The sequence below is a fragment of the Miniopterus natalensis genome, chromosome 1 (genome assembly GCF_054644295.1).
Source record: "Miniopterus natalensis isolate mMinNat1 chromosome 1, mMinNat1.hap1, whole genome shotgun sequence".
NCBI classification, from domain to species: Eukaryota; Metazoa; Chordata; class Mammalia; order Chiroptera; family Miniopteridae; genus Miniopterus; species Miniopterus natalensis.
The window spans coordinates 51884306-51956394 of NC_142081.1; the positions used below are offsets into that span (position 1 = coordinate 51884306).

The 72089-nt window shown below is 42.9% G+C and overlaps 1 protein-coding gene across 1 annotated transcript; it reads left to right on the forward strand.

The window, feature by feature from the left end:
• Nucleotides 1-3330: 3330 nt before the first annotated feature.
• CYP19A1 (cytochrome P450 family 19 subfamily A member 1) lies at nucleotides 3331-33708 on the forward strand. Its single transcript, XM_016224971.2, has 9 exons — nucleotides 3331-3475; nucleotides 8595-8745; nucleotides 17460-17614; nucleotides 22629-22805; nucleotides 25434-25548; nucleotides 28563-28677; nucleotides 29112-29274; nucleotides 31702-31943; nucleotides 33457-33708. The coding sequence occupies exons 1-9, from the start codon at nucleotides 3331-3333 to the stop codon at nucleotides 33706-33708; spliced, it is 1515 nt and encodes a 504-aa protein (XP_016080457.1).
• The last annotated feature ends 38381 nt before the right edge of the window (nucleotides 33709-72089 follow it).

Consider the following 72089-nt stretch of genomic DNA (forward strand, 5'->3'; position numbering starts at 1 on the left):
CTAGAAATGAATATAAATGATTGAAAAGTTCCTGAATATAGGGACCGAATGAATCCCATAATCGCCAACAAGATGGCATGATGAAGAGCATGGGCTCTGGAGACAGACTATATGAACTCCAATCCCAGCTCTGCAACAAACAAGCTGGGTGCCCTAGGGCAAGCTACTTCCCTACACCTCAGTCTCATCATCTATAAAATGGGGATCCTCATACTTAGCTCTTACAACTGTTGTGAGGATGAATGGCTTAATATTTGTAAAGTGCCTGACATATAGCAAAATGCTTTGTTAGCATTAAAAAAAATTCTTATCCTGCCCTGGGCAGGTAGTTTAGTTGGTTAGAGCATCGTCCTGATAATGCCAAGGTTGTGGGTTCAATCTCCAGTCAGGGCACATACATGAATCAACCAATGAATGCAGAAGTAAGTGGAACAACAAACTGATGTTTCTACTTCTCTCTCTCCTACCTCTTCCCCCAACCTCCTCTCTAAAAAATCAATTAAAAAAGATCTTATCCTGTTGGGTCTTTAAATGGTACTTTTGGGGGCATCATGATGACATACTTTTTTTTTAATCCTCACCAAGGATATTTTTCCATTGCTTTTCTGAGAGAGTGGAAGGGACAGAGACAGAGAGAGAGAAACATCGATGTGAGAGAGACATATCGATTGGTTGCCTCCTACGAGCACCCCAACTGGGGCCAGGGATCGAGCCTGCAACCAAGGTACGTGTCCTTGGCCAGACCTTCGGCTGACACACCAACCACTGAGCCAAACTGGCCAGGGCTTGATGACATAGTTTTAAGGAAGATGAGGAACCAAGCTCCTTAGCCCCACTAAAGATTTAGACATGAAGGCAGTCCTCACTTCACATGACAGTGCAGGATTGTAAAAATGACCACGCAAGCTGAAACTGCCAGAGCAATCTTCAAAATCAAGAGAAAAAATAGGACTGTCCGGTGACCTTTCACATTTGTTGAAACATTAAAAACTCTCACTGTAGGTTTTAAGTGTATAGGAAAATGGAAAAATAGTAAAACTAATATTTAATATACTGTAATTTAAAACATTAGAGACATTGCAATTCTTAGAGCATTTTCTTTTCTTTTTTTAAATATATCTTTATTGATTTCAGAGAGAGGAAAGGAGAGGGAGAGAGAGAGATAGAAACATCAATGATGAGAGAGTCATTGATCAAGCCCACAACCAGGGCATGTGCCCTGACCGGGAATCGAACCCTGATCGCCTGGATCCTAGGTCGACGCTCAACTGCTGAGCCATGCCCGGCTGGGCTCTTAGAGCATTTTATTTGTTAAAAAAAAAGTTTTCTGCCAGCATCACTTCCTGTGTGACGTCTTCCTCCTTTTTGTCACAATCACTTCCTCCACTGACGCTTTTAACATTGGTTTCGGGTTTCATCAATATGAATAGAGCCCGGCCGGGCGTGGCCAGACGTTGAGCATTGACCTAAGATCCAGGAGATCGGGGTTCGATTCCCAGTCAGGGCACATGCCCGGGTTGCAGGCTGGATCCCCAGTTGGGGGCCTGCAGGGGGCAGCCGATCAGTGACTCTCTCATCGTTGATGTTTCTATCTCTCCCTCCCTCTCCCTTCCTCTCTCTGAAATCAATAAAGATATATTTAAAAAATATATATGAATAGAAACCTCGAGGGTCCTGGTTGTTAGAAATTCTCAAGAGCTTACTCAGAATGATATAAAATTCCACTCTGGAAATTAAAGACCAAAAAACTCAACTTGTCCAAAGCAGCACCTACTCATTAACAAAGGAACCAGATAATAACAGAAACATTGCTAAATTTCAGACTCAACTTTATATACATATACATCAAATACATATACTTTTTTTTTTAACTGCCCAATACATGTGCAGGCGTTTTTAGTGCCTTGCACTTAACTGTTAATGATTATTTAAAAGGTGGGAAAATAGAATGAATCAAGCAATTGACTGTAGTTGCCAGAAATGGGCCTCTGGTTGGATGATTAAGATCTCTCATGGGCCTTGGGAGAATTATAAGAACACAGTCTTTAAGAATGCGATGGGAGTTCTGGCTTCTTTCCCCTGAAAAGGGCAGATGAGCAGATAAAACATTTTATGCAGCATTTCAGGGAGTTCACAGAGCCCTTGAAATCCAATTAGAAGCCCTGGCTAAGAATCTAGCACTTTATTACTAGATAAAACCCAGCCAAAATCTGTTTCAGAGGCATTACAAGTCCTGGAAACTTCAGGCACTTTCTAAGGGAAGGTAAATCTTGAAGGAGTCGTCTGACACCGGGAACTGCATTGAATGGTCGCTCTTTCCTCACCATACAAATCTATTCGGTCTAGGTTACCTTCAGCAAACCAGCATCTCTGAAACTCTCTCTTGACAGTGCAGGTATTAGGAAACCTTACGAACCTTCCAGACAGACTCAACATCATGTTGTTGAAGAACAGAGCCAGCAAATCAAACTGAAAAAGCATCTTGCCCAGGAGGCTAGCTGCTGTGAGCAGCGAGGTTGCTGAGTGGCACCTGAGCCCACTGCTGGTGGCACTCTGCTTGGTCTGTCCTTTCTTTTCTTCCCCTTCCCATACTGCTCTTCCTCCTCTCCTTAGTTCCTCCTCTCCCATTTTCTCCCACTACCTCTGACATTGCCCACCATGGGCACTGCTTAATCCAGCCTGTGATACAAGAGATTTGAAGCCTCACTTGTCCTAAGTGAGTCACATTGAATTCAACAGACAATCTAATGGGGGGCTCTGAGAATGCCTCCCTGATGACCAAGAAACACGTTCTTGCTGAAGAAGCTTATTCTTTGGGGAAAGCAATTTTGAACAAGGAAGGGTGTTGAGGGCTGCTTTAAAAAAACACACATTGATTTGGCTGCGAGGGAAAAAGATTGCCTACACAAAATCTGCTGATGAAGTCACAGAATGACTCCACCTCTGGAAGAAGCTACATTTTCTTGTATTTTGGTAAGAAATTTGGCTCTCAATTGGGAATTCAGTCACTCTACCCACTCAAGGGCAAGATGATAAGGTTCTATCAGACCAAGCGTCTAAATGAACCTGAGACTCTATCAAGGTCAGAAATGCTGCAGGTCAAGCCAAAAGATCCGTCTTGGGCTTGCTTGTTTTGACTTGTACCCACAAGTCGAATTTGTCTTGTCTAAGCGTCCAATCACATTATAAAACAGTGCAGCTCTCCACAGTACAGCATCTTCTAAAGGGACAGGAGTCCTAGATATACCTCTTGGGGGACTCTCTAATTTTTCGGCCCCTTTGATTCCCACAGGACTTTAACTTGCTTCCCTTGGGAAAGAGGAACACAATATGATTTTGGAAATGCTGAACCCAACGCATTATAACATCACCAGCGTGGTGCCAGAAGCTATGCCTATTGCCACCATGCCAATCCTGCTGCTCACTGGCTTTCTCTTTCTGGTTTGGAATTATGAGGACACATCTTCAATCCCAGGTAAGTCATCATTTAGTTTTGTATCTTAAGAGATTATTTACGTGGGCTTTTGGTCCGTGAGGGTAAGGAAAAGTTGTCAAAGACACAGAGCAAACCTGGGGTGATGGCTGAAACCCACAGCAACATCAGCAAATGAAGACTCAGGTGAAATTTTTTATACCAATCATCTGCACATTTTAAATGAAAGTATTTTTAAAATATCTTAGGTAATCCCTTCTACTCTGTACTTAGCTCTGGTAAGGGAGACTTGGCACAAAGCCTTTAAGGTAAGTTTGAGACTGGGAGGAGTGAGATAAAATTCCAGGTGTTTTTTGTTTATTTGTTGGATTCAAATTCATTCTGCTTTTGCTCTCAAGGTGAAAAAATCTCTAGAATGCCTTCTGGACTCCTTCCCTTCTCCTTCCCACTTTGCCTCTTTCATGCCTTCTCCCTGCCTTCTCTTCATCTCATTCTTCATTTTCTTTTATTCTTGGGAGGGGGAGGGGTGAGATGGTGCCCACATAAGGGCTGGATGAGACCTGAGCAGTCGAAGAATGGGGACCACTACAATTCCCTTTGAACATCACACCCTGATAGAATCTTCAACACAATCTGTGAGTCGATCAAAAGTAGAGTATAACATAATTATCCAGATAAATCCAATAGAAACCCCCACCACTCACCCACTATCATATTAATTCAGAATTAACCAGAAATATCAGACTAGCTCTTTAGTTTTCAGTGAACATTCCTCATGGCAGGCATCTGTCCCCAACCCCATATGCTACATGGTAGGTAAGGCTATATTTCAGGAGCATAGTCATTACACACTTCCAAGCATGGGGGGGCCTCATCACAGAGTATGGGGCCGGTGCACAGTGCCCTGTGTCTGGATTCTTTAAGAATTTCCAGAGAACTGCCTGTCTATCTAATTCAGCCTGGTAGTTTAGGTTACTTTTGATGCCCAATTTAACAGAACATTTAATTAATTTTGTTCTCTACTCCCTAATGGGGTCTGAGAGAAGATTCTCCATGGTCTTTAACTTGAAATCCTTTCTCACTGAATTTCTTCTTCCCCAGTGGGCTCCCAGGTCAGGCTCTATCAATAGTGGAGTTGAGGTGGGTGCATTTTAAACAAGACTCCCTCCCCCTGAGATGTTCAGGCTGCATGTGGTGGTAGAACTCCCTTGGGCCCTTGAGGAGGTCAGTCTAGGGGCAAGCATGAGAACTGGCACCCCTGAAGCTCTGGACCAGGAGCCTAGGTGGCAGCTCATTCTGTCCCCCACCATGAGCCGGGGACACCATGCTATCACACACTGATAGGTCATATAGTACTGTGGTTCTCAGCCACATCTGAGGTGGGGCTCCCATGCTGATATTTTAAAAAATTTCCCTAAGTGATTTTTCATGAACAGCCAAGGTTGAGAGCCACAGATATGAGCCCAACACCTTCATTTGACAGAAGGGGAAACTGAGCCCCAGAGAGGCGATTTGCCTTGCCCAGCAAATTGTTTTGACAAGTAGGAGAAACCATGAAGCTCAAACTCCCCATTTTCCCGGTGAGAGGTTACAGTACAGAGAAGGGAAATGGCCTGTCAGGTCTCCAGCTGGAGGAAAAATGAAAGCACTTGTGTGTAGGGCAACCAGAAGTCCTACATTCCATGTGGATGATCATGTTGCTGGTCAGGGAGCTTCTAGTTCTGGGCTTTCCCTTTGAACACATGAGGTCCGATCAGAATCCTCTAGTGGCACAGACTCCGAGATCCCATGTTCCTGGGTAGGGAAGGAAAAGTGAGGAAATTGGCCTTGTTGGGGTAATTCTTGCTGACCAATACTTCTCAACTCCTTGGGCCAGTTCCTTCAAATCACTGGCTCTCTGGGTTCTCGATTTTACAGGTTAGGGGAAGTTCAGGGGCAGGGAAAGCCAAAGGGGCTTAAGAAGATATAATGATTCGAAGCCCTTACGTTTAAGTTACAGTTTACAACAAAGCAACTTCACACTTATTTTCTCTTGTGATCCTCATGGCACTCTGATGGAGTGGGTGTGTTTCTGCCTATTTTGCAGGTAAAGAAACTGAAACTGAAAGAGAGTAGATATTGCATGGCTAGTAAGTAATTAAACTTGGACTCAAATATAAATTTCTTTGACCCACGTGTACTGAGAGGCTCTGCTTTATCAGGCTCTGGGAAGTGAGGGAGACAGGCGGGCAGAGATGACACACACAGGCAGGTGAGCTATGAGAGTCTGGGTGCGGAAAGGGCCCTTCCTACTTAGAGGATTTAGAAGCTTCAGTTCTGGGAAAATGCCCCAAGTTCACCAATCTCTGTGCAGGATTCAGTTACCTGGCACCTGGCAGCTCTCCCTTCCCCCCAAACTCACAGCATCCCCAAACTTGCACATGGGTCTCCTCCTCCAGAGCCTCTCTCTGCTCTGGGCGCCACATCTCCATGGGGGGACAGGGGAAAGTGCATAGCAACACATTCTCTTTTTTCCCCTTATGAAAATATTTTACAGAATAGTTCACAAATAAATATGTCATCACAGCCCAGGACAAAAAAATAGGATAGGATGTTAGCAGAGTCCCAAAAATGTCCCTTGTGCCTTTTCAATCACACCCTCTCCCTCGCCCCGAGGTAAACATAATTCTGTTAGGTGACAATCACTCCCTGCTTTTTTACAGTTTTACCACCTAATTTCACATCCCCAAACAATGTAGTTTAATACTGCCTAGCTTTAAAGGTTTCAGCAATCGAATCCTACATTATTTGCTCTTCTCTCTTGCTACTTTTGCTCAATTTTATCCTTGTAAGATTCATCCCCGTGGTGGCCTGCAGCTGTACTTCACACGATATGCAGTTACACGAACATCTCATGGTTCAATTACTGTTTCTTCTGTTGAAAGGTGTTTGGGGCTATTGTGAATAGTGCTGCTATGAACATTCATGTGTGCGGGTTTCTCTAGGGTGTATACTTAGTGTGAAATGCATTTCACACAACAGCTTCATGATTAGATAGCAGGCAAGAGGTCCCAGTTGTTGTCTTCACAAAGGCTGTCTCTCTACAAAATTGCAGTCAAGCATTTACTGCTCCTGCAATTGCTGCATGCCTAGAGAGGCATCCCCAAACCCGGGAAGCAGAGGGCAGCTAATATGTGGCTGCAACCAAAAATATTTCCCTAATATTCTACTGAAGTTTCTCCCCTCCTGGAGCTTTCTTCTCTCCAGCTGGAAGGGGTAAAATATGAGTGTAAATGAAAGGATCATATTGTGTTATAACTGTTTGATTTTGCAATTTTTTGTTGTCTTTGTTTCCCATGAGCCTGGGGTATTAAATAAGCAAATGTTGAATAAATCTACTCTCAAATAGCCAGCTGTTTGACCTCATTTGGAATAAATGTAACAGATACAATGATACCTTTTCATTTTTATCGAAATGTAAATACAATCTAAAATACTCTAAAAAAGAATGACATGTAAAAGTTTATTCTTTATATTATACACACATCTAATTAATTTTTAAAATTCACTCAGAACACATTTATTGATCATCTACAATGTTTCAGCTGTGACCACCCAGTATTTTGTTATTATACATATTTCAACTGATAGCACGTTAGCATGTCTCATATTTTAAGGAAACACATATTCAATCAAACCTGCTTATTTAAATTTTTTAAAGAACTTAATGAAATTATTTTATATAAAGTCAGTCATCTACTTATAATAATAGTGTTATTAGGACAAAGGATTAAGAACCTTTTGAAAATATTTTCCTCCCATAGATAGGAACAAAGTCCTTCGCATTAAAGGAAAAAAGTGAATAGTCTTGTCCACATTATGCAATTATTGCATAGTTTAGGACTAAACCTTGTTTGCCAAATTTGGAACTAAACATCTAACTTAGATGATTCAAGAAAAAGCTTAGATTATCTAGATTATTATTACACAACCATTGCCCGTAAAGTGAGAGTTCTACCTCACACAGTTGTGCATGTTTTGGCTTTTTAACTAGTTCACCAACAGAATGGATTTAAAGGAGAAAGATTTAGAAAAGCTACTACTTTATAAATAAGTTCCTAACATCATTCCAAAATGCCTTTGTCTAACTTTTTACCACCACTGATAAAATCAAGCTACCAAGTTTGGTCTCTGATATAAGCAACAGAAAATTCCATAGCTGTTCACGGAATTCCTGTCTTCAAAATTCTGCTTTTGTCAGTCCTGGCCGGGTAGCTCTGTTGGCTGGAGCATGGTTCTGACACACCAAGGTTGCGGGTTTGATCCCTGGTCAGGGCACATACAGGAACCAGCCAATGGATGCATAAATACATGGAACAACACATCAATCTCTGTCTCTTTCTCCTTTCCTCTCTCTCTAAAAATCAATCAATTAATTAAAAAACATTCTGCCTTAGTCTACATAAGCCAGGATGAAAGTGGCTGAGTGAAACCACATCGCAGCACTGAAACTCTGCTCTAAAAACTGATCAGACTCACTGCCTAATTCAAGTCTTAGCTTTATTTTGCCTAATGAGATTTAGCTTAAGATTCTTTTCTTAAACTCAGTCCTTTTTGAAGAAGAGGGGAAAATAGAAAAGAAAAGCATATTCTCTGTTTGAAAATTCTCTTTGCAGACCATGTTTTTCTTACTTTAACAGGTTACATCAAAACTACAACCTAATTCCAACCCACCCATTAGGTCAACTGGGGGATTTAAACCAAAAATTTTCAGACAAAGCTAGGCAGCCAGACAGATCTGTCAGCTTTTCACCTTTCCTTTCCTGGTTTCTGTGCTTGTAACTAGATGGACTGATGAACTTGTATGTGATCTCATTAACACCATTTAACAGGGCAGGAAGATAGACACATACCCTGGCTCGTTCTGAATGAAATGATTGAGGCCAAATGGAGTTGGTAAGGTGTGGACAGTGAATTACTTTTTATTCCTGGAGGGGGAAAGAGCTTCTAGCTAAGCTTATTGGTTTATTTTTAAATTTGTTTTTGTTTAGTGCTTCACAGGTATACATCAGAAGATGTGAAAAAACACTTAGGTATAAAAGAATTAAGAACATCCGTACCATAAAGCAGCTGCTCTTTCTGGTGTTGCTGGAATGCTGACTGTCCTTGCTGGTGTTCCTAGGTCCCGGCTATTGCATGGGAATTGGGCCCCTCATCTCACACTTCAGGTTCCTGTGGATGGGGATTGGCAGTGCCTGCAACTACTACAACAAGATGTACGGGGAGTTCATGAGAGTCTGGGTGTGTGGAGAGGAAACACTCATCATCAGCAAGTAAGTCTCTTAATAATCAGAGACCTGTATGTTTTAAATTTATCTTTATTGTTGAAAGTATTACAGCTATCCCCCTCCCCCCCAGCTGATCCCCTGCACCCCACATCTGAGCCCCCACCGCCCCCAGGCCCTCCCCACATTATTGCCTGTGCCCGTGGGTTATATCATATATGCCCAGTTTAAAAGTCAAAGCTGGGGGTTTTCCTACTCAAAAACAAACTTATTTTGATATCTTACCATCTTTGTTCCTAAGGCTATTTTTTACTACTTCAGTGAAAGTGAGATATTCCTAGGTAACACCCCAACCCCATAAACGAGTGGGACAAGGGCTTTGCCTGAGGCAGAGGTGCACAGATAAAGAACTCTGGAAAGCCTGGAAAGCTTCCAACCCCTCTAATCAGCGAATGCGGACAATCTAGAAGGTTTGGTTTCGACAAAACATACTTCAGAGCAGGCATTATCCTTCCTGCTTTCCTAGGTGTGCCTGAGACAAAAATCTGACTGTACCAGCCTGCTAATGTGCCGCTAATGCCAGGCTACTGGGCACCTCTAGAAGGGTAGCCAACAGAGAAAGACGCCATCCACATGACATTGTCTTAGCTATGACTGCATGCCAGTGTCCTTGCTGCGTGATCTTAAACAAAGCAGGGGCACAACCGTCTATTAGAAGAAACGATGCCCCTCACTGTCGCATTTTCCAGATAACTTAAGCAGATTGAATTCACTCCAGAGTTAATCAAATATGCACTGATGGTATAGTAGTAGCCTTGTGAAATACTAGTTTTCTTATTTAGTAATCATAGAAAATGCAGAATTTCAGAGAGAGCATATTTGACTAGACTTTCAGCTATCTTTACTAGATTTTTGGCAACTTTGCCAACACTGTCTCATTAATGAATTTTTATATTTATAATTTCTAATGGGGCTTTACCCACAAACTAAGGTGACCAGGGTGGCTTACTGATTTATTAGCATTATTTGTTTAGATATGTAGACTATTGCCCAGAGTAAAGTGAAGCACTTCTGGAAACTATGTTGATTTTTTTCAGGCCAAGATTACAGACATCATTTTCATAAAATAGCATGGTATCCTCAAAGCCCAATTCCCTGAACTATCCCGTAGTTATATTTGAACAATCTAACACCTCACTTTTTGCCTGGGTTTTTTCTGTTCCTTCATTTTGGTGGTGTTGCGCTTTTAAGGCAGACCAACCTTATACAGCTAAGTGTAAAGAGCTTCAGATGGAAATGTCGTTTCATTAGGTTCACTGTGAAAGGACTCTAAAGCAGTGGTTTTCAAAGTGTGGTCCCTCGACCAGTAGCACCAACATACCTGGGACTTATTAGAAATGCAATTCTTGGGCCCCACCCTGACCCACTAAATAAGAACATCTCCGTGTTTTCACAAGCCCTCCAGGTGATTTTGAGGCACACTCAAGTTTGAGAACCGCACTCTCATGGCTGGACATAATTACTCTAGGATTTCACTTCTCTTGGGCTATGGAACTCTGGTCAGCCAAATGGAAGTGAACTTGCTATGTTCTCATTTTAAAAATCAATGCTTTACTCACTTTTGCAACCGACTGCAGTCTCAGAATGTCCTGGGACTGATGACATTTGGGCTTGGGGGACTGGAACATTTACTCCTGCTCCTTCATCCCCCGGCACAGCAAGTTGCCTTCCAGCCCTCACGTCAGCTTCTGCCTTCCTTGTCACTTATTTCCCCCAGCAGACAGGTGAAGTGACCCATAGGATATTTATGCAAAAAGTTACTGCCTGCAGCTCAGGATCTGGAGCAGTGTTTCTCACACAGGCTGCACGCTGAAGTACTCAAAGAGCTTTAAAAACCCCAATGCCAGGCATCAGCAGTGTTTAGAGCTCTCCGGGTGATTCCAATGTGCTGAGGAGCTAGAGAGAGGAGAGAAGGCAAGAAGCTTCCAGAGCAGGGGGCCTTTCCCTGGGGCCAGGGGAAGCAGCCAAGCAGAGTGGGAGCGGTTTTGTCTTATTGTGCTAGCCTTAGGTCTAGCTCAGGTAGTGGTCATGTAAGACTAGAAATGAAGAAGGACGCATGTGAGAAAGGATCTGGGGACCAGAATAAAAATCACTCTCAGATCCTAGATGCTTAGATCACCAGATAAATTCCCTGGAAGCCCAAAGCCAGTTCCTGAAGTGGGACCCTCATTACAGGGAGGAGTGGGTGGCATCCTGCCATCTGCTGTCTTAATTAGGAAAGTCACCTTAGCTACCTGACCAAGTCAGGCGCTGATTCACGCTGGAGACGTGGACACAACCCATCCTGCCCTCCCCTCAGCTCTCCCAGTTCTTTCATTGTCCTGTCCTCACAGGCTTTTCACTGGTTGGAGTCTTTGTGTTCTTTTTAATTGCCTCTGAGCCGCTCAGTTTTGTTAAGGGCCGAGCCCCCCCACAGGACTAGGACATGTTTGTCCCTTCCTCCTTTCCTTGCCTGTTCTTCAGGTCCCTTCCAGAACTACCTGTACCTCTTGAAAAGGCCCCATTGGACCTCAGAAAGCTTTTTATTTTTATATGAATAGTTTGCCAGATCTTTCTTCTTTTGAAAAGTTTGAGATCTGTAGTCATTATAACTGTGTGGAGATTATGGCCCAACTTTTCTAACCACTTTAGTCCCGAAGTGGTGAGGGCTGCAGAACTTCGGGGCGGGGTGGGGGCTGGGCAGGCATGAGTGCCGCTGGGATGTGGCCTACGCACCCAGGCTTTGGGGGAAGGTCCATCTAATCATCTGTAGGTAAAGTATGCACAATTCCCCAAGCAGATAGGTGCTAAATTAACGAGGGTCTACAGAAGCTGTGCATGACACTGTATGTCGTGTATATATTATTTTTTGTCATGAATACAAAAAAAAGAATTATGAATAGCATCCATAAAGCAGAATTTGCAACTGACATGCTAATTAGGGTCATATTTGCATATATGTTAGCAATTAACATACCAATTAGTGTTACAGTAGTACATGTTCTAATATGTATAAATTTATAGGAAATTTATTCATTTATTCTTTAAACATATTTGTTGAGAATATGATCCTAACTTATAATTATTATTGTCCCTCCATTTATTCATTAAATAAGTATTTACTGAGAACTTACTATGTACCCTGGGTATCATAAACAAATCAGCCAAAATCTCTACTGCCATAGAGAAATATAGTTATATTGTTAATATACCAATAATAAACAAGTAAAATGTAAAGTATATCAGTAGGGTGACTGACTGTCCCAGTTTGCCTGGCACTATCAGGTTTCCCAGGATGTGGGGCTTTTATTGCTGAAACTGGGACAATCCCAGGCAAACCAGGATGGTTGCTCACAAAATTATCAGGTATATATGTGCTACACAGAAAAGTAAAGTAGGGAAGGGAAATGGGGAGGGCCTGTTGCAGGGATGGGAGCACAATTGTAAATAGGTGGTCAAGGCAGGCCTCATTGAGAAGACAGCATTTAAATAAAGACCTAAAAGAAGTGAGGGACAAAGCCATGCAGAAACCTAGAGGAAAAACATCCCAGACAAAAGGAACAGCAAATGCAAAGGCACTGAGGTGGGAGCCTGTCTGAAACATTTGAGGAACAACAAGGATACCAGCGTGGCTAGTGGAAGAGTAGTGGAGACAGGGTTACAGAGGGAATAGGAAACCCATCTTGTTGGGCGTTGAAGGCCATTGTAATAACTCTGGCCTTTACCCTGAGATGGAAAACCATTAAGAAATTTAAGCAGAAGAGTGACATATCTGACTCATTCATGTTTCAGCAGAATCATTCTGGCTTCTCTGTTAGGAAAGGGGACAAGGGATGGGTATAAAGCGAGAAGTTAGTCAAAAAATGATGGCGTCTGGTCCAGGTGAGGGCAGTAGGGTGATGCGACAATGAGGTAAAATTCTGGGTGTATTTTGAAGGCAAAGCCAATAGGTCCTAGCAGATTGGATACTGGGTGTGAGAGTCAAGGTGATGCCACAGTTTTTGCCTGAACACCTGGAAGAAGGAAGATGCTGAGTTACGTGAGACAGGTGGAACAAGTTTGGGATGGGGAGAAACCAGGATTGATTCCATTTCAGACATTTTGACTTGACAGGTCTAGCAGACATCTGAGTGGGATGTTGAAAAGCAAGGTCTGAGCCTTAAACTGTCAACAAAACTTCACCGTCACCAATCCAAAGCCAACAGGTGTGGTGCGGTACAAGGAGTGTGGTAAAAGGAGTAACTTTATTGAGATAATCAGTTTGCAAACCAGGGCAAGGCAGCCTCCAATGAAAACTGAAAGTGCACTCATCCAAGACAAAGGGGAGGCCCACTTATCTAAATAAAGTGCTCACCCTGATCCCTGATTGATCCATTTTATGCAAATGAGAAATCCAAATTAGCATCGTTTGATTGGTCCAAATAGCACTGTTCTTATTGGTTGCAATAGCACATCCTGATTGGTCTTATGGAGCCGTTTTCACTGGTTGGTAAAGATGCAAATGAGGATTTAAAGATCTAAAGGAAGTGAGGGAGAAAGCCATGCAGCTCTGATTGGACAGGGCAGGTCTCAGTTCAAAATATGATTCCCGTAACCCCTTTATAAGGTTGGCTCAGTGAGCAGGAACACAGTGGAGGGGACTTGGCACTGTCTGTGGCTTTTCCCTGATATGCAGTGTGCATGTAACAATGGCTGCTAGACTCTATGAATTTGGGCCCAGTTAACCACAAGGAGTCCTTCTTGGCAGATATATTCCTTCTTGAGGTCCACAAGATCCTCTACCGTAGTCAGAAAGTAGCAAAGGAGCTAGATAGAGAAAGGGAAACCAGGAGAGGATGGTGGTCGGTCGGAAAGCCAGGTGACAAATACATATCAGGGAAGAGGGAAGTGTTAACGATGCCATGTGAATACAGAGATCTGAGTGTTGCATCTAGCAATAGGGAGGTCACGGGTAACCTTGACAAGAGCATGGTGGGGACAAGAGAGTGGTAGAGGCAAAAGTCTGACTGGAGTAGAGAATGGGGGTAGAAGAATTGGAGGCAGCGGGTGTAAATAGCTTTTCCAAGCAGCTTTCCATAAAGTAGGAATTTCATCCACAGTAATAGGAGGGAAGGTTTAGTATATTGGTACAGATCCTGGTGGTTAGAGCTTGCAAAGATTCTAGTTGCTTCTGTTTTCTCAGTAAAACTGGAAATAAAGTCTTTAAGTGAGACTGAGGGGGAGGAAGTGGAACATTTGAAGAGAGAGGAGGCAGGATATAACAGAAGAGTGAGTGAATGGGCTAGGGAAATGTAGTAGACTTGCCAGCCACACAAAGGGCTCACTTAAATGTAACTGAGACCTGTCAGCCGGTGTGTGTGTGTGTATGTGTGTGAGAGGGTGGGTGGGGGGCAGGGTTGGGGGGTGTTCCCAGCCCCATTCGACTACCAGGTGCAAGCACAGAGTAAGCTAAGAATTGGATTTAGCCAGGGCTGAGGTTTTACCAGACAACTATGACAAAGTAAGGAGAGGGTGAAGGGAGTTGAGTATGCATGGAAGAGAGTGACTTTAATGATTGACAATAAAATATTTTTTCAAACTTTCTATTGAGAAAATGTTCAAATGAACAGGACAGTTAAAAGAGCAGTCCTCCTATTCCCCCCAACATTGATCTTTTGAAGAGACCAGGACAGTTGTCTTGTAGGCTGGCTGCCGCACATTCTGAATTTCTCACATTGTTTCATTATGGTGTCATTTCACATATTTCTCTATTCCCTGTATTTCCTATAAATTGAAAATTAGGTCTAAAGGCTTAATTAGATTCATGTTAAACATTTTTGTAATAATACTTCCTTGGTAGTACAGGCACTTCATACTGCTTCCCATCAAGAGACAAGGAGCCTGGCTGGTGTGACTCAGTGGTTGAGCATCGACTTATGAACCAGAAGGTCATGGTTCCATTCTCAGTCAGGGCACATGCCCAGGTTGTGGGCTCGATCCCCAGCAGGGAGGCATGCAGGGGGCAGCCCATCAGTGACTCTCATCATTGATGTTTCTACCTCTCTCCCTCTCCCTTCCTCTCTCTGAAATCAATAAAAAACATATTTTTTAAAAGAGACAAGGAAAGGTTGTCCCACTATTAATGATACTAAATTTGATCACTTGGTTAGGGTGGTTACAATCAGATCCCTCTTGCAGTGACCCCGGTATTTAAGCTGGGTAAGTGAGGACATTAGAAGGGCAAAGGACAGTAAAAAGGTGACAGGGTTGATGGAGCATAAACCTCAAGCACAGACAGGCAAGTATTCCTAAATGTTGGGGGACCAATTATTCCATTAACTGTCGCCTCCTTATTTCTAGTGTTCATCACTCTTAAGCCTGGCCACAGACCTTAGAGTCCTTTAAACTCAGAACACTTACCACTTAGGAACTTATTTCCTGGCTCCTTTCCATTTTAAATAGACAATAGGTTTGCTATCTCTGGAGCTATCTTTTGACTTTAGTTATGTTTAAAGAAGAAAAATCACTCCAGTTACCAGACAACTAACACTGCCCACTATCCCTTCTGAGCCTGAGGACTCCCTCAGTCTCTCATGATGAGAAAAATCCTCCCTCTCCCAAGCTGTCAGCACAGCATCTCCCCCAGCTGGTGTCCCAGTGTGTGCGCAGGTGGGCGAGGTCCCTATGCGCTCCTGGGCGCCTGGAGAGCTCTGGGCTGGGTCCCTGGTTCTTCACCAGCCTTCTCGTAGTTGCTGTCCCGGTTTCCCGGGTTAGATAAAGCCAGCCTGCTCCTGACCAAAGGCCTGGCTGAAATTGCTCTGCCTGCCGCTCATGCTCGGCTTGCTGTGCCTCTCGCTTCTGTCTTGACAGCTTTGTCCTTTGCCAAGGCTGAGCCTCTGACTCCGAATAACTGAGGTGTGGGTGCCCCCTAAAGGACACATTGACTTCAAAAGTTAGGTCTTGATTAACTAACATTTCGTGGGGTTTAAGTTCGAGGCTTCTCGTTCTCTTTTTAAAATTGACTAGCAATACCTCAAACGGCCGGACAGGCCAGCGCGGTTGATGCAGTTCACAAAGCTCAGGGGTCGGAGCAGAAAGATAGTGTTCTGCTCGTCTCTAAGCACTAAACATTTTTAGATAGAAATCTGTGAATAAAGAGGGTACAAAGTATTACTTTCTGCCTTAATTACAGAATGAGGTAGGGGAAGGTAAGGGAAGCTAGAGGCCTGAAATCTGGTAAGAATTTCAGTCTTCTCTATAGCATGATTCTTCTACACAGGACAAAACTGCAGCTGTTTGTCAGTCAAATTAATTCCCTGGAATATAAATAGAAGCATCTGGATTTTTGTTTCTGTTTTTGTTTCTAGGACGAAGGAAACTTGTCCAAATCTCAGGATCATTTGATGAATGTTATCTGGACTCAAATCAAGAGAACATTTTACTTAATACAGAGTGTTTTGATTTGAACATAAGATTTTTTTCCCCCATAAATAATTTATGCATGTAATAATTCTGTTTTCATTTTCTGGCCCTGCCATTATTTCAGGGGCTTTCTTTTGAAGTTTAAATAGGACTGTGGAATCCATCACAAATGTGAGGGTCTGGCTAATAGTTAGCCCACAGCCTAATCCCCTCAGCCAGCACAGAGCTCTTTTGGCCCAATGTCTTCCATGAGAATGTGTTTTTCACAGGCATTAACAAAACAACCTCATTAAGGCAAAGTCATCCTTTTAGGAGCCAAGTGACAACTTTGACAGAGAGGAACAAGTGTTAAGACCGCCACTCCAAGCCCAGGGTAAGAACTGGGCTGCGCAAAAACTAGTTGCATGGACTACAGCAGCCACACCCCATCTCTGAGGGTTATATGTTCAGAAAACCCCCAGAGTAAGAGAATTTACAGTTGAAAAATAAAATCTCAGTGGAGAAGCAAGGAGGAAGAACCAAAGTTGCAGTGAACACCTAAAAACTTGAATAAACATTCAGTTCACCAAAATAAAAATAAAAATAAAAATAACAGCAGTATCTAAAATGACGATAGCACCAATGATATTTTATGCTTCTTGAATTTGCACTATTGGGCACCGCACGTTTACTTTGCATTTTCTATCGTTTGCACACCAGAAAATACCCAGGTTTTTGCTCTTTTGGAATAGCAAAGAGATGTTTATAAATATATGTTGCTTTCTTGCAATAATGTGCATATTTTCTTCCTATTGCTCTGCTCAAATGTGTAGTCCCTTTCCAATGTTAAGATCTGTCTCTGAACTCCACTCTGGTCTCAAAAACATGGGATAACTTATAATCTCAGGTGGAAAAAAGCTCTGGGGGATCAATTTTAACTCACCTGGCAGACCTGTGCGGTTTAGTTCTCAAGCCCCAAAGTCAAGAGCTGTATCTCTTCAGCTCTGCCTGTGGCAGATCCCCATCAGAGCACACACGTGGGCAACTTGGATACATGGCTTGGCTCCCGTCCTGTTCATACAACTGAAACACAGACTAATGGCAGTTTGCCCTGCCTCAGCTATCTTCACCTCTCCCATAGTTGCACTGCAGAAAACCACTACTCTTTCTCTGCTAACCACTCTGCCCCTTTTTATTTTCATTTATTTATTGACTTATTTTTTTAATCCTCACCTGAGAATACGCCTTCATTGATTCGCTAAGAGAGCCACGTGTAGTCAAAGTCATTACCAGGAGTTCTCCTGACCCTTAAGAAGTAACACCACGACTTGCTTTCTCTGCAGGTCCTCAAGTATGTTCCACGTAATGAAGCACAATCACTACATCTCCCGATTCGGCAGCAAACTTGGGCTGCAGTGCATCGGCATGCACGAGAATGGCATCATATTTAACAATAATCCAGACCTCTGGAAAGTTGTTCGGCCTTTCTTCACAAAAGGTAATCCTGGCTGCCTCCTGCTCTTATCTATGAATGTGCCTCTTTTGGGAATCTTTCTTAAATTCTGCTGCTTCACAGTTTTGAAATAATGACGTGAACTAACATGTATTATACATTTAGTGTATAGTAGGCACTGTTCCAAACATGTGATATTTTAATCCCATAGCAACCCCAGGTGGTAAAATACTCTAATCACCTACACTTTACAAATGAGAAAGGTGAGGCATAAGGAGGTTAAGTAACTTGCCCGTGATCCCAACACCAGGAGACAGCCCCAGAGCCCACGTTTTTAACCACCACAACGTCTGTCCCTCCTGTTAAGACACAAAGCAGTTTTATGAATGTGAAGAAGAGATGGAGCTCTAAATTTAGGATTATTTCAATTAGGAATTGAGTGTCTCTGCCATATGTTTGATTTAAACAGCAAGGTGTTTGCTGAATCACTGACTTATATCCCAGATGTTTTAACAGAAAGCAAGTTGTGAATAAAATTAGAGAATTTTAGAACTGGGAAGGACTCTATATGTTGCCTCATCCAGCCTCTGAGTTTTATAGTTGAGTTTCACAGTCTGTGATTTTTGTCCAACATAGTGAGTAATGGATGAACAGAGACCAGATCCCAAGCCTCCTTATCTAGTGAGTTCCCTTTTTACCATATCCTGCTGGACATGAAGCTGTTGGGGGATATACATGATCAGACTTTGACATTAACACCAAGGAACATAGTCATGCCTTGGAAATGTTGTCAGTGGTGGGAACTGGAGCTGGATGGATTTTAGGACTGACCATGCACAATCAACATTCTTTCCTCCAGTCAGCCTTGTAGGGAACCTAGATGCCTCCTGCGTGGCTGCTGAGACAGGGAAAAGCTATGCCTGTTCCCCCTGGGTGCTGATTCCCCTCTACAGAGTTGCCCATCACCAAGACTTGGCACAACTCTATTGTAGACTCTGTTGTATTAGTTTCCTCTTGCTGCTGTAACAGATTGCTACAAACTTTGTGGCTTAACACAACATGTTATTTTATGGTTCTGTATGTCAAGTCTGACATGGGTCTCACTGGGCTCAAACCAAGGTGTTGACTGGGCTGTGTTTCTTTCTGGAGGCTCCAGGGGAGAATCTGTTTCCTTATGTTTTCCAGCCTCAGAGGCCACCCACATTCCTTGGCCTGTGGCCCCTTCCTCTGTCTTCAAAGCCAGCAACAGTGGGTTGAGTCCTTTTCATATCACATCTCTCTGACCATCCCTCTGTTATCATATCTCTTTCAAACTCTGACCTAAGCTGAGAAAGGTTCTTTGCTTTTAAGGACTTACATGATTAGGTGGGCCCACCCAGAGAATCCATAATATACTCCCCATCTCACGGTCCTTAATTTTAATGATATGTGCCAAGTCCCTTTTTCCATGTAAGGTACCATATTAATAGGTTCTAGGGATTAGGGTCTGGACAACTTTAGGGGACTATCATTCTGCCTACTATTCGTATTGGGGCAGATAAATTTTCTTATGCCTGACAAAATTGCAGAATAGGTTAATGAAAAGAGTACAGGATTAAGATTACAGGTTGTGGATTTGATTCCCAAAGATCCTATAGAAATGTAAGTTTTATTTTACTTTGTCATTTGGCCCAGGTGTATTAGAAATATGTGAACTAGTATTTAGGAGCCGTTAACTATCATGTACCATTATTCTCTATTCTGATATGTGAGAATTAATAGAATCTCTAAACTCATCCATCTGTTTAACAAACTACTCTCTTCTCATCATTAAACTAGGTGCCCAGAACACAATAAGAAATACGATACGGTCTCTGCCTTCAAGGAATTTATAATGCGGGAGGGAGCAGAGTGGCAGATCAGTACCTCAGACACCATCCTCAGTGATGTGTTATAGTCGAGATGTGTGCAGAAAGTACACAGCACAGACCAATGGGCCACCTAAAGCACACTGAGAAAAGTGTATGCTTATAATGAGTTTTCAGAGAAGGTAAAAGCTGCCTAAATTTAAAAAGTGTGATCCTCATTACATTCCACAGGAGGAAAGAACAGGATACTCCAAGTCAGAAAAGGACAGGCTAGCATGCCCTGTCCAAGGAGCTGTCAGTAGGCCCTTGGACCTTGCATGGGTACATGCCTGCACATATCCATGCAAGTGGGGCCAAGGGGAAGGCAGGGCCAGCCACCAAAGACTCCTGTGCTAAGTAAGGTTAAGGGGCTGAGCTAATCTCAGAAGCTACAGGGAAATCATTCAAGATTTTAAGCAGGAGGTCATGAACATATTTGTGTTTTAGAAAATCTTCTCTGGTAGCAGAGTGAATGATTAATTGGAAGGAAGCATGACCGTGAGCAGTGAGAACAATTAAGAGCTACAGCAGTGACGCAGGGTGGATGGAGGGGAGGGCACCTACATAGATGTTAAAAGGAGAATCGGTCCTGCTCTGCCTCACCTTTCCCTTCCCCCTCTTCTTCCTTCTCAGGCATGTATCTCCTAAACTCTAAGGGTCCCCATGAGATTTGCAACCAGGGAAGCAATGGGCAGCAGCAACTCTTCCCAGGCTAACTCCCTGAACCTATCTCTAAGGCCCCCTTTCCTCAGCCCCACCTAGGCTCATTTCTTTCCTATGACATTCCTAGAGAGCCAGAGCAGCCCTGCCTAGGCTCTCTCCTGTTGCTTCTCCTATCCTAAGCTTTTCCTTGTTTCACTGTCCCTAGGTTTAGTAAACATACTCTCAATATCAAAAGAAAGAAAGAAAGAAAGAAAGAAAGAAAGAAAGAGAGAGAGAGAGAGAGAGAGAGAGAGAGAAAGAGAGAGAGAGAGAGAGAGAAAGAAAGAAAGAAAGAAAGAAAGAAAGAAAGAAAGAAAGAAAGAAAGAAAGAAAGAAAGAATCCACAGTACTAAGAGATTAATAAAAAGTCTTTGTGGTTTTTAGATTAGCCATATATATACGGAAGATCAGATTTTCTAATGAAAACATTACAAAACTATTCCAAATTAAATGCCAAAAATAGAGGGCTAATTGTTTATTGAAAATTCACTGCTGTGTGTGACATTTTTATTTATTTATTTTAACCCTCATCTGAGGATATTTTTTTCTGTTGCTTTTCAGAGAGAGAGAGAGAGAAAGAGAAACACTGATGTGGGAGAGACACATTGATTGGTTGCTTCCCGCACTCGCCCTGACCAGGGCTGGGCTTCAAGCCTGCAACTGAGGTACATGCCTTGGTCATAATCGAACCCAGGGCTCTTCAGTCCACAGGCTGATCTCTAACACTGAGCCAAACTGGCTAGGGCTGTGTGTGACGTTTTTAGTAACCAATGAGAGCCCAAAGCACTCCTTGATGAATTTTTTTTCTAGAGTTAGGCTCCTTGTTGGTTTTTCTGATATAGTAGAAAGTCTGGAATAGATTTTGGTATCTAAAGTAGTAATATTAATGAAGATATTGACTCACTGGGTGTGTCTGGAGAAATAGTTAAAGTTCAACTTAGGCCAGGACCCATCCTGGGAGGAATGAAATGAGAGGGCCAAGAAATAGCCTGTGTTTCCTGAAACTGCCAAGAGAGTTGTCTATATGGATGGTTACTTGCTCAATTACTGATTACTTGCTCAAATTATTTTTAGAACTGGGTAAAGTTCAGTTCTTTTAAGCAGATTGTAAAAATTAAAATCATATCTACCTCATACCACTACCTGTAAGCAATTACATTTTGTTTATATGTTTGAAATTTGGCTTCAAGCTCTTGGACATAGAGGCAAATCACACGGCCTGGGAGAAAACCACCAGTGATGTTCAAAACCAACCCTTACACACAAAGTGCTGAGTCATTAAGGAATCACTTGTCCCTCTTGTGGATATGACAGTCACCCAGGGAACAGCATCCTGGCCTCTCATACTTGCCAAGTCCTTCCTACTGTCAGGAAGTATGCCACAAATACAACCTTTTCTTTTTACATTTAAGTAAAAATCTTAGGAATCTAGGACCACTCACCAGGCCCTCTTCCTTAATTTGCATAGTCTGCCTTGGGGGGGGGGGGGGGGGATTCTGCAGCTGATTTTTTTTTTAACAGAGAATTATGCCTACAAAATTCCCCAGTATTTTTCATTGCATTTCAAGGACTCTGACTTTAACAGCAAGTCTGAATAATAAAAAACATAAAAAAGAGAGATTACTCTCAAGCTTAAAGAAACTTACAACAGAGAAAGAAAGGGGGACTTTAAGAGTTAAACTCTCAAGAGAGATCACCTACCATCAGAAGCCACTAGCTGCTCAGACAGTCAGGAGCAGAGCAAAGGGTGAGAGCAGAGCTAGTGCACTCTACCTGTTTTCATTCGTTCACTCATTCATTCATCCATTCATCATCCATTCGCGCATTGCTCTATTCAACAAATATGTTCTAAGGGCCACTATATACTACGGATTTGATGTATAGAATTGCTTAGCTGTTATGACACGGGTTGAATACAATAAATCTAGTAGTTTGAAGAAAAACCAAAGTTAAGAGAAGAGCACTTTTGGTAACTTATAAGAGTAGCATTTTAAATGTATAAACTAAATTTAAAAGGAAGCATCTTAGATAAAATAGTTAAGGTCCAGTTTGACTAGTTCTGTCGCAATATCCTGCCACCTGTTGAAACATAAAATAAGTATCACCCTGGACAAAGCCAAATCTTCTTTAGAGGAAAATATATATAGTAAGTATGAAGGAAACACTGTTTTGTGATTTATGACCACAGTACCAAATGTTTCATTACAATCTCACAAATGATTTGCCATAGCATGAAAAATGTAATTTTGAATAGTTTGCTTAAAATGAGATTCATTCATTCATTTTTAACAATAATGGTGATACATTCTTATATAAAACTAGGAGATTAAAGTATAAAAAGAATATGAAAATTTCCACCCAGTTATTGAATAAAAAATTGTGGACGATTAAGCTCTAAACATAAAAAGCCGAACTCGCCTGTGTGTGTCCCAGAGCTCACGATGGCTCCCTCTCTGATTCACTCCCTTCAGCTCTGTCGGGCCCCTGCCTCGTGCGCATGGTGACAATTTGTGCTGAGTCTATCATAAGGCACCTGGACAGGCTGGAGGAGGTCAGAAGCGAGGCGGGCACTGTGGACGTGCTGACCCTCATGCGGCGCATCATGCTGGACACCTCCAACATGCTCTTCCTGGGGATCCCTTTGGACGGTACCCAAATCTCCATTCTCATTCCTTGCCATTCTGCCCTTCGTTGAACGCGGGGCTGAGAGAGCTAGTGGGCTCAACTACGATATGCTGTTTTCCACACTGTTCTTCCAACATCTCTAAGATTTCCTAATATTTTTTTCCCTAGCGTGTCTGCCTTGTTCACTTATAAGATATAAATTTCTGTAAAGTAGGGGCCATCTATTTTTTTTTTTTTTGTATCCCTCTTCATTGCTCTAGGAAACAGAATTCTACCCACAGTCAAAACTCAACAAATGTGATCAGTTTACTTGGTCGATAATGTATCCTCCCACCAAACAAACTGATATATTTAACCATTTTCAATCATTGTTTTGGGGCATGATATATACACATACTCACATACATATATATATATACACACACATACAGATGTATACATATACATACACACCCCTCCCTCAGAGCTACTAAGTATGAAAGCTTAGGCTCTGCCTGTCTGATGATGGTGCTGCTGCTTGCAGCTGCGGGAAACAGTTACGATACCCACGATTAATTTAGTATCTACCATGTAGCAAGCAGTGTAAAAAGCTGCTTTACATGTAGTTTGTCACTTAGCATTTTTAACAACTCTGGCAAGATGTCTCACTCAAGAAGCTACTTTCCTCACTATACTATAGAAAGAAACATTAAAACACATACATGCAACTCTACCACCACCTAAAAGCAAACATGAATCATTGGGATTAATTCCATTCTGCTGTTGTCCAGTTTAATGTCATTCTTCCTGAATTAACTTCTAGTAGTGTTCATTGATTCATATATTTATTCAACAGATATTTATTGATTACCTATTTTATACCAGGCACTGTTATAGGTTCTGGGCATAGAGCAGTGAACAAGACAGACAAAGTCCTTGCCTTCAGGGAGTTTACATTTCAGTGGATATATGGACAGTATATATTTACTTGTAATATATAACAGGTAATATTATTTTGCCTATAATATATTAATCAATAATAAGTGTGAGGGGATAGTAAGTAAAGGGGGAGGTCAATGGGAGTGGACATGGTCCTCATGGAGAGGGTGGTCAGGCGGGGCCTCTGGAGAGAGGATGTCTGAACATAAGCCTAAATGAAGTGAGGCCACAAGCCACGTACAGATATAAGGAAAAACATTACAAGCATAAGAGTAAGGCACAATTTTAACACTTGCCTAAACTAGCTGAACTCTAATACCTGCTGTCTGATTGACCACATTTGGACAAAAAGACAAGCCCTAAGCCCTCCCTTTGTGTTCAGCTCTCCTCGCCTCGTCTCCCTGCTCTTCAGTTACTCCTCACAAGAGCCATAGAAAGCTCATTTGATTGCCGTTTGGATGGAGCCCGCGTTCACTCTGATTTTTAGCCATACCCTCTTGCCTGACCCCCTTTCAGACAGGGACTCCAATCTCAGCCTGCCTCTGTATGCACAGCTTTCCTCAGGTTCAGCAGGTACATATCTTATAGGTCCCTGCTCCTTGGTTCCCTGCTCGCCTTGATCTTAGGAAGGATCATGTAAAGGGAATTATAAACGTTAACTTTTGGGTACAGACTGTGATGCTGAGAACCTGCATGACTCATGCGGAGTTATTTTATTTCTCTTTCCTCACCTGGCCCTTGCTAAACTCTGATTGTCTAAGGGAGCCAGTGCAATGAAGAGGAAAGAACATCGCCCTGAGGTCAGACAGAGCTGGGCTCCAGCCCAAGAGTCTGCCTGCCACACTGGCTGTGTGGTGTTGGGCAAGCTTCTCAATTTCTATGAACTGCAGTTTCTTCTGCCAAATGATGACACTATCACTCCCCTAGCAAGACTGTAAGGATCAAGGGGAGCTCTTACAAAGCATCTTGCATAGTGGCTGGTATTTAGCAGTTGAAAATAAATGTTTATTCCCTTCCCGTTTGTATAATTTGGAAAAGGCAGGGGTTTTCTCTTCCCTAATTTCCAATTTAATTAAGAAACATTAATTAAGAGCTGACTATGCACATGGCTCAAGACAAGGCAATAAAGATACTAAGATTAATTCTACATATGAAAGCTATTTGAGGAGTGCTACGCAAAAATATGAATAAAGCACTATGAGCTAGAATACAATCGAAAGCTATTAATTAGGTACATAATCCAAGTAAATTATTTACTTAATGGCTCTGCTTAACAAACACCAAATCAAGTTTAAATGTGGCTCTTGGCTGCCCGGCAGGAGGGCAGCGTGACTTTTTGCCCTCCCACGTGCCAGAACTGAGGCTACGACAGCCGTAATTAGTAGTGTCCCTTTCATCACCCCCCCCCCCCCCCGTCCAGAAAAACAGGAGCGACATGGAGGCTCAGCCAAAGAGGAGTGTGTGAGATTTTAGGCTGTGTCTCTTACACAAAGTCAAAAACTGGCAAATTTCTGGTCAACTGGGCCAACTGAGATGCCAAGCAGAATAAATTAGTGTCAGTTTGTCTAGTGGCAATAGCATGGCTAAAACGCCCACTGAAGGTGGAGCCTTGCCTAGCTTAGAACCCCAGACTGGTAGGGGAATCTAGGGATATTTTTTGCTCAGAGTACCCTTCTTGGACTCACATTTTTGCTCATTACTCTGCTCTTTTTGTTTGTTGTTTGTTTTTCCAGAAAATGCCATCGTAATTAAAATCCAGGGTTATTTTGAGGCATGGCAAGCTCTCCTTCTCAAACCAGACATCTTCTTTAAGATTTCTTGGCTATACAAAAAATATGAAAAGTCTGTGTAAGTAACACAAGTTTGGAAAATTTGTCTGTGAAACTGGATTGTTTTTTCATTGTGTTTTTGCTGTTGTTGGCCTCTTCAGCAAGTTTTCTGTTTACTAGAGCCCACAAGGGAGATGTTGATTAAGTTGCTGATGTCACACTTTTTACATCAATTTGGCTGAATATGGCTAGACCAGAGTAAAGGAAGCCTTTGGCCAGGGGAGCTTCTTAGCAAGGGGGCCAAGTGGGTGGTCTGAGAGCTCCATATCTGGAACTAAAACATTGCAGTGTATTTTTTTTAATGTGTTTTTATTGATTTTAGAGAAGGGGGGCGGAGAGAGAGAGACACCCATCAGTTGCCTCTTGCATGCCCCCTACTGGGGATCGAGACCAAACCCCGGGCATGTGCCCTGACCGGGAATCAAACTGGCAACCTTTTGGTGTATAGAACGACGCTCGACCAACTGAGCCAACTGGCCAGGGCTACAGTGTATTTTGAGTTGAACAGAGGGCTGGCTGAACCTGCCATTATTATTTGTCAAAATTCTCTTTGCATATCTGGAAAAATGGAAATATGAAATCCTTTTATAGCTGTGTTGCTTCTGAATAAATTTAACTTAATTCAACTTGTAGGAATTGACAGTAGTCTCAAAAGAATTTTCTCATAATGAACTTCAATAAAATGTGTGGTGTGGGTTTTTTTTCGCTGTTGTCGTTTTTAGTTATATATCTTGTGTCTTTGGGGGATCCTGAAACAATCATTAAATGGCTTTGCTTTGGTCTTAGACTAGTCTAGCAGAAAACTGGACAAATGCCCAATGGCCTTAGTTAATCAACGTGTTTTTTTAGTGTAAGTAGCCAGCCATTAAACACTGCCACTTCTAATCACCAGTGGAAAGCCCATGGGATCTAGAGGCAGACAGATGTGGTTTGTAGCCTGTCTCTACCACTTAGTAAATAAATAGCCTTGGAAAGTTCTTTAAAGTAAAACAGAGACTGCCTTCCTGAGTGGGGATATAGGTTAATGAGATCCTACACGGAGGGCAATGAACAGAAAGCCTGGGCCATAGTAGGCACTAAATATGTTAGTTTTCCCCTTCCCTCTGTTCATCTTAAATTCCCAATCTCTAAAAGTTCCCACACTTGATTGAAGACCCAACTATATCCTGTTCGTGTATTTTTAAATTCAATAGTATTAGCCTCCAGGGAGGAAACCAACTTGTTGCTCTTTATGTTCTCGCATGTATAATGTAGACTTCATTCTTTATACATTTCATTTCATTTCTACCAGAGCCTACTGTGACTTGAATCGATAAGATAAAGGATTCGTCACTTCACTGAGGTCAGATTTGGTGGTAGTTCTTGGTCATTAGTTTGGCCTTGGTCTTGGCCAGTAGCCCACAGAAACTCGCTGCAGGAGACTGTATAACAGTTTCTCTTAGGTTTCTGTAGAAATAGCTTATATATATATATAACGTTTGCCAACGGTTAGTACACTAATTTATATCCCGTATGTCACAGAGCAGTAAAGGCCTAGAGAAATCTCTTCATTTCCTCCCCTCCATACCCTTGTAATAATGCCAATATCTTTATTGAGGTATAATTGACACATTACATTAGTTTCAGTTTCAGGTGTACAACATAGGGATTCAATATTTATATGTATTGCAAAATGATCACCACAATAAATCTAGTTACTATCTGTCACCATACATAGTTTAAAATTTTTCTTGTGATGAAACCTTTTAGGATCTATTCTTTTGACAACTTTCAAATATGCAATATGGTGTGATTTATTACTTATAGTCACTATGCTGTACATTATGTCCCCAAAACTTACTTATTTTATAACTAGAAGTTTGTACCTTTTGACCCCCTTCACCTGTTTGGCCTTCCCTCCACTCCCACCTCTGGTAACCACCAGCCTGTTCTCTGTATCTACGAGCTCAGGTTTGTGTGTTTTTTAAGATCCCACATACAAGTGAGATCCTACAGTATTTGTCTTTCTCTATCATGCTAATACTTTAAAATATATATTTATGGACAGGATTTTGGAACATGTACCCCCATCTTTATTTATTCAATTTTATATTTTTGCTTCTTTTAATTCCAAATATTACAGCATTATTGTTTTCTATTTTTTATTTTGGCAGATATAAGGCTTTTCAGTCACAGAACACTTTAATAGGTGCTTGTATTACGTTTAATTGTTCCCTGAGGTTGGGGAACACACCCATGAACACATACACTTAAAGACAAAGCCAAGAATAACAGAATTCAGATCTCAAGGTGACCTCATCGTTCACCTAGTCTGACCCCTTTAAAAGAGCTGTAAGGCTCAGAGACTTAAAGTAGGTTTTGTAGAAAGAGAACCACCTGGACTAGAACCTGACCCTTTGTCCAAGGAGCTCTTCCCTCCACCACACTGTCAAAATGCCTAGACATATTTATGTAGCCATTCATTCATTCAACAAGTATGTACTTAGTTTTATTATGTGGCAGGCACTGCAAGGTATGAGAATAAATATCAAGATTAATAAACAGTCACTTGAGTTTACTGTGTAGGAGAGACATCTCAAACTCAATAGTCTTGAGGGCCAGGCAAATAAAAGTGGGCAGGGTGGATATAAGACGACAGAAAACAGAGGTGCCCGTGGCAAACTGGAAAGTGCATGTCCCCACTAGAGACATTCACTGGTTTTGGTTTTGTTTTTCCATTTATGCACTGTGCTGGCCAAATACAATATCAGAAAACATGGCTGGAGTTAGCTTTCGGTACCAGTTTTTAACCCTTAACTAGAGATTACAGCCTTGATTTTGCAGTCTGTGCCTAGAAATTCTGGTTCCTTAACATGAAGTGTAATGTATATGTAATTTAAGGATATTTGTGAAGAATTAAGTGTAAACTCAGTTATTCATAAGCACTAACGGTTTCAATTAAAGCAGATAATTTTATTTAATGGCAATGAATCCATTTTTGTACATGTCTTAACTGAGTGCAGATAGATTATATTTTCACTTTTTCTTTCCCAGCAAGGATTTGAAAGATGCCATGGAAATTCTGATAGAAGAAAAAAGACACAGGATTTCCACAGCAGACAAACTGGAAGACTGTATAGATTTCGCCACTGAGCTGATTTTTGCTGAGGTACTGACGTGAACTAACCATAATTCCCACACAACCTATGTGTATGACTGTTTGCGTGTAGGTGTGTGATGATTCCCTCTTGTGATTGTGTTGCATAGTTCTGCTTTTAAGTATTTGCGCCAGCTCTTCTATAACGTCCAACTCAAATGGCCCACGCGTTAGACATTCTGGTAAGACTGACCTTTAAGACTGTGTGTCTGCAAAGTACAAAATACGAAAATGGGAGACTCCAAAGACACTACATACGTAGATAATTTGTTAATAGTTCAGTTTTCAGCTGAAGATTACGAAAAATGTTCATAGTCAACTACAGAAACATGAAATATGTATTATTTCATTTTGGTGAGGTTGCTGACCCTTGAGTGTTACTGCCCCTCCTTTTGTGAAATTCTTACTCACTTTTCCGATTTCCCTCCCCTCTTTCAATTATTCAGAAGCGTGGTGACCTGACGAGAGAGAATGTGAACCAGTGCATATTGGAGATGTTGATCGCAGCCCCGGACACCATGTCTGTCTCTGTGTTCTTCATGCTGTTCCTCATTGCAAAGCACCCTAACATTGAAGAGGCAATAATGAAGGAAATCCAAACTGTTGTTGGTAAGAATCCATTAAATAAATAACAAAGCTTAGAAAACAATTTCTTCTGAATATTAGCCTCTTACGTACTAAAAATCTGGTGTCAAACAAAATCTTTATTATAATCCACCCAGAGAGCAATAAAGCAAGTCAATCCTTCACATTTTCATTATGCCAGATAGGTTAAGAAGCTCTGTGTTTTACTTGATTATAAAAATAATACATGTTCATTGAAAAAATTCAAACGATAGATGTGTAAAGTAGAAAGTGACATCCCCTGGCTCCTTCCACTCACCTCTCCAACCTCATTCCCATTCCCCAGGGAAACCACTGTTAGCAGCTTGCTGTGCTTTTTTTTTTTTTTATGTGCACATAAACACATGTATATGGTCATATTTGTTTGTGTTTTTAAAACAATTGATCACGCACAATTTTTCGCCTACCTTATCAGTGACAAGAGGTTTTTGTGGGTCCAGCCAGGGAAATGGCTATCACCTATAGCAGTGTTTCTGGGTGTCACGCAGCCCATTCACAAATGAACTTCCGGTTGGTGGCAGAGGAGAGACAGGGGAGTAATCAGCTTTCCTCTCCCCCCAATCCAGTGATGCTGGCCTCTCCTTCCCCCACCCTCTCCTCCTCCCCTGCAGGGGCCCCCACTCAAGCAATTCCCTACACTACCCCTTCCGTTCTCTGCCTCAGCCTGAGCATCACTCTGTCCACTGCTCCTGACATCACCCTCCTTCCACAGAAACGCTGTCAGATGCAGAAGTCAGAATTGCTTTCTGAGAGAAAACAGAATTCCTTATTTGGGATGTCCTTCACATGGGTGATCTTTTTAGGAACATACACTGACATATGTGACAAGATATCAATAATGATGTAGACTTTTCTCTCTTGACCTTGACAATCCCTGTGAAACAAATTATTTGGCCGTGGAAAATATTATCTTTTTAAAACCATTTCAATGCTGCTTGAAATAGTTGACAATACGGGGGTTTCACAGAAGAGTTAAATACGTGAGGGAAGGGGTCTGCAGATGCATAGCTGTAGGTAGGAAAATGCCTGGCAAGTTAGAGAGCACAGAGCCAGAATAGCACTCAGTCTTCAGACTCCAGAAGGTTCCCTGGAGTGGCCTCGTCAGGTTTGGGTACTGTGCCAGGTGCAGGGGCACAGCGGTGGACAAGCCAGTGTCATCCCTGTGCTCATGGGGCTCACGGACTGGTGGGGGGAGAACTCAACTAGCAAGCTCAGGGGAGTGAGGGAGGGGACCTAGCAGGATGGTGTCCATGGAACAAGGGGGGGAAATTACTCTTGAGAACATAGCCTTTCGTACCATTTCCTTGAGAAGTGCAAAGTGTCTGTGCCCCATGATGCCCCCCTGACACTTCAACAGACGTCTGCAAAGATGGAAAAGCAGCAGAACCATCTGCACGCGTCCGTGCTGCCTCTAGAAACACTCATGATAATTCCTTCCTAGGGATGCCTTTGCTTACCTTCTCCATCACCTTCCCTTCTACCACCTCATCCCAGATAAACACACCCCATTAGACCCTGAGTGTACCAAGAGCAGTATGTGAGGGGCAGGGCTGTTAGGATTTTCTGATCAACTAAGGCCTTTCCTGAATGGCATAGTTGTACAGGAGACAGGGCTGCCTCAGGACCCTGGTCTGCTTTTGATTCTGCAAAAAGCGATAGCCCATTTGAAGATGCTCTGAAGCTTTGTCAATTCTGGAAGCTTTGCCAGTCTGACAGTGGGGGTGTCCTTCAATCCCCAGCACACCCAGGGCTGATCTGAGTCACCTATTTTGTTGTGTGTGTGTGTGTGTGGGGGGGGGGGGGTTTCTTGCCACTCTACCACAACAGGTTGTTCTTGATGAGATGCGGGGAGGGGCCATCAGTGATATGTCCTTGGCAGATGACTGCACAAGTAACCGGAGGAGAAAATGTCCTTGAAACTGACTAAAGCACTGTCTCACTCTGACTAGAGAAGGAGTGAATGTCCCCTAGAATTTAGAAGGGGGGCAAAACTCAAAGACCTCAAAGGCCAGGCAGATAAAGGTTTGAAGCAGATTGGGTAGGTCTGCATGAGACTGCAGAGGGCTTGTCCCTCTAAAGGCTCATCAGTCACTCAACTTCGGCCCATTGTTGCCACGTGGGGGGGTGAGTCCAGTGTTACCAGTTTGTTTGTTTATTTAAATAAAAATCCAGGCTTTTCTATGAAATCCCCCAGCTTTTAAAAATAATTGGCTTCAAATCCGAATTTTTGTAAAACACTCTGTAGGTGAAACATAACATATTTGGCCCAGGCTGCTGGTTTGCATCAGAATTATAAATATACAGTTTTTTCCAACCAAGAGCAAACTGCTCAGTAGAAACTGTAGAAGTTTCAATGCCAGTTACATGTTGAAATTAACACTCCCTCTTTGTTCTTTTTATCTTCTCCCACAGGTGACAGAGACATAAGGATTGATGATATTCAGAAATTAAAAATGGTAGAAAACTTTATTTATGAGAGCATGCGGTACCAGCCTGTTGTGGACTTGGTCATGCGCAAAGCCTTACAGGATGACATCATCGATGGTTACCCAGTGAAAAAGGGGACTAACATTATCCTGAACATTGGGAGAATGCATAGACTCGAGTTTTTCCCCAAGCCTAATGAATTTACTCTTGAAAACTTTGCAAAGAATGTAAGTGCCCTTCCTTAAAACCAAGTATGCCACTCTTTAAAATGTCAGCTGTTAAATCGTCTCTGTTCTGTGTTTGCACCATGTGCATTTCATTCTGTTTACTTGTTGCCCCCTGTAGCCTCCCCAGAAACACACATTTTCCCTAGCTTGGACCATGGCTACTACATTTGTCCTCAAGCCAAGGATGCTGGGTTCCCAGCTCTGGGAAGTATCTATATGGTGGCCACATAATAGGTCAAAATGTGAAGAAGTCAGAACCTGAGTTTGATTAAAATGAGGCAAATTTTGTTTAACCCAACCAACCTACTTTTCCATTTAAAGTTACCACTTTGTCATCATGTAAATTCAGCTGAAGCAGTATCAAAGCAAAGGAAAGTCCACTTCTGCTTCAGGTGGAAATCAGATGAGATCAAAAGATGTGGTTTTGGTAGTCTGCCCTTGGTTCACCAAATGGCCCCACGAGCGCTAATTCCCATTCTAAACAGGACTCGATAATTAGAGGAGCTTCCACTTTTGCTTTTTCTATCATTGAAGTATAGATTCTGCTTCCCTTATGTTAGATTTCAGGCAATGATATCTTTAACCTGTATTATCCAGATAGTTCCCTTAGTGCCTTCTTTTGCCATTTGCAAATGGTATAGAAAAATGGTAATTAATCCAGTTCTCTAATTCTTTCTGCTTCTGTATGAGCAACTGATGCCATGTTGACAATTGGTCAACAAAAACTTATTAGGTCCTGGTGAGTGTGGCTCAGTTGGCTAGAGTGTCGTCTCATGTACCAAAGGGTCATGGGTTTGATTTCAGGTCAGGGCACACAACCAGGTTTAGGGTCCGATCCCCAGTTGAGGCATGTACGGGAGGCAACTGATTGATGTTTCTCTCTCACATCAGTGTTTCTCTCCTTCTCCCTTCCTCTCTCTCTAAAATCAATTAAAAAAAAAAAAAATGTCCTCTGATGAGCATTAAGAAAAAAAAATTGTTGGGAATCTACTATGTGACAGGCACTATGTAAGTTCAGATGTGGACAAGACAGCAGATGTGGTACCCATTAATTTTTTGCATAACTAAAAATATTTAGATGTTTGGCACTACTAGGTCAGGAATCTACGTCTTTCCCTAAATTTGTCTGTTGTCATCAAGTTATATTACATTTCACAAAATCAGTTTTTGCTTCAGTGATCTGCAGAAGAGCAGTAAAGCTGTGGCCATCCCAGAGAACTAGCTGAGTAACAGTGGCTGTAATAACATTATCTGCATTGCTTTACCCAGCACTTTATATGAAAAGCAAAACTGGGTACTGTCCAAGGTTGGGAGCGCAGCACAGGCAGTGAATCAAACTGGATGGACAAAGGGGCTTATCTGGGTTACAGTCATTCATCTTAGAGAAAGAGCAGTATGACTGAGACCCCAAAACAGAGTATTCTGAGTGCCCAGTATTTTCAGGGTAAATCAAACAGAGACTGCGTAATTCTAGCCTTTAAAACTCTGGCTAATTGTCTGATCATTTTCATAGGTTCCTTACAGGTATTTTCAGCCATTTGGTTTTGGGCCCCGTAGCTGTGCAGGAAAATACATCGCGATGGTGATGATGAAAGTCATCCTGGTTACACTTCTGAGACGATTCCACGTGCAGGCACCACAAGGTCAAGTATGTGCTGACGCGATGCAGATAAAAAATGACTTGGCCGTGCACCCAGATGAAACTAGCAACTTTCTGGATATGATTTTTATTCCAAGAAATTCAGACAAGTGCCTCAAATGCTGAAGAAGATTGGTCAGTACCTATTCTGCAGCACTTCTCATCAGTAGTTCACAAGAAAACCATTCATCTTTGCCAGGTAGTATCCTTCTCATAGTGAACATTTGGTGGTCTATGGCATTTTATAGGCATACCTCCTATGGGCTGTCAGCAAACCAGCAGACATCGGTCACCTGACCTTGTCCAAACCAGAGAACCAGAGCAAGAGAAAACACAGAGGCCAAGAGTTTGCAGGGAAAATGGTCAGTCTTAAAGGCCCAATTCCACAAAACATGTTGGAAAAGCTAGGCCATCAAGCAAGACTTATATCTGGTTGCCCATGGGATCGCCACTACCCTGCCCCAAGAGCAAGTGAATGTCTGGGGCAGAAGCACTCAAGTCAATTAGAAAGACCAGGTCAATGTCTGGGTGCCTAGAGCCAAACATGCCTGCTAGTGTGAATAAAAGTATTTAATTTGGTTTTCAGTGGGACTGTAGCATTCATAATCTTTGGAGAAATACAAATTCAGCATTGGACTTTTCCTATGAATTGTATTCAATTAACTCTTGTTTATCCACATGTGACTTGTCTGTAGCAAAAGTTAAATAGGAGACTCTCCTTTCTCAGTCTCTCAATTCATGCCTCAGCCACTTACCTCTGCTATAATAGATGTAGATTCGGGTAATACAAGGTAACTTAGTAATTACTCAAGTAAATTATAATTAGGACCATATATCTGCTGTAGAAATAGAAAGTCACACAACATATTTCAAATTCAAATGTTTTTCATGTGTGCATTGTTGCTTAGCTCCATTGGTATGGCTAACCAAGAGATAACTTTAAACAATGACATCCAGTAACTCTTACAGCAGCTCCAATGATTTGGGGGAGGAGTAGTCCTCTAAATCTATTTCTAATTCTACAGCCCAGTGGGCTCAAACTTCTAAGGAGTGCTTCTCCCATTGCATTATCTTTCTCCCTGGACACCTCCCCCCTCTCTTTCTATGACCCCAAAGCTAAGGGCAACAGATTAGTAGAGAATGTGATCAGTGTAGAACCCCTGCAACCATTATTTATCCTACCTCAGATTTAATAGTTGTCGTAGAGATTTAACAATTGTCTAGTTTATTGAACTGTTATACATAGCCATGGATAAAATGTACACCTTGGAATTAGCTTGGTAGAGGGAATCAAATAGGTTAATTTTTAAAATACCAGTTGTGTTATAGTATGATTGTTTCAACTGAATGTCATTTAAAAGCTGAAAAATTAAACTCATTTACAAAATGTAAATGTTTGCCATTGCGTCAAACGTCACTACAACATCTGAATATTCTCTTCATCCTGTTTGGCAATAGAGCAGCAGCTGAGTATAAAATGAGGGTGTAAGCTCCTTGAGAGAAGGGCTTTTTCCTTCGTTTTGTAATCCATTCCTTTACTCTCAAGATCAATACTGAATAGACACTTTTGCTCATAGACACTCTCAACTGACCCTAGAAACCAAGTAAAGAAGAGGCAGGTATTCTTTTTTTTTTTTTTTTTTAACAGTTTTTGGTGGGGGAGGGTTTGTTTTTTATTTTATTTTATATCTTTTATTGATTTCAGAGAGAGGAAAGGAGAGGGAGAGAGGGAGATAAAAACATCAATGATGAGAGAGTCATTGATCGGCTGCCTCTTGCATGCCCCTGACTGGGGATCAAGCCCGCAACCCGGGCATGTGCCCTGACTGGGAATTGAACCCCAATCGCCTGGATCCTAGGTTGACGCTCAACCGCTGAGCCACGCCCAGACGAGCGAGGCAGGTATTCTAAGAATTCAAGGATGAGCATTAGTAAAGAAGTAAATATTTGAACTTAAATTATTTGAATCATCTATATGGTCCCCAACGTACATACAAATATGCCTGTGTGCCTGGATATTTCTGTAGTCAGGTCTAGACAATCATCTAAATAATTTCAGACCCCTGAAAGCAAGGTCAGGATTTAAGATTTAATGTATCCAAGTTAATTTACTTGATAATTTTTAACACACTGTTTACTCTGCTCTGGCTGGAGCTGCATAGTAGAGAAAAACAGGCTGGATCAGTGAACTTCACCCATCCAATTCCCTTGGAACATCTGCTGCTATTTTATATGTATATATGTAGCCAAGGTCTATGTCTATACAGTCAAAGTAAAAGGGAGGTTGATATAGTTGTAGATGGGCAATGCTGATACAAAAACATACTGTGTCCTCTCACCAATCTGGACCTCAGTAGACCCATCCATAAATAGGGATGACACCAGCAACACTCTACAGTCATTTCCAATGCTTTTGTTCTGTTATTGTCTTGCTCCATAAACATACCACCACTTTTCCCTCTGTATCTAAGCCATAATAACAAATGAAGCGTATAAAACAATCTCATTTTCAGGTCAAACGTGCAATTTGGTCACTGAACAGATGATTTGGGCATCTAGTGAGTGCCAACTGGCAGACTGTAAGCCCCCAAACACTAATATGCCTGCATATAGCCCTAACTTACTGCTGCAGGGGTGTACGTGCATGAGTAAGTTTATGAAACACATTTCACTCACAGATAGTTGCTCCATGCCTTATTTGAACTTGTGAGCAAGCCAATGAATTTGCTGAAGCAAATCATCTTTTTTTCTGAGTGGCCTTGTTTCCATACTCAAACCAACTGGATCACTAAGAGCTCAATAGTACCTCCATTAACACTTTCCCTGGACACCAACACTTCCTGGCATGCTCACCACCTTCCCAAAAATGCAGCTTGCTGGTTTTACTACTCGAGAAACAACTAAAAAAGAGAAATGAACTCCCACTTAGCAGAAATTGCTGCCCATGATAATGCGGGAGTGGCAGACATGTCTTTGTGTGTGGTCCTCGAGGCAAGTGTGAAGAGGAATTGCTATAAATAACTAAGGCACCATGACTGATAGCTGTTCATTCACCAAATACTTACCATGGACCAGGTTATCTCATTTAAACCTCACAACAATCATGCAAGATACATATTATCCCCCATTTTGCAGGTCATAAAACTGATTCTTAGTTACTTGCCCCTCTCACTTAGCTGGAAATTTGAACTCCCTGACTTATTCCAAAGTCTATGATCTTTCTGTTGTGCTATACTAACTTAAAGTGGGATCTGAGCCTTTGTAAAATCAAATATAGTGTAATGGTAAGTGACTGTATGTTTTAATTGGCATAAGTATTAAAATTGGGGGTGGGGGTAGAAAATCAGGCATTGAGAAAGCTGGTGAATGTTTGCTCCCATCTTAGCACTGACTGGCTACTCCACCATGGGAATAAGTCCAAAAACAATGACTTGGGACTTTAGCCTGTCTCTTTAATCACCAGCCCAGTGTGGGTCAAACCAGTTATATTGATCTGGCTACATTAAGGAGTCAAAGTCAATTGGTCAATATGCTTTTTCTAGCCATCCATATTTTATTCATCTCAGAGTGTGACATACAACATGAACTCAATAAATTTTTGGTGAATGAATGACAGAAGAATCTTTGAGCCAATAAGAGAAGCAAGTTCTATTAAATTCACAAGAATAACTAGTATCACATATATACATTCTCAAATGTGGTCTTTGCAGTCTACTAAATGCCACTGAACCATCCTAAGACAATGAATAAACTGGCTATGCATTTAAAACATTAAAAAAAAGAGCCAGGCAGTGGGTTCCTACTCATCAGGGGGTTGGACTAGATGTACCTTAGGACTCCACCTGCAACTTGAGATTCCACAAGTCTATGGGTTGACACCCCCTCTACAACCAAGTGATGAGGATTTTAGCATTTTTTAATGGAAACCAAAAAGTCGGTCCTGTGGAACACACAACAAAGAGGTAATCTTTCAACCTCTCTTAGCTTAATAATCAGTCATATTCATAAGGATCACAAATATATGGTATTTTTGTGCTTAATGATCATATTTGGTGTCCACCAGCTACCGGGAGAGGTAACACTATGCATATGTGTAAGTCTAATTCATTTCCAAATAAATCAAAGCACATTTCATCCGATTTCAATGCAATTATTCCTGGTTCCCTTCTTAGGTTTCATTCTACTCTCTTTCCTACTACTTCTTAGATCTTTCATGGGTCCTTCCACATGAGTCTCCTTGGTAGCCCCTTCCTTATACAGTGGCCCTCGGTTTGGCTTGGATCCAGTGCTCAGGGAGCCCCTGCCAGCCTCCTGGCCCCAGGCCTGCCGTCCTCTCCCAGCAAATCCGGTGCGTGTTTGCTTCCTGTCCTACCTTTCCTTCTTCCTCTGCAGATCCACCTTCCATATTTCCCATATTTCCCATAGTCTTCCCAGGCCTCTGTTGTCTCCTTCCTTATTCTCTTACAATCCCCAGGAACATTCCCGAATTGCTCAGAGCAGAGGTCACTGCTTCGGCGGTTTCATGGGTCCTATTATTCTGAGACTGTGAAGCTGAACCCCCCCCTCCTTTTAGCATCACAGGCTCTTACCCAGATGAGGTGTGACACTGCCTCCCTGAACAAGTCTCCTCAAACTACCCTAACACACTGGGAGGTTTCAAGTACAAGAAGCGCATTCTCTCATGGTTCTGAAGATCAGTCTGAAATCAAGGCAATGGCAGGGCTGCTCTCTTTCGGAGCCTCTAGAGGAGAATCTTTCCTCTCTGCCTTCTTCTTGGTCTCCTTGGCTTGTGGCCACATCACTCTAATCTCTGCTTCTGTGATCATGCTGCCTCCTCCTGTCTGTCCCAAATTTGCCTCCGCCTTTCTTTCATAAGAACATTTATTTTTGATTGGAGATCATCTGGGTAATCCAGGATGATCTCATCTCAAGATCCTTAATTACATCTGCAAAAATCCTTTTTCCAAATAAAGTCACATTCACAGGTTCCAGGGGTTTAGATATGGGCATATCTTTTGGGGGCCATCATTCACCCAACTACACTCCCCCCTGCCCCAGGACATGACTGGCAGCTCTCATTTTCCAGAGCAGGGTTTCTTAATCTTGGATGTATATCTGAGTCACCTGGGCTTTTGTAACACTGCAGAACCTGATTGAATAGATGTGGGTGGAGCCTGAGGTTCTACATTTCTAACCAGCTCCAAGGTCACAATGATGTTGCAATAGGTGCTCCAAGGTGAGCAGAGTTTGCAGCAGTGTGGTTCACAGAGCAACAGCAGCACCAGGAACCTCATTAGGATGGAGACTCTCAGGCCCCACACACACCTGTTGAGTCCCAGCCTGTACTGTAACAAGATCCCCAAGCACTTTGTTTGCGTGTTGAAGTTCAAGTAGCACTGATGAAACAAGAAGGTTTTTTTCCCTACTATATACCCAAAACCCCTCCCACCACACCCTGCACCTGGCCTGTAGAGTCTTCAGCCCTGTTAGGGTAGGTCTTCAGCTTCCTGTATGGTGGGAATTTCCCTGAGCCCTTGAGGGGAAGCCCTGAAAATTAACCCTGTCCTCTCTTGCACTCAGTTCTATTGCATAAATAGCCCCACCCTAAGCCTCAAGCCAGGCAGCCACCTCTCACAAGACTAGAAATGCCAACACCGCATGATTCCAACATGGCAGTTGTGATACACACAAAAGCTACCAAATAGGATCTTGTCCAGCTCAAAGAAACCACAACAAAGCTTTCCAGGAGTGCTGGTCTTTCTTCCTGCTATAGGGATCAATTAAATGTGCTTTCCCCACTCTCCTCATGCCCACATCAAACCCTTTACTTTCAAGGAGTCAAACTATAAAATGTGTCCCTTCATGCATCCATCCAGTGAATGTAAGAAAGAAGGTGCCTACAACAAAAATCTACTAGACATCTGTCATCATTACTTATGTGGTTTCTTTGCTCAGGGAGTTTTCCTGAAAGAGACCCTCCCACCAGCCTCCACTGCTGCCTTCACAGGAGGAACAAGTCAGTGAAGGTTGAACTTAGTCAACCTAGAATTAAATCCCGGCTCTGCTGGTTAGCAACTGTGTGTCCTGGGGCAAGTTGCTTAACATCCAAGAGCCTAGTTTTACCTATTTGTAAAAGTGGGTATAACATAAGACCACAGGATCTTTTGATTAGATGAGCCCTGAGCATAAGCATGTAAGGGTCAGCACAGGGCTCAGAGAGGGTCTGCTTCCTTTCGGCACTCTTCCTTTGGCCGTCCCTTCCCACAGCCATCAGGAAGATGAGGGGGCCAACTGCCTCTTTCCCTTTTCTTCTTCCCTCTTCCCTCTTCCTGGCTCAGTGGTCTTTCAAGTAGTTCATTTTGAAGAAAAGACTGGTCCTAAATTTTGTCTGAAGAGGTCTATCTACACTTATCTCCACATCAAAATTAATTATATCAACTTTTTTTAAAAAACCTCTGAAACCAGTTTTATAAATCTCCAGAACTGAATTGAGTTTTTCCCTAATGCTTAAATAACTTCCATCTTGCAACAGAAATGATTTGTTCTTGCCCTACTATTCATTTATTTCTTCAATAAACAGTTAGTGAGCACATGCTATGTGCCAGGCTCTGTTCTAAGTGCCTGCTTCCTTGCTCTGTTCTAAGTGCCTGCTTCCTTGCAGTTTGTATGTTGAAACAGAAAATAAATAAGTTAACAGATAATTAGCAAGATCATTTCAGGTAGTGGCGAGGACTATGAAGGAAATAAACAGAGCGATGAGATACGATGGGGGAGGAGGCTCTATTTTAGTGTGAGGCGTCTCTGAGATACTAAAGTTAAGACCAGATTGACAAACAGTAACCAGTCAATATCTGGAGAAAAAAGTTCTAGACAGAAGGAACAAACAGCAAGTAAGGAGGCCTTTAGGTGGGAGCAAGGTTGGCATATGTGAGGGCCCACAGGAGGTATAGCTGCAGTGGCGTGATCACAGGGGAACCTGAAACAAGCTTGATGAGGCAGGCAGATGCTATGACCTAGACTATATGCTCCCCAAGTCCATATGTTGAATTCCTAACTCCCAATGTGACTACAACAGGAGACTGGACCTTTACAGAAGTAATTAAAGTTAAATGAGGTTATAAGGTTGTGACCCTAACACAATAGCATTAATATTCTTATAAGAAGAGATACCAGAGACCTCTTCCCACCACATGAAGACACAGTGAGAAGGCAGCCCCCTCTGCAAGCCAAGAAGATAGTCCTCACCAAGAAACAAATTGGCCAGACCTTGATCGGGACTTCCAGCCTCCAGAACCATAAGAAAATTCAATTCCATTGTTTAAGCCACTCAGCATTTTGTTATGGCAGATTGAGCTGACTAAGCAGACTATACTGGGCCATGAGGGCCACGGTAAGAAGCTAGATTTTAAGCAGAGGTGTGTTGGGTCTGGCTCATTTCAGTTCACAAAAGTCAACTGTTGAGTTTTCGGGAATTTTGTGGGCTGTTAAACATCAAGTTGATGCCCTGATATTGGCCTTAGTGGGAATACTTACTCCATGGAAACTGGCAGATGTTACAAATCAAGGCTCTTCCCCCTCCCCTCAGACACTCCTCCCTTCCGAGGAAGCCTGTTGTCAAACATGTGCCAGCACACTAATGAGGTATGTGCAACGTAAGTGCAACAGGAAGTCCCGGGAGGGTTGAAGCAGGAGGCTGACACCACCTAATTTATGTTTCAAAATAATTGCCCTGGCTGCTGCGTGGAGAACGGCTCCCGGGGGATGAGAGTGGAAGCTGTGGGATCCAATAAGAGAAACTTGAACCCAGATCTCCTGACCTCAAGCGCTCATTCTACTGTCACAACTGAGCCTGCACTTAGTATTCTCTTCCTGAGACTGTAGAAACTCTGCCCTTTTAATCTTTTGCTCCCAGGGCTTAATTTCCTAAACCTCCCATCAGCAACCAGCTCTCCTCCTCACTCAAAATTACCACCGGTACCAGGTTTCACAATCGAGACCCCCACATGAATCAGAGCCTCAAAGACCCTCAGAGCTGAAGGACCTATGAAACCCTATAGCTCAGCCCCTGCCCTACCTCCACTCTGCTCAGTGTGGAAACTGAGGCCTGGAGAAGTTTAATGACTTGCCCATGGCTAAACAAATAGAAGAGTAGGGGAAGCACATAGATGGAGCCAGTGTCCATTGTTTCTACTACATGGAAAAGCTGAGCAATGGTGAATACAGAAGACCTGTCTTGCTGTTCTTACTTCAGTTATGATCAATAACATATGATAAATTGTTTTAATTATAATTAAATTATAAAGTATAATTATAATGCTCAGCCTTTATGAGCATGTTTCCCAATAAAACCACTTGGGTTAGAAGCATTAACAACAGCAGATCAAGAAACAGTTCTTACAAAACAGCCTGATCTTTACTCGGTCTCAGGAAGATGTACACTTAATGCTGATACATTCTCAGAGCTTCTACTTACTTATGATCCAAATATAGATAGTTTGGATCATAAAGGCACAAAGAAGCTTCCTTCTCTTAATCACAAGAAAACGAAAGAAAAGAAGTTAATCAACTGCCTTTTTCAAAAGATCTTGCAATTATAGATCATGGGGAAAAAAGTGTCAATTTCATGAGGATGAAACAATTGCATATGTTATTGTTCAGAATTAATCATATCTCAGGGTTTCAGGAGACATTCTTTATAGGATTTTTACTGTTTTCATAGATATATGGAATGTTATTATTGGAAGGGACACAATCCGCCATCTACAAATCCTGAAGGCTTGGAAGTTAAGAACTCAGCCTGAAGCCACACAGCTCATGGGCAGCAAGACAAGGGAGAGGCTCAGTTTCCTGGCTCTTAGTTAGGATTCTTACTAAGCTCTCAGGAAGGCTCAGGTACACTCTGCCCACCACGGAGGGCTGCTCACTGCCTCTGCAGTGGTACTACCACCCAGGGATGGGATCTAAATTTCAGTTCACCACTGGAGACTGCCTCCCAGGGCTGGGACCTCCCTGCCCTCTGCTCCTGGCCTGACCTTGGCCTTCCCTTCCTGAAGCATAAATAAAGCGAGACTGAAATGGCAAAAATCGTTTTGCCCGTTGATGAACACAGCTGACTGCTTCCACACTTCACTCCACCAAGGTCTGGGTGAGGTCAGCCTTGGCTGCTTGGCCCATTTCAAGTTGCTTTTCTCTTCCCCATGAACTGTGGTTTTATTCATTACAGAGGAAACTGGAGGAAATGAATTGGTACATGTGGTTTTCAAATCACCCTCGCGTATCCAAAGGACTGGCATCAAGCTTGTGGCAATAAGTCATGAGATGTGCAGATAGGGAGACATGAGTGGAAAACTCACTTTTTTTCCTTTTTCCCTTTTAAAAAAATGTGTGCTGTTGGAAAATACACATGACAAAATTTACTGTCTTAATGCTCTTTAAGTGTATGGTTCAGTGGATTGAGCACATTCACATTGTTGTGTGACCATCCCCAGCATCCATCTCCAGAACTCTTTTCATCTTGCAAAACTGAAACTTCATACTTATTTAACAATAACTTCCCATTTTCTCCACCCCACAGACCCTGGCAACCAACGTTCTACCTTCTGTCTCTATGATTTTGACCACTCTAGGAACTTCATATAAGTGAAATCAAACCAAACCAAACAGGATTTATCGTTTTGTGACCAGCTTATTTCACTTAGTATAATGCTCTCAATGTTCATCTGCATTGTAGCATGTTCCTTCCTTTTTAAGGCTGCATAATACTCCACTGCATGTATCTATCACATTTTGTTTATCCATTCATCTGTTGATGGGCACTCAGGTTGCTTCCACCTTTTGGCTACTGTGAATAATGCTGCTGTGAACATGGGTGTATACATATCTCATCAAGTCCCTACTTTCAATTTTTTCATATATACCCAGAAGAGGAACAGCTGGATCATATGGTAGTTCTATTTTTAATATTTCTGAGGAACAGCCATATAATTTCCATAGTAGCTGCTCCATTATACATTTTCACCAACAGTGCACAAGGGTTCCAATTTCTCCACATCCTCTATAACACTTGTTATTTTTCTAGTTTTATTTCATAGTGGCCATTGTGACGGGTGTGAGGTGGTTGAAAACCCACTGTCACTCTATATTCTTCTAATGGATTCATCCCCCTGACTCGGCTTAGAGACTGGCCTTCTACAGGAAGGAGTCAAGCAGGGAATTCTCTCAGTGCTGGTATCTGGTCTACCTCGTTCAAATAAACACAAATGTCAGCTTTTTCTTCAACAGCAAGGGGTTTTCCCATATAGTTTGAACATTTGCCTCAGGGCAGCAGGTGTGGAATGACCACGGTCATGTCCGATGCACAGAGTCAGCACTTAGAAATATTAAGGCCAATGCAACATGACCACACATTTAGAACCATGATCAGAGGGCTTGTCTCACTAAAGAGGGTACAGACTGGTTTGGGCATGTTTTGTTTCATTTTCTAGTATTTTAATTTTATTGAATTTCCTTAAGTGACGGTTCATGATGGGTTGAAAATTAAGAAAAATAATTTGCCCTTCACCACAGAAGCCTCTATCGGGGGCTGAATAAATGTGTATACTGTGTGTGCCCCAAAGTAAATAACATAAATTCTTTGGAAACTCTTAGTCCCCCGGATAACACCAAGGTTGAATGTGAGGTTGTGTTAATAGCAATAGCTAGGTCTCACTGGTTCTAGCTCCATCCCTGCTAGCCCAGGAACTGCAGCCCCCACAACACTCCTCTTGGGGATTTCTAGGCTCCTCAGGTCTCCACTGCTGGACCACAACAACTTTATGTGCCTCCCCAGGTCTCCTTGGCACCAGCTTCCCCAGCACCTGGGCCATTTGCTCAAACGGAAAGCACCTGCAGCTGCCATAGCCTTGTTTCTTGACACCTCTAGCCATCTCTGCTTCCCCTGGATCAAGGGCCTGGCGGTAGCTCATTCTGCCTCACCTGGAACCTCAGCAGCGCTGCACCCAGGTCCCAACCAACACAACCCATGGTACTCTAGCCCCACTTATTGCTCCTGGACCCCTTGTATTTAGGGTATGGGGTCCAGGTTCCCCAGCAGCTGCTGGAGGGGATGAGTGACCCAACCCAGAAGTGCAGGGGTGGAACAGTAGACCGGAGGGCACTGGCAGGTGCGTTCCTCTCTACATCCCTCCCTGCCAAGTTCTAACACATGGCAGTTCTGCACGTTGTAAAAAGCTTTCCCCTCACATCTTGTTCTAATTCTTCACTTTGCTTTGTGGTGGGTATTATCACCCCCCACAGGAAACGGAGGGCTGGGGAAGGTGATAGCCATCCAAAGCCTGACTCCAGCTATGCCACACATTGGTACAGGCCAGTCGATGCAGGATGACACAGGCCCAGCTTAGACTAGGATCTGCAGCAGGAGGCCTGAGCAAGGCATATGTAATAAATCCAAGTGTGGACTTGTTCCAGAAGGAGAAGAGATACTCTTATCGGGTGCTCTCATCTGGAAAAAGGATTGAGTGGGCCTGTCTTCACTGAGACCGCCATCCTCTGGGACTAATTAGCAATGTCTGGAACTCTCAGGCCTGGCACATGTCTGACGGCACAAGTCGTGGGTCTGATGTAGATGACCTGGCCCTGGGTCCCAGCTCAGCCACATGTTGGCTATGTGACTGTGGGCTTCGAAGTTCTCTGGATCTCAATCCCCATGCACAAATGTGGGTGGTAGAAATCCCTTCCTTACAGAGTTATCCTAAGACTCACAGAATGCCTGGTAAATTACCACATTGGGCAAAGGTTTTTTATTACATCAAACTCCATCTTTAGTGCCCCCACTCCCATCCCATATAAGCTGTTGCTTTGTGTTCCTTCTTTCTTTCTACATCCTGAATTTGGTCTTGCCAGTGAGTGGGAGGCAAGCTCACCCAAATACCAACAAGTGCACCCCAGCTTACCTTCTAAACCATAAGATTCCCATCCTTGTTAGTCTGAGCCAGACTTGGGGTCAGGAAAAATGGGCAACACCTCGTACAGAGCAAGTATCCAGACACAGGTCAGCAAGCCAGAGATGGAGGTTGGGGAGGAGATCTAGAGTGAGAAGGTGAGGTTCAAGGAGACCTGTCTGGGGGAAATCTTTAAAGGACTTACAGGTAGAGGTTTAGGGCTGAAGGGCCATTAGGGAGTCCTATAGTCTAATGCATTGTTTTGCAAATAAGGAAACAGGTCCAAAGAGGATAACGGCCACTCTGGTAGGTGGCCCTGTTGAGACCAGACCCCAGGTCTCCTGACTCTTGTTCCAATGCTTTTAAAACTGCCATTTATCTCCTCTATACTGCCTCCACCCTGCCAAGTAGCCACACCAATTATAAAGTCTATCCTAAGACATTCTTATTTGTCAGAGCACAGGTCCCAATTCGGAGCTTGGGTAATACCCCACTCCCTAAATAAGCAGAAGGGCCAGCAGTGGGCTCACACATCAACCTCATTGAAGATGCTCTTGTAACAACCTGGGAGACAGCCCTGCTACCCTCACATCAGCCAGCAGGGGGGAGACATGGAAAAGGTTTGTTAGGTTTGCAGTCCGGCAACTCCCAGCAGCCTGCCTCTCACCAAATTGGGTTGTCTGCCAGAGACCAGCAATAAAAAGCCAGTGTGATTGTCTTTACTGTCTAGTAAGATGAAAATTCTCATAAATGCTCATTTGCTTTATCATTTCAGATTCCTTAGTGTCTAGCTGGCTACAGGCAAGGCACTTGAATTTAAATCATCACCAGGCCATAGAGGAGCTGTGACACTGGGAAGTTAATCTCTACACTTGGTTTCCACATCTGAAAATGAAGGGAAACATAGTGCCCACCTGTTAGGGTTGTTGAGTGGCACAGGCTAGAATTTGTTTGCCACATAGTCAGTGCTCAATGTATATTAGCCAGCAGCTAATAGTGATTTTACTTCATTAACTTATCCTTTAAATAAATACTTATTGAGCATCTACTCTGCATAAGGCCCTAAACCAGGTGTTAGGAGATAAAATAATGAATAAGACATTTCTCCAAAAATATCACAATTATTATCTTTTATGGTTTATCTATTTTATCTTTTAGCTATTATCTTAGTAACAGTAACTCTCTAAATCTCTTTGATCTCTTTTATTGTCGGTTATGAGGAAGCTCAGCACCAAATCTAAAGGCCAGTCTTGGCTGCTTTTTTGTCACTTGTGGCCAGTAGATTTGCATTTTTGTTTTTTGTTGGTTCTCATATTGTATTTATATTCATACTTTAGTAAGTTACTGTATAAATCTTTGCCCTGACCTGCTCTGTCCAGAGGTGTGGGCTTGTTTGGTCAGAGACTGGAGCACTTTGGGAAAAGGAGGGTGGCAGCCTCCAGAGTAACCAGGGCCTGAGGGGAAGAAGAGTGAAGCAGAAACAGCAACAGTCAAAACACCTCTGAGGAAGACAGGACTGGGGGTGCTGTGGGAAGAGAGCAAAGCAGGTAAAAATAAAGACACTGCCCTGGGCCACCTTCAGTGCGGTCAGAGAAGGAGGTGGAGGTGTGCGCCAGAAAGCACAGGTTAGGAAAGAAGTTGCTTGGTATCCATTTCGGGGGGGGGGGGGGGTAGGGAAGACAACTAGCACTAGGTTTCCCATCAAGAGATAAAGAAGACCAGGAAGCAGAAGTCACCGCCCCACCTCACCCCAGTGCAGGAAGACAGAAGTTCCCAGGGTCATCTAGTCACACAGCTGAGTCTCCAGGTTCCTCTGTGATTGTCAACAGGCTTTGTTTGGGTCAGTGATGTTCACGACACCTCCCCACCCTCCCAGCTCTCCATTCCCACTTCCCATGAACCAGGAGGTACATAAAGAGCCAGTCATCACATGTGTTAAAAATACAACAAGGCTGCCTTGTTCAGTACACATTTAAAAGGCCTACAGACTCGCTGGCATGCCTGACCTGAAGGAAGAAAAGGAACAAAAGAAAAATTGCTGATTGTGGCAAAGGAGAAGCGGGCAGACCCACCTGTTAAGAAAATGTCTTGGCCAAACTACTCACAACATTTCTTTTAGAAACTAAGCAGACCCCACAAAATATGGACCTCTGTGGGCCAAAAGTATGCTCTGGAACCATAAATTGGAAGCTGCCAAGATGTCTAAAAATCACAGAATGGATAAATAAATTGTATTTTCATGCAGCAATGGGAATGAACAAGCTACAACTACATACAGCCATATGGATGACTAGCACCAGCAGACGCTGAGTAAAAGAAGGCAGACAGGGAAGAATGCAGACTGTAGGGCTGCCTTTACATAAAGATCAAAGGCAGCGAAACTGTGGTGTTAAAAGTCCAGGGGTAGAAGTCACCCCCGGGGGCATGGCTGGAAGGACTCGGGTTGGTTTCTGTCATGTTCTCTTTCTCCACGTGTTGCTTATATGCATGTGTGCTCACTTTGTGAAAATCCATTGAGCTGTGCATTTTTCTATAAGTATCTTAGATTTCAATCAAAAGTGAAAACAAACAACAGTTATACAAGCAGATCCTGGAGCCTTGACACTGTAGGTTCCGGGGAGAGCAGTGGCCACGCACACCGACCCTGGTGCCGAAGGGGTGGATAGTGACTGGGTTGGTCCAAGCTGGGGGTGGCGCAGGGGGACGGAGCTCAGACAGGGACTCATCTCTTCCCAAGAGCAAACTCAAATATACTCCTATAGCCAGAGCAATTACTCCTGCCAGACAATGGAGGGCTGAATGAACGGCTTCTGACAACAAACAAGAGAGACAGACTGAATTGGGAAGGCTGGGAGCTGGCGCCCTCCTGGCCCAGCAGCCAGTGGGCACCACTGTTTATGTCCCCTCCACTTCCATAGTCATTTACCCCATTTACCCCTTGTCCTTAGACCTACCTGCAAGGTCACCACGCGCCTCCCAGCTACACTACCTGGAGCTGCTTTCCTCCTAAAGGGAGCAAGCAGGAACCACAGGGCTCCACCACAGGCCTGGCCTCCCTGCAGGAGGCCCCCCAGCCAGCAGGCCAGCGCCCAGGGGCCCTGAGTGCACGCCCAGCTCCAAGTGGCTTCCCCAAACCACCTGGACCTGGAGCGTGCACGAGGTCGCCTCTACACAGGACCTTCTGCATAACAAACTAGAGAGAGCCTGTGCAGAGACGGCTGGGAACCATGGGAAGAGGACAGGTTCAGATGTGATGGCAAAGCTGAGAGCAGGAAAGAACCAGGACCAATGAATTAACCTGGAGTACTCTACCTCCAACTTCCTGTTCGGTGAAATAAAATACATTTTCTGTATGGTTTAACCAGTTTGAACTGGGGTTTTCCGTTAATGTTGTTAAAGGTGGTATATAGCTGATACAGGTCTCCTCATCGGCCACTTCTCTGGTGGGCTGCACAGTCCTGGGACTGGAACAATGGCTGGAGTTGCCACCAGTGACAACTGAAATCCTGCTGTCAGCAAACAGCTGCTGGGGTCCAGGGCCCTGTGAGCCTCTGAGCCAAAATACTTGGCACCTTCATCTGTAAAGGCAAGGAATCCATATTTTGCCATCATCAAGAACTTACTCCCAGGTAACTTGATGGTGACAAACAAAAAACAAAAAATACCCTAAGGGGGAGAAGACTCTTCAGAGGTGGCTCTATCACTGACTCTGACCCCAAAGGAGCTGCCTTCCTTAAGCCTGTGTGTGACGAGAGCAGACACTATCAGCACCCCAGACACATCCCTTCCAGTGTACTCAGCCAACCTCAGATGGCCAGTCTGTTCACCCGTGCCTGGGGCTTTTTTTTCCAGAACTGTGGGAAGCCCCTCAACTCACATGCAAGAAAATGCAAGAAGTGCCAGCATTAACACCCCAGGGAGCAGCTCTCAACATGTGCCCTGGAATTTGTGTAAATGCCCCAGCTCTCTCACCCTCTGTGGAGGCATTCTGAGGTGCATGTCTTACACTGTTTTCCAGAGCTCCCCACAGGACCACACTCTGTTTGCCAGCTCTGATGGCTGGTATAATAATGCATCCTTTGTTGATTGCTCTCCTTTCCTGTATCACTTTCCTACTGGTGATCTTGGACCCTCCAAATCAATTTCCTCTGTTCAAATCTCTGCTTCTGGGGGAGCCCAAACTAAAGCAGTGATCGTAGGGGGGTGGTTGGGGAGTGAGGTAAACTGGGAAGTCCCTGAGGGATGGATGCAGTGACAATCTAGCCACTATTAAGAAGTGCTGGAGGCGTGAAACCCAGGCTTGTGACAAAGGCCAACTGGGAGATGAGCCTCCCAAGTTTTCAAGGGCCACTATTGGCTCATGAATGCCCAACTGGTGAGGACACCATTAATGTGGTTCTGATTGGATTCTAATCCCAGCAACACCCTTGGGTGGAGTTTCATATGGCCCATCCACTCATCCAAGCAGCCCCCTCTCCCTGCAGCCGAGGGAACCTCTCAGCAGTGATCAGCATCAAGAATGGATCCTCTTTTGTTCCTATCCATTCAATGTGTTTATTTTCAAGATTGCGTTTGTGGAAAGCATTTAAACAGCGCCATTTAGAAGAAAACAAAAGTCACCAGATGGAAAAATAGAATAAAAAACATGCACACATAAAAAGTTCCCCAAGCAATGTAGGCAGGGCAGCGGGAGTTATTGTCCTGCTGTTGTGGAAGAATGCAGCTGTGCTGGAGAAGTGATCTGCTGTCGACAGCCTAGAATTTTCAAGAGAGAACTGAACACAGGTCAACAGAATTCTGGGTGCAGTTCACTTCTTGAGGAAGTTTGACAAACCTTCCTTCTTCCCTCATGTAAGGACAGAACAGTTACTCGGGATTATAAAGTATACACAACTTTTTCTTGGAATAATGCCTTCCAGGTGGCCCACACCTTATCTGGATGGGTATTATTCTCAGGAGTCCAAGAAGCAGCCTTAGCCACAGGCTGGCTGCAGAGCCAGGCAGATATAAAAGCAGGAGAGGTGGCAGCTGCTTCCGAGGCTGAGACCAAGGCCACCTCCTGCCCCTTCAAGAAATCAAGAGAACCAAACTGCTTTCTCCCTCCTCTACCCCAAGACCAAACAACACAATGTTTGCCTACTTTAGGGGTTTAAAAACTTCAGCAATACTCTAAGGGTGACAGAAAAGCCAACTTTCATTCACAAGTAAGCCCTGGTCATTGCTTCTTCCTTTTGTTTCTTTTTCTCGATGACCAACAAGGGAGAAGAAAGGTGACAGTGTGAAAGCTGCTCAGGCCAGGACCTGTGCTCTGGTCCTATGAGGGGAAGTCTTAGCACTGATTTCCTCTGGACTGAGCGTAACTGAACTGCAGCTCTCACAGACAGCCACGCTGGATGTAACGTGTCTGGGGCATTCCCCCATCTGCCCAGAAGAGCAAATCTGGCCACAGACCACAGTGGCTGAACGTTATGCAGCACGGTGGCCCTGGCAGCAGGAGGGAGATATTAGCTGTGTAGTTGGGCCGTCTCTACCCTGCCACTTACCAACTGTGTGACACTCAGTAATTTATTTAACCTCTCTGGCCTTTGCTTTCTCCATCTGTAAATAGTAGCTCCTAACTCAGATACTTAACTTGGGGATTTAAAGATTATAACACACTAGTGCCTAACGCATCATAAGCTCTCTATAAATGGTAGCTCCAATTACTGCTGTGGGGATATGGCTGAGGCTTCTAATGCTCTGAGCAAGTATGGGCTAATCACAGCTCTTTCTACAATTGCCACTTTTAGGGGCTGTTAGCATGATTGTAACTGTGGGTATTAGCACAATGACGACTATTCAAGACCCCACCTGGGATATCACACTGAGAAACCAATCACATTAAGAAAGGAATGGTGTATTAGGCACTGAGTGGATGGCTTGGTCAGCCGGAGAGTGTGTGGAAAGTTACCAGAAAGCCCGGATGCCATCAAGAGGGCTTCCCAGGGAAGCAGCTCAGTCACCCTGGCAAGGATCAGGAGCCAGAGGGAAAGGCAGGCCCCATCAGACAGAACTCTGAGTCCTGGAGCAAAACTGGCACACGCAGTTTCATTAACAACAAAGTCACAAGAAAGAGTTTATAGAGGCCAAGGCTCTCTGAGGAGAAAGGAGGTTGAAGACTACAGGCAGAGACCACAGCCATCTCTGTTTCATGCAATGTCCTCAGCAGGCCGGGCATCCCTGAGCTCAGCCATGACGCGGATGCAGTGCCCCCGGGGCACTGGTCCCCAGCCCTCCTCCATTGCATTTGTGTTTCTAAAGCATTAATCCAGATTTTATTCAGTAATACCAAGTGTTTTCCTTCCACCCTCTCATATATACAGATGGCCATGCATGGCTGGGAAATGCCAGCAGCGCCTTAGCAAGAAAGCTCCAGAAATGGGATGGATTTTTTGAGGAAGACAGGCAAAATAGAGAGATTCAGTGGGCCCGTAGATGTATGAAGATGGACATAGCAGAATACCATGGTGTTACATTGTGATTTATACTAAGAAATATAAATTTGCTCTTCAGCCCCATTTCTGGCACACAGCTCCTAAAAACCCTTGGAATTTCCAAAGTGATAAACAATAAAGGTGGCTTGATATTTATAACAAACTCCTCTCAATCACAGCTGAGTTTATGTTAATGAGCTGACTTTGAGAAAGCACCCAAGGCTGGGGGCTGGTTGCCAGGAGAACCAACCATGTGATTACAGGGTTGGAACTTTCAGTCCTGCCCCAACCTCTGGGGAGTAGAGAGGGCCTGGCAATTGAGTTCAATCACCAATGGCCAATGATTTACTCAATGACACTTGTATAACCAACAGGATATTGAAGAAATGATTGTGTGACATTTGAGCCTAGGTCGTAAAAGACATGGTGGATTATGCCTTGCTTTCTCTTGGATAACCCACTCTGGGGGAAGTCAGCTGCTGTGTTACAAGGGCATTCAAAAAGCCCTGTGAAAAGTCCATGTGGCAAAGAACAGAATCCCCCACTCCCTCCCATCCCACCAGCAACTGCCATGTGAATCAATTCTTAGAAGCAGATTCTCTAGCTCATCAAGTCTTCAGATGATTGAAGCCCCAGTCAACATCTTGACTGTAATCTCAATGGAGATCTCAAGTCAGAACCATCAGGTAAGCTGCTCTTCAATTTTTGACCCACATAAACTGAGATAATAAATGTTTGCTTTTTTAAGATACTAAATTTGTTATATAGCAGTAGGTAACTAATATCTAGACATACGCAATTCCCAACTGATACAGAACCTAAGGGGTCAACTTGGCATCACTACATGTGACACCTGGGTGATTCACACTCTCCAACCTATCAAACTCCCATCCTCAGAGGCACAGCTTCCCTCCTCCTCTTGCCACCTCTTCCTGGATTTATGTGAAACACTCAGCACCCTTCGTATGGATTAGACACTGATGCTTGCTATAATCAGAGAAGCAAGTCTACTTTATTCCACTTGAGGAATGATCTCTGCCAGCTCTTTCTCCTTCCAACGTACCCAGGTACAGTCCTAACTGCCATACCACCTTACCTGTAGGTATTCACAGAACCACCATCTAGTATTCTGGGCCGTGGAAAGTGGGCTGCACATGTGAATTAGCTGGGAGCTGAGACAAAGAGTCTCTTAGCCAAATGCCTCTGGTGGACAATCCTCACTGGCCTCACTCAGTAGACAACTACACTTGCTCATTAAAATTGGCTCCATCAGGACTCCTAGAACAGAGAAATTGAGCTGGAAAAGATAAAACTCCTCAAGTCTCTTCCTGGCATTTCTATTGTAGCATCCTCCCCAAAGCCATGGAGGTGTGTCCAATCTGAGGGGTTGGATAATGCGCTCACATGATGCTTGAAAATTCTTCTTACACAGAGATCTTTGGAAGTGAGAACTGGGAATGCTACTGCTCTTTTTCTAATTCTGTAATGGATTCTGCCCCTTCCAAGAAAGGAGCTAACTTTTCTAATTGCCATTCAGGCAAGGAAGAAAAGTTCTTAGGATAGAAGTAGGAGAGAAATGACGAACACAGGATGGGGTGAAGGAGATCATTTAACATTTTGAATATACACTGTATGAAAAGTTTCTCCAGAGAAACAGAGCCCATAGAATGAGATTTATTATAAAGAATTGGTTCACACAATTATGGAGGCTGAGAAACCTCATGATCTGCCATCTGCAAGCTGGATGGAAATTCCACTCAAAGTCCAAAGGCCTAAGAACCAGGAGCACAGATGGTGTCAGTCCCACCCAGTCCAATGGCAGGAAAATACTTATATCTTAGCCTGAGCAGTCAGAGAGAGAGAGATGATCCAACCCTCCTCCACCTTTTTGTCCTATCTGGGCCCTCACCAGGTTGGATGATGCCCACCTACATTGGCAAGGGCACTCTGCTTTACCTAGGCCACCAATTCAAATGCTAATCTCTTCTGAAAACACCTTTACAAACACACACAGAAATTATTTTAACCAGATATCTGGCCATCCTGTGACACAGTCAAGTGGACACATAAAATTAACCAGTGTGTAAATAAAAGCTTGTTTATGGCCTGGCCAGTGTGGCGCGGTTAAGCATCATCCCATGCACCAGGCGGTCACTGGTTCTGATTTACCTTCTCTTAAAGTTGATCTCCAAACCACTACACTCAGGAGCAGGAATTCCATGTCACCAAACTTTACTAACTCAAATAAATCCAGAGTGGTGAGAAATCCATTCTCAGTCACACTTGGGGGTGTCAAAGTGTAATTTTCAAAATGCTAAAAATGTAATTTTCATATAAATACATCAGTAGTATGTGTCGAAGGATTTACATAACTCATTAATGAGGAAAGGCAGGATGAAAAAGCTGGCTAAAGAATGACACAAAAGAATGATATACAGGGTCAGTGATAAAAGGAAATGGGGATAAGAAGGCTAAGTTAGATACAAAAATTGGTTAATGCCCTACACAGCAATAAAACCATCAGTCCCGGGGTTATCTTCTCTACTAAACAGAAACATTCACATTTCAACCAGGCAAAAATCGTTCATCTCCTTTCAGTTTTCTGCAAGCTAACATCTAACTTTATAGAGTCTGGGCCTTAATGACCTTAAAGAGTGTGCTCAACAAAGTTAACGTCCCATGGAGGAAGCAAGTGAATTCTATTCTGGAAATAATTCTACTAATAAAGAGGTTAAAATGAGAGAGCGTTAGGGTGAAAATGAGACTAAACTGGGTTGAGGCACAATGAGTAATACTACAGAAGAGAGTCCAGGGTAATGCGGCCTGGTGAGCAAAGGACAATAAAGAGAGATTGTAACAGTGATGCCAGTGCCAATGTGTATGCAAAAAAGAAAAGAAACAAAAGACCTGGTGTTTTCAGATGGTGATCTGATAAAAAGACTAACAAATTAGATTGGGAAAATTCCCAAAATGTGCCTTGATAAAGTATTAACTAAGGAGTTTGTTGGGAATTTAGGATGTGTGCCCAGATCTCCCTGAGATGCTCTGCTAGGAGAACCGTCTACATAAGAGAAAACTCTAAGTGTGAAATAAAATAAAGCTTTCTACTCCAGCCCTCCCCCCATTCCCCTAAACCTAAAAGGCAAGGCCTGCAGCACAGATTCAAGGGCTCAAGTGCCCCAGGAGCCAGCGGGAGCTCTGAGGCCCTGCCTCTTGAAAGAAGCCTTGCCTATGTGAACTTTCCTCACAGAAATGGGAAAGGCAAGAGCTCTGAAAACCAGAAATGTGGTGACAAAACTTGACCTGAACTGATGGGAACTGAACTGAACTGAGTGGCCTAAACAACATTTCCTCACAGTTCTGGAGGCTGGGAGTCCCAGGTCAAGGTGCCTGCAGATTCGGTTCTTGGTGAGGGCCCTTTTCCTGGCTTGCAGGTGGCAGATTTCTCATTGTGTCCTCATATGGTGGAGAGAGGAAACTCTAATATCTCCTCCTCTTCTTAGAAGGGCGCTAATCCCATCATGGTCACCCCACCCTCCTGATCTCATAGAAACCTATTACCTCCCAAAGGCCCCAGCTCCACATGAGCTACAACACACAAATTTTGAGGGACACAAACATTCAATCCATAACAGCATAAGACCCCAAAGTTTTTAAATTAGGGGTTGTGGTCCTGTACTATACCCAGAGATTACCAATGTTAACATTTGTTATCTAATCTGATTTTTTAAATTCCCCTGTTATTGGATATTTAGGAAGATATTTTCCATTTCCTTCATTTAAAAAAAAAAAAAACACACAACAACACACACACAATGATTATTTCCATGTGATAAATTCCTAAAGCAGAGCCAGAGCAAAGAGGCACGTATGTCTTCAGGCTCTTGACACATGTTGCCAAATTACTTTCCAAAATTGTTGGCCAGTGTTTAAGAAAGGCTATCTTGGCACAATTCACTTATACTAAATCTTACTGCTGCAGCATAATTTTTTATTTATAGACAACCAGCACCTGTGAATTATAAAGTATTCAAGTAGTACAGAAATGTATACACCTTTGCTGCCAACTTTCAATCCCTTTCCCCAGAGGGAGGTTAACCATGTTCCACATAGTTTCCTTAACTCTCTCTTAGCCTTTGTCTCTGCCTCCACGAACATTCTCCAATCCTGTGCCTCAGAGGCCAAGTCAGGATAATGACTCTCATTATAGTTCAGACTCAGTCTTCCCCCAGCTGTTTAATTGCTGGCCTTCGCTAATCTTCCTTAATTCTTAGGCAGTTAAAAATTCCCTTTCTATCACCCATTTTCTTATTTGAACAGGATTTGACATCCCTTGGGTATCGGTTCTGGCTGAGAAACTAGAGAAAGGAAAGGTTAAAATGTATAAGGCCCATTAGATCTCTGATTACTGATGTGATCTGCTAGGTCTCACCCAAACCAAACAGCTAGGGCCGAAAGTGAGAAGATGCCTGCTGTGAGGCCAGTCTCCTCTGGCTTCAGCAAAGCCTTTGCCCTTTAAAATCTTTATCCCAGAAAAGATACTCTATTTCCACTCTTGACTGGACCTCCTGGGACTGGGGTACAGGGCAGGGAGAGATCCTCTGCTGGTGCCCTATGAGTGCCACATGATTGAAGGGAGGGCTGTGGGGAGGTGGGTAGGGGTGTTCTAAATAGACCAGGACAAGAATTGTCCACTCTAACAGTCACTGGTTCTGCCTGCTGGGGTCCTCGCCCTCTGACAAACCCACCCTCCTGAGCCCTCAGCGGGTTATCGTGGAGAGAAAAGGAAAACGAACAACCCCAAGTGGGTTAGTTATAATCCTGCCAGGTAGGTTGGATCTATCCATTTTGAATGACACATTCCTCAGTAACCACTCTGGGGTCACAGAGATGAATCTGACCCAGGCACTGCCCAGCAGAGGACAACCCTGTGACAGGGATCATTTTAAAACTCTTCCCCTTTAAATCATAGTTGCCATTGTACAAAGTCTTGGACTATGGCAAGAAATAGGCTCCCTACAACAGAGCAGTTTCTGTATATTGTAGCCCTTGCAGGGAGAACCCATCAAGCTGTGCAAACTTCCCTGTGATGCTTAAAGAACTGGCTCCACAGGAAGAAGTGAGGAATGGACAGAAAGGGGCCTCAGGCATCCATTCTGCTCCCTCTCCCGGCCCCTGACTCCTGGCTTCCTTCTCTGGCCCCTAAGCCCCAGGGTCCCCGTGCTGTGCTGTGGTGCTGCCCCCAGGCCGGTCCACTGCAGTCCATCTGTGATAGCTCTATTCCTTCCCTCTTCACATCAAAACCCCAGGCCTGAGGCAGCCCCACCCTGCCTTCCAGGCTTCTCACATTCAAATCCCATTCACTGGCCCCCATTTCTACCTGATCTCTAAGAGCATTAACTCCCACTGCCTAAGATTCCCTTCCCCATTTACCAAAGATATTAAAAAGGCTATTGGTTCCATTACACTATTCAGACATGTGAAAGAAAGCCATCAAATCATACTTCCATCTCCCGATTTTCCACAGACATCATATGTCTGACAATGTGTTTTCAAGCACTATGTTTTTCAGGGATATGTCTGTCTTACGATTGAGACTTGACTGCACGAAGTAAGATTTCATTGCTGACATGCTGATTTTTTAACGTGTTCTCATTTTTATTCTTAATTGGTAGCCAAATTATCATTTGACAACAATTTCTTCTGTATCTTAACATAAGACTAGGCCTCATGGCTACAAGTTCAGACTAATTTGCATCATCAAAAGATACAGTATTTTAATGGATACTTTAATAGGTATCTTTAGATGTAACTATAAATATTTCTATTTTGTGAAAGTCTAATTTTATTTTATTTATTTATTTATCTTTATTGATTTCAGAGAGAGGAAGGGAGATGGGGAGAGAGAGATAAAAACATCAATGATGAGAGAGTTTGTCATGGATCGGCTGCCTCCTGCATGCCCCTGACTGGGGATTGAGCCCACAACCCGGGCATGTGCCCTGACCTGGAATGTGAACTGCAATCTCCTGTATCCTAGGTAAATGCTCAACCATTGAGCCATGCCCTGCCAGTCAATGCCTCTTAGTTAAACACAGGGAATGAAACAGTTAGAAAAGGTTGTTGGCATGGGAATGTAAAACCAGGTGAAGGGCATACAGACGGGGCTGCCTTGAAAAGAACTGAAATTCTCTGACCAGAGAACCAGGAAGGAGAAGGTAAAGACACTGTTGCCTCCAGGAGTAGAGGGTGAGCTTAGCCCACTTGGACATCCCAACCCAGACGCTGACCATCCTACAAAGAGTCCAACAGGACCTCCTTCAGCCCCCCATCATGCAACTGTTTCTGCCAGGGGGGCTGTTCTCACTGATGCTCAGCTGAAGACACGTCCTGCTCTGTGGGAAGCCAGCAGAGACACCTGCCCCTTCCTGATAGTTCTGAGGTTCACCACTCCTGCCCCCAACTAAAAATAGACATTCCCCATCCTGGTTGGATCTGGCCCCCTGGGCTGTTCCATGGTACTCTTTAAACGAAACAAACAAACAAATTGGTTTTAGAGAAAAGGAACTCCTTGGGCTCACTGGGAGACCCCAGCAACTCCTGATGGAATCAGCGTGGGCCATACACAGACTCATTAGTTTTAATTCCTGATCTGCTACCAGCTGCAAGGCTTGAGGCAAGGCCCTTGTTTCTCTACCTGTAAAATGCAGATAATACCATATGGGAGTGCAGTGGGCATACGGACTATATGCACAAAGGGAAATATTATGGAAACACCAGTCCAATGATCAGTCTAGCAATATGTTGATGCTAGCCTTGAATAGTTTGTATTACTTCCTAAAAATAGAAAAGGCTGCTAAGAAAATTTTATGAGAATTCATCTTTCCACTTGCATAATTTTCATAAAAACTCTGGAAGTGTTAGCATGTAAACAATGCCAGATACTCATTTTCTTTATAAATATCCATAATTGAAATCAGCTTTACAAAACAGAACAAACACAACTAAATTATATGCACGTGATTAATTACAAAATTTTTGTCTCATTAACAAAAGCTTATGTAAATCTGAATTAGGAATGTAAAGAGCACCCTTGAACTTTCTGATCCATTTCTTGAAGCTTAATTGTGAAAATCTTAAGAACCACACAACTACTCCCACTCCATGAACTAAATCCAACTCGAGAGAGTGGAGAATGAGCCCAAACTCAAGCCTTGGGGATGCCCATCTTTAAAGTGGGAAGAAGAGTACTTAAAGTCATTGGCAATCCAAGAAATATAAAGTAAAACTACTAGGATGGCTAAAATTAAAAGTACTGAAGACACCAAATGTTGATGAGAATGAGAAGCAGCTGGAACTCTGACACATTGCTGGCAGGAATGTAAAATCGTATAATTTTGGGAAGGTGAGTTTCTTATGCAGTTGAACTTGTACCCACTGCACTTATGCACCTAGGTGTTTACCCAAGAGAAACGGAAGTGTATATCCACTAAAAGACTTGCGCAAGAGTATCCACAGAGGCTTTATTCATAATGGTCAAAAACAGAACACAACCCAAATTTTCATCTCCAGGAAACTGGATAAATGGACTGTGGCATATTTATAAGATGGAATACTATTCAGCAATAAATAGGAACAAACTACCGATACATGATGAATGAATTTCATAGACGTTATGCTGAGTGAAAGAAGCCGGCCAAAAATGAGTAGACTTTGTATAAATTTATTTATATGCATTTCTACAAAAAACCCCCACAAAACTGTAGTAAAAAAAAAAATCAGAAAAGTGGTTGGTTCTGAGAGGACTGACTAAGAAGGGATATGAGAGAAATTTCTGGCCCGGCCGGGCTTGGCTCAGCAGTTGAGCATCAACCTAGGATCCGGGAGATCGAGGTTCGATTCCCGGCCAGGGCACAGGCCTGGGTTGCGGGCTCGATCCCCAGTGACTCTCTCATCATTGGTGTTTCTATCTCTCTCTCCCAGTAGGAGGGGCGGAGACGCGGGCGGATCGGTGCTGCCCTCTCTCTGAAATCAATAAAGATATATATAAAAAAATAAAAATTAAAAAAAAAAAAATTCTGGGGTGATGGAAATGTTCTGTGCTTTAGTAAGAGTGTATGTGTGTGTGTGTGCATTTGTCAAAATATAGCGAATTGTACCGTTGTGATTTGTACATTTCACTCAGTAGCAGTTTTACCTTAAAAAATAACTGGACTCGGAGAAACAAGATGGCGCGTAGGTAACAGCTGCACCTGCCACCTCCAGCAACCACATCAAAATTACAGCTAAAATACAGAACCACCGTCACTCAGAGCCTCCTGAGATCTGGCTGAACAGAAGCCCCACAACCAGGGAGCTGAAGGAGCATTGAGACAGTAGGAGGGGCGGAGACGCGGGCGGATCGGGGCTGAATCACAGAGACGCAGCCGCGGGCCCACACCCGGTGCCACGATTTAAACCCTGGAGGGAATCTCGGGGGAGTGAGGGGTCCCAGCCCCACAGCAGGCGCCCAGCTCAGGGCTCCAGGGCCGGGAAGAGACGTCCCCACAGCTTCAGGCTGTGAAACCAGCGGGGACTGTCCCTGAGGGTCTCGGAGGCTGCGGGAGCCCCAGCAGCTCCTCCTAAAGGGCCCGTGCACGGACTCACTCGGACGCTCCCTCTGAGCCCAGCGCCGGGCAGCAGCCGGAAAGGACCCGGGACACTCGGGGAGGGACTAACCTGCCTGAGATCCGGGCGAGAGGTGGAGGGGCGGCTTCCTCCCAGGCAGAAGAGCTGGCAGAGGCCATTGCTCCTTCGGGGAGTCCTCCCCGCACACAGCCGGCAGGCAGGCGCCATGTTTGAATCACCAGCACCTGACTCTCACCTTTGGCCCTGCCCCGTGATTCCCGGAGGCCCCGCCCCTCCCCACCTGCAGCTCATCCAGGCCATTTCCAGGGGCTTTTCTGTGCAAGTGGCCTCTCAAGCCTCATGCTTAGGACTTTCCTAAAATCTCTCAAACAAGCAGCATCGTGCCCCATACGGCTTGATAAGCAGCCCCAGGCCTGGCACTAGCAGCAGCCTGCATTGGCTCATAGCTTGGCCTCTCCTGGATACCTCCAAGCCCAGCACCAGTAGCAGCCAACTACGGTTTGCTATGTAGGTCATGCTGGGTGGCCCTGGGCAAGGCACTAGCAGAGGCTGACTTTGTACCTCCCCAGAGGCCCTAGAGACAGTGCATCTGGTGGTCAGACTCGACTACGCTGGATTACAGCCCTACCACATCCACAAGTGACACACTCAAGGGGCACACTTGGTGAACACCAAAGCTCCACTGAAGTAAATCCTGCTCCATAGGGGTGTCTCCAGCACAGCAGCTATCTGGCTGTAGTTGCAGCTGGTCCTCACAGCTGATTGGCCTGGGGGTCAATTCCTCCCAGTGATGCCAACAGCAACCAAGGCTCAACTACAACAGGACAGTGCACACAGCCCACACAGGGGAGCACCTAGAAGGCCCAGCTCAGGTGACTGGGGAGGCTGAGCCACTGGGCCCTACAGGACATCTACTATACAAAGCCACTCTACAAATTCCAGGAGACATAGCAGCTCTACCTAATTCATAGAAACAAACACCTGGAAGCAGCCAAAATGTGGAGGCAAAGAAACATGTCACAAAGGAAAGAACAGAAGAACTCTCCAGAAGAGGAACTAAATGAAATAGATGCAAGCAAGCTAACAGATACAGAGTGCAGAATTTTGTTTATAAAGATGTTTAAGCAGACTATTAGGGAAATAACTGAGAAAATTGATAACATGATAAAGTACCAATTTGAAATGAAAGCTACAGGAACTGAAATTAAGAATAATTTACAGGGAATCAACAGTAGAGTAGAGGGCACTGAGAATCACATCAGCAATTTGGAACATGAGGAAACAAAAAACACCCAACCAGAAGAGCAAAAAGAAAAAAGAATCCAGAAATATGAAAATAGCATAAGGAGCCTCCGGGACAACTTCAAGAGGCCCAACATTCGTATTATTAGAGAGCCAGAAGGGGAAGAAAGAGACCAAGAAACTGAAAACCTATTTGAAAAAATAATGACAGAAACTTCCCCTACCTGTGGAATGAAATACACTTACAAGTCCAGGAAGCACAGAGGGCCCCAAACAAGAGGAACCCAAAGAGGCCCACAGCAAGACACATCATAATTAAAATGCCAAAGGTTAAACACAAAGAGAGAATCTTAAAAGCAGCAAGAGAAAAGCAGTTAGTTACCTACAAGGGAGCACCCATACGACTGTCAGCTGACTTCTCAACAGAAACTTTGCAGGCCAGAAGGGAGTGGCAAGAAATATTCAAAGTGATGAAAAACATGGAACTACAACCAAGATTGCTCTACCCAGCAAAGCTATCATTTAGAATTGAAGGTCAAATAAAGAGCTTCACAGATAAGAAAAAGCTAAAGGAGTTCATCACCACCAGACCAGCACTACAGGAAAAGTTGAAGAGTCTTCTTTAAGAAGAAGCTAATAAACAAAAGAATCTGATGAACTAAATAGATCCAGAGACATTGATGCATGCAACAGACGATCATATTTCAGAGGAAAGAGGGAAGGGGGGTGGAGGGTGGGAAGAGATTGACCAAAGAAGTTATATGCATATATGCATAACCCATGGACACAGTTAATAACAGGGTGAAGGCCTGGAGAGGGAGTGGGAGCGAAGTGGAGGGGGTCAATTTGGGGGAAAAGTGGGACACTTGTAATACTTTGAACAATAAAGATAAATTTTAAAAAAGAAAAGAAAAAGTAAAATAAAATAACTGGACTCTAGTTAGGCTTGCTTCTCTCAGTGGAACTAGCTAGCAGTTCTAAAGCTACGTCCTATATATCTCAGGCTTGAGCAGATGAACAAACATATTAAGAAGAATGGGAGCCAGGTTCTTAATGTCAGAGAAAGTGTTACAAATACAGAAAAGGGGGGAGATTAGAATCCCCTCTGAGGTTATAGATTGGAATTGAAGGCATCGGTATAAGCTTTTCTGGTATATAGATAAATAAATAAATTATATTTTTAGCCCTGTCCACTGAGAGCTCCTAGAAACAATGACACCTCTATGGCAATAAACACATCTAGCACTTAGATATCAGTTTCTAAATACCATTTTTCACTAAAATGAGCCAGGGCTTCCAGGAGAAAAGTCTTATATTCCAGAACTAGGGTATGAAACGTACAAGACAAACCTGGAACATCTTGGTGCACCAGAAACTAAGGCAATACTCAATCAGTAGTTGGGAAAATACAGGACCCAGGATCAGCTTGAAGGAACTTCCACTGGCCAAATCTAGGGCAATTTGAGCACCAATAATAATAATGCATTATATTCCACTGAATAAAATAACAATCCATTAGATCAAACTGTTATACATACATACATACACACACACATATAAAGTAGGGGGAAAGATAAAGTTTTTCCTTATGAAAAAGTGCTAACTAATAAACATAGAAGGAATGATGGGATTAGAAATCCATCAATGGACAATACTAGTTTTTTTTTTTGTTTTTGTTTTTAGTTTTTCTTAAATTTTATTTTTGTTTAAAACATTACAGATGTCCCTTTTTCTCCCCAATGACCCATTCCACCCCGTCCCATCCCCCTCCCTAGTCCCTCTCCCCACCATTGTTTGTGTCCTTGAGTTGTGCATATGTGTATATAAATTCTTTGGTTACTCTCTCTCCCTCCACCCACCCGCCCTCCTCCATCCCTCTGACATTCGTCAGTCTGATCTATGCTTCCATGTCTTTGAATCTATTCTGTTCATCAGCTTATTAAGTTCTTCCACCTGTTTAAATCTTCCTCTATTTCTTTTTTCAGTGTCACATAGTTTTCCGGGTACAGGTCTTTTACATCCTTGGTTAAGTTTATTCCTAGGTATCTTAAATGGTAAATGGTATTGTTTTTATAGTTTCTCTCTCTGAGAGTTCATTGTTGGTGTATAAGAATGCCATTGATTTCCGGATGTTGATTTTGTATCCAGCTACCTTGCCAAATTCATTTATCAAATCCAGTAGTACTTTGATCGAGTCTTTAGGGTTTTCTATGTACAATATCATGTCATCTGCAAATAATGACAGTTTTACTTCCTCCTTTCCAATTTGGATACCTTTTATGTTTTCTTCCTGTCTGATGGCTGTGGCAAGGACTTCCAGTACTATGTTGAGTAAGAGTGGTGAAAGTGGACATTCCTGTCTTGTTCCGGTTTTTAATGGAAATGGTTTTAGTTTTTGCCCATTGAGTGTGATGTTGGCTGTAGGTCTGTCACATATGGCCTTTATTAGGTTGAGGTTGATCCCTCTATTCCCACTTTGCTGAGAGTATCAGAAATGGGTGCTGGATTTTGTTGAATGCTTTTTCTGCATCTATTGATATGATCATATGATTTTTGTCCTTCATTTTGTTTATGTGATGTATCACATTTATTGATTTGCAGATGTTGTACCAGCCTTGCATCCCCAGAATAAATCCCACTTGGTCATGATGTATGATCTTTTTAATGTATTGCTGGATCCGGTTTGCTAGTATTTTAGTGAGGATTTTAGCATCTATGTTCGTCAGGGATATTGGCCTGTAATTTTCTTTCTTTTCGTATCTTTATCTGGTTTTGGGATTAGGATGATGCTGGCCTCATAAAAAGAGTTTGGGAGTTTTCCCTCCTCTTGAATTTTCTGGAATAGTTTGAATAGAATAGGTGTTAATTCTTGTTTGAATGTTTGGTAAAACTCGCTTGTAAATCCATCTGGTCCAGGACTTTTGTTTGCTGGGAGTTTTTTGATTACTGCTTCAATTTCATTAGTTGTTATGGGCCTATTCAGGTTTTCTGCCTCTTCTTGATTCAGCTTTGGAAGGTTGTATGCTTGTAGGAATTTGTCCATTTCCCCCATGTTGTCCAATATGTTGGCATATGGTTGCTCATAATATTTTCTTACAATCCTTTGTATTTCTGTTGGGTGAGTTGTTATATCGCCTCTTTCATTTCTGATTTTATTTATTTGGGTCCTCTCTCTTTGTTTCTTAGTGAGTCTGGCTAAAGGTGCATCAATCTTATTTACCTTTTCAAAGAACCAGCTCTTGGTTTCATTGATTTTTTGTATTGTTTTTTTAGTCTCTATGTCATTAATTTCTGCTCTGATTTTTATTATTTCCTTCCTTCTACTTTCTCGGGGCTTTTCTTGCTGTTCTCGTTCTAGTTCTTTTAGTTGTTGTGTTAGATGGTTCATTAGATCTTTTTCTTGTTTCTTGAGATAGGCCTGTAATGCTATGAATTTTCCTCTCAGGACTGCTTTCACCGTGTCCCATAGATTTTGGGTTGTTGTCTGTTCATTTTCGTTACTTTCCATGAAGTGTTTGATTTCTTTCTTGATCTCATTGGTAACCCATTTATTGTTTAATAACATGCTATTTAGCCTCCATGTGTTTGAATATTTTTGAGGTTTTTTTATAGTGGTTGATTTCTAGTTTCAAGGCATTGTGATCCGAGAAGATGCTTGATATGATTTCAGTCTTCTTATGTTTGTAGTCTTGCCTTTTGCCCTAACATGTGGTCTATTTTTGGGAATGTTCCATGTGCACTTGAGAAGAATGTATATTCTATTGCTTTGGGGCGAAATGTTCTGTAAATGTCAATTAAATCCATCAGGTCTAGTGATTCATTCAAGGTCTGCATTTCCCTGATTTTTTGTCTTGATGATCTGTCCAATGCTGACAGCGGGGTGTTAAAGTCCCCACTATGATTGTGTTGCTGTCAGTCTTCCCCTTAAAGTCCCTCAAGAAATTTTTTATATATTTAAGTGCTCCTATATTGGGTCCATAAATGTTTATAAGGGTTATTTCCTCCTGTTGGATTGATCCCTTTAGTATTATGTAGTGACCATCTTTGTCTCTTGTGATGGTCTTTATTTTGAAGTCTGTTTTATCAGAAATAAGAATTGCTACTCCAGCTTTCTTTTCCTTTCCATTTGTATGGAATATTTTACTCCATCCCTTCACTTTTAGCCTGTGTGAGTCTTTTGCTCTCAGGTGGGTCTCTTGTAGACAGCATATATTTGGGTCCTGTTTTCTTAGCCATTCAGCTACCCTATGTCTTTTGATTGGGCCATTTATTCCATTTACATTTAAGGTTACTATTGATATAAACTTATTTAATGCCATTTTCCCCCCTTATGCTGATGTACCTTTCTCTCACTATTCCTTCTTTTTCTTAGAGCAGTCCTTTTAGCACTTCTTGCAATGCTGGTTTGGTGGTACTGAACTCTTTTAGCCTTTTTTTTTTGTTTTTTGTTTTTTGTCTATGAAGCTCTTTATTTCACCTTCAATTTTAAATGATAGCCTTCCTAGATAAAGCAATTTTGGTTGCATGTTCTTGCTTTTCATTACTTTGAGAACTTCATGCCACTCCCTTCTGGCCTGAAGAGTTTCCGCTGAGAAATCAGCTGTTAGCCTTATGGGGGTTCCCTTGTAAGTCACTGCTTGTCTCTCTCTTGCAGCCCTTAATATTTTCTCTTTGTCCTTGACATTTGCCATTTTAATTATGATGTGTCTTGGAGTGGGTCTCTTTGGGTCCCTCTTGTTTGGAACCCTCTGTGCTTCCTGAACTTGTGTGGCTTTCTCCTTCGCCAGCCTAGGGACGTTTTCTATCATTATTTCCTCCACCAAGTTCTCTATCCCTTTCTCTCTTTTCTCCACCTCTGGCACTCCTATAATGTGAATGTTGTTTCCCTTCATGTTGTCCCAAAGCTCCCTTAGACTGTCCTCATGCTTTTTAAGTGTTTTTTCTTTTTGCTGCTCTGAGTGATTTTTTTCTACCTTGTCTCCCTACCTATTCTATCCTCTGCTTCATTGAGCCTACTTTTAATTTCTTCCAGTGTATTCTTGATATCAGATACAGCATTCTTTATTTCTGTCTGATTTTTGTTTATGCTATGTATCTCTTTTTTCATGTTTTCCCTAAAGTCCTCCATCTTATCCTCTAGTGCCTTGTTTTTTTCTTTAAGTTCCTTGAACATCTTCATCATCAAATACTCTGAACTCTGTTTCTGATAGCTTGCTTAACTCCATCTCATCAAAGACTTTTTTTGGCAATGTTTCCTTTTCTTTCATTTGGGAGTTGTTTCTTTGTCTCCCCATTTTGGTAGGTCTTAGTGTTTGTATCTATATATTAGGTATATTTGTTGTCTCTCAGTCTTGTGGGGTGGGATTTTGTCTTGTGAGTCCAGTGGAGCCCAGAGGTGTGTTTTCCTTATACTTCTGAGCTCTTTGCTCTAGGTGTGTCCCTCTTTTGGGTCTCTCTTCTGTGGTTTCTTTATGTTCTCCTGCTGTGGTTGGGTCTAGATTGTCATTGACCAGTCCATGGGAGGACTCTCCTCTCAGGTAGGCTGTGTCTCAGCCCCAACCTCATTGTGTAAGCTGTTGTACGGGTACTGGCAAGGCAGGACAATACACACCTAAACTTCCAGGAAACAAGGGGTATCTTACAATATATATTGACAGTCACAATGAAAACAACCCAAGTAAAAATAGAACTCGGAGAGTGAAGGGAGAACACACACACACACAAAAACTTAAAAGAGAGAGAAAGAAAAGTAACGCATATAGAGAGAGATGTATATTGTTGTTAATAGTGATGAAAATTTACAAAATAATAATAAATTAAAATGTAAAAAAATAGAGAAGCTACTGGGAGATAACTGAGGCAGAGAAAAGATTCTGAAAGAAGGGCCAGCAAAAAATTAAGGGAGAGAATAGGATAAAAGTTGAAAATGAGAAAATAAAAATACAATAAAGAGAATAAGAGAAACTAACAATTGAAAAAAAAGATAGGAAGACAGAATGGAGGATAACAAAAGAATGAAAGAAAAGAAAAAGAAAAAAGAAGAAGAAAAGAGTCATGCCAATTGGTCAAGAGGAGAGAAAGAGATAAAGCCTGGGCAGGGAGGGAGTCTGGTAAGAGATTTGAGGAAAACTATAGAGAAAAGCAGTAAACTTGGTTATAATGATAAAGTCCTAGTCGTTAAGCAGGGATATCAAGAAAGTCTTGATAGAAGCAAGGATAAAAGAAAACAAAGCAAATAAACAAAACAAAACAGAGTAACAAAACTAAAAACAAGCTAAGCAAGACAAAATTCTTTTATAAAAAAAAAATTTAGTTAAAAAATGTTTAAAAAAAAAATTTTTTTTAATTATTATAAAATTTAAAAAAGAAAAAAAAAAACAAATTCCCCCCCTTTCTCTTCTTCCTAAGGGAAAAAGAGAAAAAACAAATAAACAAAAACAAAACAAACAAAAACCGAAGGAAAAAAGACAGTCAATCAGGTGAGTTTCTTCTGGGCAGCTTATGTTGTCTGAGGGTCACTGTTTTTTGTGATTTCAGTTCTCCTGGGAGGTACTTGTGTATCAGCCAATGTGAGGAGCCGTCTAGGTTTGGCTCTGGTGTCCTTAGGTAGATGGTTGATCTGAGGCTCTCCGTGGACCACCTCCTCTTGTCAGCTATTTTGCAACCTTGTAGTTGCCTGGTCTTGCTCCAGAGTCTTCTGTAGAGTCTTTAGGGTGCAGGGTGGCTAGTGTAGCTCAGGGCATCACTCCTGTTAGAGGTTTCGCTGTCAGGTGCTCACTCTGCGGGAGTTAGTCTCTGCTCCAAGGCCAGCTCCTCAATCCCTACCCTGTCCTCTGATTCTAGTTCCCCAGGCTCTGGCCTGCTGCAGGTTCAGACTGATTTCAGCCTGTTGCCTTTTCTGCATGGGCCGGTTCAGCAGCCTGGGCTCAGTGGGTTCGATTAAAAAACATTCTGGTGAGCGCTTTGCCTGCCTGACCCACAGCAGGGGTTTTCAGCGTTTCCTCCAGCTCCCAAACAGCAGTCCCTGACAGTCTTATTCTTGTGATGTCCTCCTGTGAGCTGCTCTTCCTTCCCCCTCAGGACTGTGCCCTCTGGGGGTGTCTGGGGCCTCAGTGAGCTGGACTTGCCCCTTTCCTGTTGGGGGCGGTGCTCCCGGCTGCAGGAGAGGCCGGCAGGCTCCGCCCCTCCCTGCTCAGCTCTGGTTGGCTGGTGGCACCAGGCCCGCCCCTCAGACTGTCTACTGTACAGACCCCAACCCCAGCCTCCGCGGGTCTGCCTGCGCAGTGCACGCTGGGAAGGTGGGAGCCAGTTCCGCCATTAGACTCACAAATGCACAAAGCAACACCCAGGCAGAGTCTGCCCTGCAAGGTCCCGCAGCCTCTCCGCCAACGCAAAATTGCTGATCTCAGCAAAGCTGGGGCAGCTTCATGCACCACCACGGCGCCCCTCAGGGCTGGTCACAGATCCCAGCCTCCCGGCACCGGGAGCTCAGGGCGGGAGGGCTCTCCCCCCTTCCCCACACCACGCAGATTCAATGCTTTCTGGGGCTCAACACAATGCCTTACAGGGAGGCAGAGGGTCCCCATGTGTGGCTGCTCAGTGCAGTCCTCTGGTCCCTCACTACTCGGGTGCCACACACTGTGGGACAGCCTTCCCTATGGTCGGCACCCTGAGCATTAGACAGCGGTCACGTCTGCCACTAGAGGCTTTGTTTCACTAGGAAGGCGCCGTCCCCTCCTTGGGGACTCACCGCTCCCCTGGGTCCCTCTGCGCAGTGCACAGGGCGCTCCTTCCTCTCTTATCGCTCTGGGTGTGGGATCCCCGCTTTTGGAGGCCGTCCGCCCTCCCGAGGGAGGGAGCCTTGCAGCCTCCAAGCCTCGGGGCTCGGAGCCCAGCACAGGTTTGAGGGGGGATCCCCCTTCCTACACCCCCCTCTCTTACCGGACTCCGTGATGCCTCTTCAGGGCTCCCCACTCGCACTCCGCCCACTCAGGTATGTTTCTCTGGTTTTTCCAAGCTGGCTCCGTAGGATTTCAGGAGTACATCGAGTCCGTGGCTGGGAGCCGGGGCCTCTGCTGCTCCTCACAGCACCGCCATCCTCCCCTCCATAACACTAGCTTAGGGAGGATGGAAGTTTGATGAGGAACAGAATAATTGCATAGCCTCAAAGTATTTGATTACAAATTACTTATAACTAGCAAGAGAAAAATGGTAACTTTATGGTGTAGAAATTTGCCAGATACCACCTGTTCCAGTCACTATGGCTACATAACAAATTACCCTCCATTAAACAGTCATTTATTATGCTTATGGATTAGGGAGGCTAGGAATTTGGTAAAGGAACATCAGGGCCGGCTTATCCCTGTTCCATGATGTTGGGATCTAGGTTGGAAATTTTGAAAGTGAGTAACTGGAATCATCTAAAGGCTCCACTACTCACCTCCCTGCAGTTGAGGTCTGTCCCCGGGAGCCTCAGATCCTCTCCATGTGGCTAGTTGGGCTTCCTTACAGGATTGTGGCTGCCTGGGTTTACCACTGTAAAGTTACTACTTCTAGCTCTGTAATTAATATGTAGCTTATAGGGAGATAGTTTGAGACTATAAAAATATTCTAAATCTTAATCATGCTTTTGTCCACTGATTTTAGCATCTACTGATGATTTCTGCCTGCAACGATTATTATTGCGGTATTGTTACAAACTATTTTAAAATGCTAATTTATTTCACCAACATCTACATTTCTTCAAGAAATCCAAACTTCAAACAGAGTAATTCTTGGAAGTATCGAATCCATTTGTTTGGCTCACAGCCTTCATCTTTGACAAAGCTCTATGTTTTTCTAGTTTTATTATCTTTGATAATCTGATAGGTTAAAAAAAAGATATCTCATTATACTTGTAATTGCATTTCTTCTATTATAGACTGAAATTGAGCATCTTGTCATGTTTGGATCATTTGTATTTCCTGTTTTTATAATTGTTTGTTCTTATCACTTTTCCATTTCATATTTACTTGCAGGAGTTTTTTAATGTATGAAGAAATAATTATGGAAAAAGAAATGTATTATGGAAGGTAGTTCTTTATAAGTTATACAACTTAGAAGCATTTTTTCCAGTTTTGTGTTTGCTCTTTTTCTTTCGATTTTGTTTGAGTATCTTTTTTAATGCATAATTTTTGTATCCTTTCTATGTAGTAGAATCTACTACTGTGTGTGTGTGTGTGTGTGCGCGCGCACACGCGCGTGTGTGTGGTGTTTCTTACAGGAGCCTTTCTCATTCTGGTATTATTAGTTAAATCTCCTATTTTTACATACTACTTTTATGATTTCATTTTTTTACATTTGTATATTTGATCCATCTGAAATTTAATTTGGTGTAAGAAGTGAGTTAGAAATCCGACTTTTTTTGTATAATGATCTAATGTTTCAAGACCATTAAATGAATAATTTGCCTTTTCCTTACTGATGCACATTTTATCATATACAAAATTCCCTTACATATTTGGTTTTACCTTTGAGTCTGTATTATTGACCTAGTTATGTGTTTTTACCATGTTGTTTAAATCATTGTACATTTATAATTTATGAACATTATCTCTTCATTACCCCTTTATTCCACAATTTTTCTATCCAAGAACGTGCTTGTTTTTCATGTAACCTTAGATTCAGTTTATATGCTTTAAAATGTGATTTTTATCAGGAAAGTAACATATTTCTGGATTAATTTAGGGAGACTTGACATCTCTGTGATACTGAGTCTTCCCAAGTATGGAAGCTCAACATCACAGACCTTTCTGTTGTTTAAGTCTTCTTTTTGTATCTTCCTTGATTGTTAAAATAGCATTTAAATGTGTTTTTCATATAAATATCTTTGTATGAGTAAATTTATAAGGGGGGTATTTTATCTCTTTTGTCACTGTTGCAAATGGATTCTTTCTTCCCATCATATCTTCTGCTTGCTGCTTGCATATAGTTAAATGTTTATAAGTAGTTAAATAGTTCCTAAGTTCTCTAAGCTTATATCACTTAATAGGAAGAAGAGGATTTTATTTTTTTCTGTGTGAATCGCCAACCCACAATAATAGGGAAATTAATCCAGGGCTACATACCAAAAGCAACTTCAGGCAGTTCTCTCTCTCTCTCTCTCTCTCTCTTCTTGATAGAATAGAACATTCAGCACAGTGGCTTTTGGACAGTGTATATATATTTCCAATCAGTAAATCTTAAA

What these genes read in the sequence shown, in the direction of transcription:
- CYP19A1 (XM_016224971.2), top strand. Translation starts at nt 3,331, where the DNA reads ATGATTTTGGAAATGCTGAACCCAACGCATTATAACATCACCAGCGTG. An exon ending in CCTGGGGATCCCTTTGGACG is followed by an intron (nt 22,806 to 25,433) that starts GTACCCAAATCT and finishes TTGTTTTTCCAG; the next exon opens with AAAATGCCATCGTAATTAAA. An exon ending in GGAAATCCAAACTGTTGTTG is followed by an intron (nt 29,275 to 31,701) that starts GTAAGAATCCAT and finishes CTTCTCCCACAG; the next exon opens with GTGACAGAGACATAAGGATT.